Genomic DNA, 72,089 nt, shown 5'->3' with positions numbered 1-72,089 from the left:
AAAGCTCTTGTGCAATGTTTATGATATTTTCTTCTGCTTTGTTGTTATTTATGCTTATGAAGTGTGAGTAGTCCGTTTTTGGGCTCGGATTAGGGTGATATTGCCAACCTAGATGCTAAATAGGTGATTATTGCATAAGGGGGAATATATCTAACCTATGGTTCATTTGTTTGTGAAGGATTTATGTTGAATCTTGTTAATATTTGGCACGTAACTCTTATTAACTTGCTTTTGGATAGTTTTTCTCCACAATGAAAGTTAGGGTAAGAATTTAAGCCTCTCCTTTCTCTAAACCCATTTTCTTTCTATGAAAATAGGGAAGAATTGGGGGCCTAAAAGCTTATGTGCTTTAAGAGTTAGGATTTGATACACCATGAAAGTGGGGCAATCCTTGCTCTAATCCTTGTTTATTAGCTTATGAAAATGGCTTTAAGCTAGGATTTTTATGTGCTTTGCCCTTGTGTTCCCTTGGTTGATGTTCTCTCCTAATCCCTAAGTTGTTAAAGCATCTAGAAGGCAACATCCCCTAATTTGAGCCCATCTTTTATCATTGTGTTTACTTGTGTTTAAATTGCATTGTCTTAACTAGATTTTTAGCCTTTAATTATTAACTTTACCCAACCATGAATTTGAATTTGCTTGGATTCTTGTGGGTTCCAATACTTTGGTGCCTAGAATTTTAGTTGTCACTCAAGTACGTGCCATAGTCCCAATCCCTTGCGGAACGACAATTTACACCCGTTACTCACCATCTCTTTCCCGTACATCACTATGATATCTGAAATTTGTGTCATGCAGACTGATGACTCGTGGTGGGTTGACACTGGGGCAACCAGACATGTCTGCAAGGATATATATAAATCTATATAAGATTTATAAAGGTCTGAATGATGGTTCGAGCCTGTATATGGGAAATGATTCCATGGTAAAAGTCAAAGGCGTTGGACATGTTGAGTTATTGCTTACTTCAGGAAAGAAGTTAACGCTCACAGATGTGTATCATGCTCCAGATGTTAGAAAAAATTTAGTTTCTGGCATTGTATTGAACAAGTGTGGTTTTAAGCTTGTGTTTGAAGCAAATAGATTTATTTTATCTAAGGCCGGTACCTTTGTAGGCCAAGGCTTCCTATGTAACAGTATGTTTAAGTTGAATATCAATAATATTGTTGGTTCTGTGTATTCAGTTTGTACATCTTCATTATGGCATTTTAATTTATGTCATGTAAACTATAAACGTGTATGTGAGATGGCTAAAGATGGATTAATTCCATCCTTTGATCAGAACACAGAACAATGCAGTGCATGCATGTTAAATAAAATAACTAGGAATCCCTTTCTTAGTATAAAAAGGAATTCAATTTTACTTGAATTAATTCACAGTGACTTGTGTGATTTTCATAGCACCTCATCTTTGGGAAATAAAAAATATATAGTCACATTCATTGATGACTATTCAAGATTCTGCTATGTGTACCTCCTGCATTCCAAGGATGAAGCCTTAGAAAAATTTAGAATATTTAAATTAGAGGTGGAACTGCAAACTAGTCAGTTAGTAAAAATTTTACGTACTGACAGAGGTGGTAAATATTATGACCCATTATTTTTCCAATCTGTTGGTGTCATTCATGAGACCACAGCTCCTTATACACCACAACAAAATGGTGTAGCAGAAAGGAAAAATAGAGTACTCAAAGAAATGGTAAACCGGTCTGAGTGAAGGTTTCTGGGGAGAAGCCATGCTAACTGCATGTTATATTCTCAACAGAGTTCCTAACAAAAGAAATAGGGTAACTCCCTATGAACTTTGGCACAAAAGAAAACCAAACTTGAATTATTTGAAAGTTTGGGGATGCAGGGCCGTGGTACGGTTGCCGGAACCTAAACGGAAGGCTCTGGGAGAAAAAGGCATAGACTGTATTTTTATAAGATATGCAGAACACAGCAAAGCATGCATACCGGTTCTATGCTATAGAACCAAATGACTTTATTTTGGTTCATACCGTAATAGAGTCCCTGGATGCTATCTTTGATGAAAATCATTTTTCATCAATAAATAGAACTAAGGATTTAATTCCTAGTTCTAGTGGGTCCAAACTTGATGATCAAAAATATGATCATGCAGTTCCACAGGAACCTAAACTTAGAAAAAGTAAAAGAATAAGAAAGGAAAAAACACTTGGACCGGATTTCCAAATGTACTTGATAGAAGGATCAAAGGAGTCTACAGAGACTAAAAATCTATATTATTTTAATATAGAGGATGATCCTAAGACCTTTGAGGAAGCCATGAATTCTCAAGATGTTGCTTTCTGGAAAGAAGCAATAAATGATGAGATGGATTCTATAATGGGGAATAATACGTGGATTTTAACTAATCCACCAAATGGTTGTAAACCAATAGGCTGCAAGTGAATTTTCAAAAGGAAAATGAAAGTTGATGATACCATTGATAAATTTAAAGCCAGACTTGTCGCACAGGGCTTTAAGCAGAAAGAAGGAGTTGACTTCTTTGACACTTATGCTCCAGTAGCAAGAATTGCTACTATTAGATTGTTAATTGCCATTTCGGCTATACACAATCTAGTGGTTCGCCAAATGGATGTTAAAACTGCATTTTTAAATGGTGAATTGGAGGAGGAGGTTTACATGAAGCAACCAGAAGGATTCATGGTTGCAGGCCAGGAAAATAAAGTTTGCAAATTGATTAAGTCACTTTATGGCTTAAAACAAGCCCTTAAGCAATGACATGATCGGTTTGATCAAGTGGTGCTAGCTAATGGGTACAGAATAAATCAGTCAGATAAATGCATCTACATCAAATTTAATAACCAGGGACAAGGGGTTATTATTTGCTTATATGTAGATGACATGTTGATTTTTTGAACTGATTTGGAAAATGTTAAGGAAACTAAGGATTTTCTTAGTTCCAGTTTCTCCATGAAAGATTTGGGAGAAGCAGAAGTTATTCTTGGAATAAGAATAATTAAACTTCAGGATGGTGAGAAGATCCGTGAAAGATTTTGGAGAAGCACAAGTTATTTTTGGAATAAGAAAACTACAACAGGGTCAGAGGTATGAGGTTGTTGCGACGATAACTCATCATGGGATAGACCCTTTTAGTGCTGGCATGAGCAAGCTTACATTATCTTCTACAATTCAGATTGAGAGTTGCACTATTTTAATTTGCTAATCCAGAGTGAGCCATTTGCGGATATGATATTTCTTTGTACATGTAGTATTACAGTAGAAGCAAAAATAGGTGACAGATCTCACAGATGTAAGCATGGGAGGTAACCATGCATATAGGATTATGTCTGTCTTTTCTCTTCTCTTTTCTTTTTTCTAACTGACAACCTTGAATGCATCCTTTTATTTATATATTAACTCCATTTTATTTGCCTTCAAAAATCTTGTGCATTCTATATATTTCTGTTTTTCTCCATTTTGAGTTGGTCATTTGTCTAATTTCTTGTGCCCACAGCCTGCACCTTTAGTGCACTTGTGCTTTGAGATATTAAAACAAGTTTTAATACTCACTCGGTCCCATTTTATCTATTTTACATCTTAGTCTATTCCAAATTAATGTCTTTTTTTTTTTTCATTTGAACATCATTAAATTCTTACTTTGTACGGAGTACATTTTATCTTATGTTTCGATTTACACTTTCTATATTCGCTTCAATTCTCATTTTTATAAACGAACCCAAACAAAGAGCGAATATCTTATATTCTCTTTGGTTAAATGGGATGGAGGGCTTTTTGGTAAATTGTTGACAACATTTCTTACTGATAAAGAGTATATCAATATGGAGATAGATAAGACAGTCTTCCATCATGGACACGTGAGTGATGTTTATGTTGACGATGAATTGGCTTGATGTATGCTGTAAGTTTCAAATTGTTCTTGTGTTTTATATACATTTAATTTTTATGTTTATTGAAATTTCTTAGTTGTTATTTTTAGGGTTTTTTGAATAAGTTGTGCAAACAGTTTGGTGTAACGTTTATTGGCGTGTCCAACGCAAATTTTCAGCGGATATGATCAACGTAAATTGTGTTGCCGTTACATCATATTTCATTCATGTATAGACAAGCATGCACAAGAATCAACAATTCATATTAGCACCCTATCATCAAGAGTAAGTTTGATCTTTTACTTATATATATATATATATATATATATATATATATATATATATATATATATATATATATATAACTTAATAACTTTATTTGAAGTGTTTGATATTAGAATTTTAATATATGTATGTTTTGTAAATATAGAAATTATTGATTCGTGATTTGCCCACGTTCAAGAACGCTGTATATATTGGATCTGTTGAAATGTGAACGCACCCTTGATGTCAAATCTTTCGTTAATATGGAAGTAAAAATTATTATTAATATATGTATTTTAATTTTATTATGTTATTCATAAATTGTTATATATTTTTATAATTAATATAGGGCATTTCGATCGGTTACTGTGGACGAGGAACTATAATTATTGATGGGAAAAAATGCAAAGTATATGAAATTAAAATTGAAGTTTTAATATGATATTAACCTTAATTGAAATTTTGTTCCTACGAGGGTTGGGTCCACTTTGTTTGGAAAAGGTCCTTCATGTGTGAACCCACTCCTTCCGAACACTTTCGTTTCTTCTAAAAAATTTTATTCCTTTATTTTCTAGAAGTTTTTCACTTCTTTCGTTGGCCCCCTTGGTTTAATTTCTAAAAGACTGTCTTATTAGACTTATTTTGATGGGTCTGGCCAATTTTCTTGAAACCTAAGCCTTGCCGATTCCCATTGTTTCTATAATCAACTGGAGTTGAGTTTTGTCTTTGTACCACATTATTTACCGATTGAGGATTATATTCTTTAACAAATATCGATTTGATAGAAGGTGGTGCTGGAGAAGATGAGGAATTAAAACCAATTAAGTCCGGTTCTATCCTAATGGTTTTTGTATGCTTAGTAATGCATGTGTCTATTATTTCGGAACTACCAGCATGTTTACCAATAAGCTCTCTAAGCTTTTCTTCTCTAGTATTACTTGTTGTACACTTTCTTTTAATCTTTCATCTTTAATTTTTAGCACCTCACATGCCCGCAGCATGCCATCACAATGCCTGCCTGCTGGGCATTTCTTTTATATATATATATATATATATATATATATATATATATATATATATATATACACGATCTTGATGATTGTCTTATTTTAAAATTAAAATTTGAATCATATTTATGTATATAATAACTACAACAGGGTCGGAGGTATGGGATGGACCCTTTTAAGGGTCACTTTGTACATATATGTATTACAGTAGAAGCAAAAATAGGTGACCGATCTCACCGATGCAAGCATAGGAGGTAACCATATAGGATTATGTATGTCTTTTCTCTTTTATTTTTTTCTAAAAATTAAATTCCCTCTGACAACCTTGAATGCCTCCTTTTATTTATATATTAACTCGGAGAAGTGTCAAATAGGCTCATCTACTACTGGCAAGTGCTCAATTCCCATCACGAATTAAATTAAAGGCTAATTAACTACACTTACCTGCTAAATTTGTTCAATTGCATTTTTTTTGCATGTTGCTAACAAGTTACCAATTCAATTATTAAAAAAAATAATTTAAAAAAAAATATTTAAAAAAAAAAACGGAATTTATGAATATAACTACAGCAGGTTCGGAAGTATGAGCTTGTTGTGACGATAACTCATCATGAGATGGACCCTTTTAAGGGTCACTATACAGCTAACGCCCGCCATCCGAGTGGCAAGTGGCGGCGCTATGATGATGCTGCTATCACCCCAATCCCAACCAAAGTGCTGCATGAGCAAGCTTTCATTATCCTCTAGAAACAGCTGTAATTGTACAATTCAGAATGATACTTGCATCAACTTGAAGGGTGTGGTTGAGTGGAAGGGATTCATCTATTCTTGATCAAAGATCAAGAGTTTCCTTGACTTTGGGTATGGAGCAGCGGTCAGCTGTCCCATCTAAAAGATTAGTCTGGCCGACTATGGAAATTATGGGTACACAACAAAAAGAATGAGAGTTGCCCTATTTTGCAGTTCCAGAGTCGGCCATTTGCGGATGTTTCTTTGTACATGTATTACAATAGAAGCAAAAATAGGTGATAGATCTCACAGATGCAAACATAGGAGGTACCCACTTTTCTTTAAATTCCCTTACTGACAAGTGACAACCTTGAATGCTTCCTTTTATTTATATATTAACTCCATTTTATTTCCCTTCAAATATCTTGTGCATTCTATTTCTTTTTTGCTCCCTTTTGAGTTGGTCATTTGCCTAATTTCTTGTGCCCGTAGCCTGCACCTTTAGTGCACTTGTGTTTTGAGATATTAAAACAAATGTGCTGCCTATCTAATATTCTCTCGGTCTCATTTTATCTGTTTTATTTACTATTTTAGTATGTTCCAAATTAAAGTCTGTTTTATTTACTATGTTAGTCCAAATTGACGACTTGATGTTTCCTGATGCCTACTGTCATTATATTGTTCTAAATTCTAATACGTACAAATACCGCTTAGCTTGATCCATCTATTTTTGTTGCATATATCTTAGCAATGGCCTTGTTCGCACCACTATTGTTCATATTTTTTCTGCCATTGAAGTAGTTGACTGCAGCCACAACATCTTCATTCGTTGCTTGTGTGGTCTGTATAGCATTAGCATGGCTTATATCTAAGCTATTAAGATTTGCAATACTTATCTGTCTTTCATATATACTTCTTAGCCATAACAAAAACCCTGTGGATATCTGGTAATAATGAGAAGACTAAAAATATTCATCATATTCAAAACCCTCATTATTATCATCATTATAATATGCTATAGTGACAGTAATAATAAATACTATTGATGGATGCTAATATCTTAATAAATTTAAAAACATAACAATAACAAGGATGCTTATAATGGATAAAACCAACTCATTATGTTCTAGATTAATAAAAGAATTGAAATATAAATCTTGCTTATTCTAAGTAGACAAATAGGAAAACAAAAAATAATATAATAAAAAAAAAGAGTAAAATAAGTAGTTATTTTTTTATTTTATTTTTTTTGAAGAAGAAGAAGAAGAAAATGCAGAGAGCTTTTATTATATTGAGAATGAAGAAAATATTACACAGAGAAAAGATGAAAGTGATTAAACTCTGCTCAGCTACATACAACGTTTATATACAAGCTACCACAAAGTAACTGCTCTCAACAAAGTACAAATAATGGAAAAGACTTTCTACTCCTTGTGCTCAGTTGTATGCTTGCAAATGTAGTTCTGAACTTGAGGGATAAAAGATGCCTTTTCCTGGTGCACCTTTCAAATACCTCAACACTCTATGAGCCACTGCTAGATGCTTTTTAGTAGGAGCATCAATGAATTGACTGAATTGCCACACTGCATAAGCAATATATTGGTTTTGCTCCTAATTTAATTTTGTGTGAGCAAGAAAATGAAAAAAAAAAGTGTGGCTTCACTTTTTTAGCTTTACTAAACACTTTCACAAAGAAAAAAATCTATTAGAATTTGAGAAAAGAAAATTCAGCATCTAATTCATTTTTTTTAAAGGAGTTATTGAAAATTCTCTATAAAAGAAATATAATTTAAATGGATGATCAAAAGAATTTGATGCTAAAAATAAAATGCTAAAATTGCAATATTCATATAAAAGATGGCTTAAATTAAATTATTGCATAATATATCTATTTTTTGAAAACCTACCTGATGGGGACATAGGAGTCTTGACCCAAGGGGGTGAAAAAAGAAGCATGGAGAAAAATAATATAAGATGTATTTGTAACATTTTCCATTATGTCACCATTAAGTGGTGCAAGTTAATAGGCTCATTCATGGCCATAATGTTGTGGTTTGAAACGGAAGTAACGGTTTCTGTTACTTAGCCTACAATGATGGCATGTAGGCTATATAAGCATGGTCCTCTCACTGCTCCTTAACATCATCACAACTACACCATCTGGTTTCTCAGGAGATAAGTGGTAGACAAAACTCATTTTCTTACCGTTCTTCAAGCAATACAACGAAGGTATCGACTATGGTTGGAGGTATGCTTGATCCTATGCTTCCGCTATTGAGGTTAGATTTTTATTACAAATACTATGATTGTATGATTTTTCTAACATTTGGTATCTGAGCCTCATAATCTCTGCCTGGTATGTTGAATGTATTGCCTATAATCAACGTTAATTCAATTTCATATACATCAAATTTTGTATATGTTTTGTATATCAATATTTCGAATTTGCATACAAGTATATCTTGATATAATTGAGTAATTTGCCTTGTATGTTTGGAATGAATTAACTGTAGTTGATTTTGAAATTCAGTTTCAACATGAAATATTTCTTTTGGGTTTCGAAATATTTTTGTTACGGAACTCACTGGAGAATTGTCGGCGAGTTGGGCGGTTTTCCGACGACCTCTGTTGGAGGCAATGTGGCAAGATTCACGGTGACATAACGATGGTGGCTGGTGTGTCCTCCATTGCTATTCCTCGTCCAGAGCCCTACAGCACATTGTTTACTCTCTCTGTTCAAACTGCTTGACCCAGAATCATGTTCATTATTTAACAAAAAAAAAAAAAAAAAGTTAACCAAAATTCAGTTTTTGGTAACATAATGTTATAAAACAGAGTAACAGACACTGCATGCGTGATAAATTTCACGGATTACAGGCAAGCAGATCTTACAAACCACCATATTCAATATGAAATGGATATTTCCATTTTGCATTATTTTTCAGGAAATATATTTGTTGTCCTCTGTTTTTTTTTTGGGGGGGGAGGGGGGGGGGGGGGGAAAGACAAAACAGAACTGACAGAGGTGTTACCCGGTGGCGTTGGTGTCGCGACAATGAGAGACGGTGGAAGTGGGCTGGTTTTCCGGTTCGCCGCTGCCGTTTCCCATCCTTAAGGCAGCGCTGACTCCAGCCATTACTGCATCCTCCTTCAGGCAACAAAGACTCCGCCTGCTGCTCATCAAGTCTGGACGGAGTTGGTTTTCTGGAAACAACAATCGGAAGATAACGACGGCGCGACCGGGGAATTGCAGGCGGCGTTGGCGGACCTGGACCTGCAACGAGGATAGCTGTTGATGTCGCTGCATCTCTCCTCCTTCAGGCGTTGCTGGCTCCGGGCTGCCGCTGTTTCTCCTCCGCGTCGCTGTTTTTGGGTCGACGACGGCAGCTTCGGACTCCAGTGGCATCGCTGCTAGTCTCTGTCTTCATCTGGGTAGCGCCGGACGGTGTGGGGTGGCGACTTCTTCGCCTAAGCCACGTACGGCATCTATGGAGAAATTAACGTCCGGTGGCTTCCCTGCTCCTTCGCTGAGTTGTTTTCCCGGCGATGCAGGGAAGAAGACGAAGGAAACAGTACATTCATTCCCTATTAAAGTGCAAATACAATTATCCTTTATTTACCCTATAATTATTGCCTTATTAATAGGGAATGAATGTACCGTTTCCTTCGTCTTCTTCCACGTCTCGTTCGTCTTCTTCCATGCATCGCCGGGAAAACAGCTCAGCGAAGGAGCAGGGAAGCCACCAGACGTTGATTTCTCCATCGATGCCGTACGTGGCTTAGGCGAAGAAGTCGCCACTCCACACCGTCCGGCACTACCCAGATGAAGACAGAGACTAGCAGCGATGCCACTGGAGTCCGAAGTTGCCGTCTTAAATGATCACTCCCACTGATAAACCATTACTCCCACTAATAAAGTTATTCTTGAGCATAAATGATATATACACTAATGATCCTCAAGTCCGACTAATTTTAACAAGGATTATAATTCCCCACCATAGTTGGACATGTTAAATATGTACATGTAACAGACACAATTTCTAACTACTTAAACAAATTAAATTGCTTTAGTTGAAATTTGGCTAGATATGTACAATTCTAATATAAGGATCCAAAAGTACATCAAGTCCAAATTCAAAAGCTCTATTGTGGTTGGGTTGAAAAACCAAGTAAGCCACATACAGTAACAATTTCAAGTTACTAAAGTTTTGGAGTTTAATAAAATACAAGTGTTGCCAATGCAACCCATGTGACATAGAATTATAACTGGCAAGTTATAAATTCTAAAATTGGTATGATAAAATTTTATCTTGATCATCAATTTAAACAGAAGAATCCAGTGACATAAAACTTGCCTGTAGGCTAAAGATTTATTCAATTAGACTTAACTGATACTTTATGATAATCAAATAGAGGAATCTAGTGACACAGAATTTGTCTGTGGGCTAAAGTTTTGTTCAATTAGACTCAACTAAAACTTTACGATAAAATTATTATCAATGTGATAGAAGAATCTAGTGACATAAAACTTGCCTGTGGGCTAAAGTTTTATTCAATTAGATCCATGTACGACTTTATGATAAAACTATCAAACCATGTTCCTTTTCTTAATCCCTGTGGGTAAATTAAGAAATATGATTTGATATTTTATTTTGACTATCTACATAAATATAATAAAATCATTCCTGTGGGTAGGTTTTATTATATTTTGTGTAATTAGTCACAAAGTGATCAAAAACTTAATAATTTCAGTTACGAAATTGTATTGATCACTTGATATTTGTACACAAAAGAATATTAATGTACTAAGCTATTAATCTAATTTTTATTTTCATGTATAATAAATACACATAAAAGAAATTAGATTAATTCCTCAAAATGTACACATAAAAATACTTTTGAATATGTACATATATCATAACCTTATGATAAAAGACCCCGATTTATTTATATTATAACCATATGTTAAATAAGTTGACTTTCCTATCTGTAATGATAAAACTCACCAAAACTATATTCTGATACGTAATTGCCTGTGAGCTAAATTACGATCATAGTTTGGTGTTTTTACCCTAATTAATCATACAAATATAACAAAACTGCCTGTGGGCTAAATTTCGCCATATCATGTATAAATAATTACAATCGATATGTCTATGACTATATGTGATCTAGACAATTTTAATTAATTAAAGATGATGTGGCTTCCTCTTAATTAATCAAAATTATATGATCACTAGACGATTATCATGATATATTAGGCATCAACTTTAAAACCTAAAAACAATTATGCAGCAATATGATAAACAATTCCAAGTATACTGCCAGGAAAGTTGGTTGGGACAGAGCCTTTATTAAAAATAACTAACTCCTTAGACAGTAATGTTTCAAGGGAACTAGTAGCACATTGGCCACTTCCCGAGAAACTTTATCCTGGTTCATGTTTTCTCACACTAAAGGCATAATGGGCGAGCAATCTTTCCAAATCTTTAATAGTTCACCTATGGAAAGACTTTTGATCTCAATTGAACATTCTAAACAGTCTAAATGTGCTTGAACATAATGCACTCCCATATATAATTCCACACACAAAGTTCACCTTAACAAGGAATTATTATAATTCCTAACTTATGCAATTTCTAAAGGCATAATTAAATTCACATAACTAAAAAATATAATGTTATGCTAGTGAACAATTATGTAAGAAATTCAATAAGCTCATATTCAAATAAATTGTACACCATAATAACAATTTAAAATGAGCTATAACATTATTATTCAAATAACAACATAAATCCAAAACTTAAAGGATTATGAATAATAATTTATAATAACCACATACTTTTCATTTATTGAAAAGTTTTAACTTGTAGGCCCAATGCAAAAAAATGATTCAATGCATATAGTAAACATTTACGAGAACTACTTAAAATTGTAAATTCTAACCATATCAAAACCATACTATATGTTGACATTTACAAATTAAATCCTCACAAACTAAATTGCATAATTTAAACCATAATATTATGCACTTAATTTAATTATATGCATAAAACAAACTTAAAAAATATGAATATAAAATCAAATATTCATACTCAATCAAAGTGGGCATCAACAATCCAAAAACAATAATGATAACAATGTTACGACATACTGATTCCTCAGTTCAAAATCGATAATCGTTATTACTGACAGTAATAACAGAATAATCAATTTCCTCAATCGTAACCACCCCTGACATTTAATAGCAACAACTACAAAATATTATCATTATTAACACATATGATTTGGATCAAGAATGAAATGGTTTCAAAATTATGATTTCAAATCATACTATCAAAATTCAAAACTGATGACGATAGTAACGGTACAAATAATTGATCCATCTGTTCAAAAACCAATAATCCTTATTACAACAGTAATAACGGAATAATCAATTTTCTTAATTGTAACCGAACAACATTTAATTATAATAATGATAATCATAATTATTATTAAATGTTACATAATATCATCATTATTACCACATTAGTTTTGGACAAGCAAATTCAAATGAATTTCAAAGTATAATTCTTAACATCATAATCAAAATCATTATGGCAAGACTGAAATTGGAAATAATATCCAATAACTATAAACATATGCGTTTTCCAAAATTGTGATTCAAAATCACACTCCATAATTAAAAATATTATTGTTGAATTATGGCAAAGTTGCAAAATTCTGAAATTGCAATGAATAACCATAATAATCACATAACATTATAACAATTAGGAGATTTAATATGGAAAAACAACTGCTGAAACTGCAAGCCTTTAAAACAATTTTGGAAAACATTAAAACTCAACATACCCAAATAGCTTGTTCAAAATAGGTTTTAAAGTCCCAAGTGAAAATAGGACTAAAATATGCTCAATATTAAATGAGAAACGAACCAAACAAACTATCTTAATAGGCTATAATATCCAAAATTAGCCTAAGGGTCCAAAAATGAATGAAATTTAATATAAAGACTATGAGTTACTAATATGCTATATCCAACCTTAATAAATGCTTTTCAAAATGTACAATTATAATCAAATAATTTATGAATATACAAAGCATGCTTGGATTTTGCATATTAATATAATATTAACGCATAAATCCTAAATAAATTGCAATACTTCAGACAATTTAATATGCATCTCAATATTAAATTAGAATTCAAATAGCAAATTTAAATCTTAATATTTGCCCATAATTGAATAATACTTTAATTATGAATTTAATGCCAAAATTAATCTCAATTTGAAATTTTTAATGCAAAAAAAAAAAATAAATAAATAAATAAATAACCAAAAGGCATTATTATTTCAAATTAATAGCAATTACCATGTAATTTACCATCTTTATATTACCTTATTAATTCATATATTATTAATAAGGCAATAATTATAGGGTAAATAAAGGATAATTGTATTTGCACTTTAATAGGGAATGAATGTACCGTTTCCTTCGTCTTCTTCCACGTCTCGTTCGTCTTCTTCCATGCTTCGCCGGGAAAACAGCTCAGCGAAGGAGCAGGGAAGCCACCGGACGTTGATTTCTCCATCGATGCCGTACGTGGCTTAGGCGAAGAAGTCGCCACCCAACACCGTCCGGCGCTACCCAGATGAAGACAGAGACTAGCAGCGATGCCACTGGAGTCTGAAGCTGCCGTCGTCTGTTACATGTACACATTTAACATGTCCAACTATGGTGGGAAATTATAATCCTTGTTAAAATTAGTTGGGCTTGAGGATCATTAGTGTATATATTATTTATGCTCAAGAATAACTTTATTAGTGGGAGTAATAATTTATCAGTGGGAGTGATCATTTAAAAGATCAATAAGATGCCCCATTTGATCAGTGGGAGTGACCATTTGGAAAGATCATTAAAGATGTCTCACTTCAAGATTGCTCCACTTCAAGAATAAGACATCTTGCCTTGTTATTATAAAATCAATAGTTCAATTTGTTGAACTAAAAGTTGTGCAACATATTTCTGAAAATGTTGTAACAACATTAATAGTTTTTATTATAACAATGACATTAAGTTTATGGTGAACTATCACGAGTTAGATTCTTTAGCATTTATTGGAGTCTTTCGTCTCATCAAATTGATCCTGGGCCATTAAGATTTAAAAGGTTCAAGATTCAATGTTGAGAGACATAAAGCATGACAAAGACTCATGATGTTGGTTCATATAGATGAATCTTGAGGATTTTTTGTTTGATAAAGTTACATTAATAAATCCTCGTTATTGCTCTATGACATGAAAGTTGGGCTTCATTCTTTTTTGGAGATCATTTATAAGGTGTATGTTTAAAGTTCCGTTTGTGGGCTTAGATTCATGAATTTGTTATCTGAGAGGTTGGAATATGGACTACTCAATTATTATCTTTGGCTAAGATTACCGAGAGTAGGAGTGACAGACGTGTCAACTCTGAAAACTTAGCTGTCAGCGATAATATTAAAGATAGTGAGTTAGTCATGTAATATATTAGCATTTTGCTAATAGTTTCTGATCCCTACTTAAGGCATGCTTATAAGAATTTTAGGGATCGTACATGGTACATGGAACTTATTATGTGACTATATTGTACGTACATTTATGTTGTCACTTCTATGTAATAATTTGGATGGTTTCTCCTATGGTTATGCGCATATTTATTTGAGAAACATCCCTAACGTTGGACAAAGAATAAACGTAGGGTTTTTTCATAAAGGACCTGAGTTGGGAATCAAAATGCATGTGATGCATAGATGGTATTACTCACCCTTTATTTTAGAGGACATACCACTATGATTCATGTTTTTTTTTATCTTCAACAAGGGTTATGCCAAATACTTGCACCAAGTGTAAAATTGTAACATTTTCCATTAATATTGTACAAATGAAGTTGTGCAAGTTTATTAGGCCAAACTTAGCTATTGCAGCAATAATTAGTTTTTGATAACTAATTATAATTAAGAATGAATATAAGGTTTATTCATTAAGTTTTATACCACATAAGGTACTTAGAGATGAAGTTACATTGTAATCATAAGTGGATACTACTCTAAATTAAGAGGAACTGTCTCTATGGTTCATGTTTTTTGCTTCTTTGAGTTAATACTTGCACCAAGTGGGAGAATGTAACATTTTCCATTATGTCACCATTAAGTGGTTCAAGTTAATAGGCTCATTCATGGCCATAATGTTGTGGTTTGAAACGGAAGTAACGGTTTCCGTTACTTAGTGTACAATGATGGCATGTAGGATATATAAGCATGGTCCTCCCACTGCTCCTTAACATCATCACAACTACACCATCTAGTTTCTCAGGAGATCAAGTGGTAGACAAAACTCATTTTCTTACCGGTCTTCAAGCAATACAACGAAGGTATCAACTATGGCTGGAGGTATGCTTGATCCTATATATGCTTCCGCTATTGAGGTTAGAAGATTATTACAAATACTATGATTGTATGATTTTTCTAACAGTATTACCATAGGGTTCTAACCCACAACCTCAAGCATAACAACACAAGTTTCAAACTACTAAGTCACTCAAGATCTCGTATAGTAAAGGGCAGGAAGCCCTACTTATGCAAAGGAGTGCCCTGGAAGCAAAGTAGTGGGGGGACACGTGTGTGGCCAAGAATGAAAGCTGCCCGATGCAGTCCATTTGTCAACCATCCGTGAATCTTTCAACAATATAAATAGGGTGTCTTCCCTCGCCTTAAAAACAATCCTTTCACCAAACCCCTTCTAGTCCATTGGTATAGCTTTCTCTCTCCTACCGGCACGCCAAGGTTCCGCCATTTTGGGTCAGTATCTCAGACTTAGTATGCACTCTTTTCGGCCTAGCGTCCGGAGCTAATAATATTACTATTTTCCTATCTCCTTTCTATAGGCAAATTATTGCATGGACCATGGTCCACACAATTTTATGGACCATGAATATCAGGTACATTTTTAATATATTAAAAGTAAATTATTTTTATACTGAAAGTACATTATTTTTGTACTCAAGATACATTATATAAAATAATGTACCTTTAATATATTAAAAATGCACTTTCAAAAATGTGCCTTACGTACATAAATAATGTACCCTTAGTATATTAAAAATGTAGTTTTTATTTATAGTCCATGCAATAACGATTGAATTAAAGCATCACATTATTAACATTGTACGTCAACCAGACCGCCAATAAATTCTTCGATGTCCACTGCAACACTATTAACATCACGTGATGGTTTTAATGAAATCGGGTCCACCATAAACCGGGTATAGGAAATATAGAGTGGAATAAAAGAGCTATTATTGCCAGGGGCGCGAGGCCCACATAACGCGCACAAGCCCAATGCCGCAAGCCCATAATCAATTGTACAGGAAAGTTATACGGTGAAAAGGGAAATAAGCGGATAGACAGAAACCTGAATTACATCCATAATACCAGAATCGATCTTTGGACCAATTAGGAGAGAGAGAAGACTCAGACCGCCAGGCTACCAGGTCTTTTGTGTTTCTTGCCATGTCCTAAACTGACCGCAACCCCCCCCCCCCCTTTTATACCCTCTCAGGACTTCGGCATACCACCCAAGTGTACGACATCTATCTAAAGGCCTCCAGCTCCCACCATACACGTGTCCTCCCCTCTCCGCACGTACCACTAACTGCTCGAACGGGACCGATCTTGTCGCGCACTATCCCGGGATTCTTGCTCCTATACGCACAGCCCTCCGTCAGCTACCCTTCCGTGCGCAGCATGCAGGCACTAGCTGCCATTCCACCCACATGCATGCATGCACGTAGTCTCTAACAGCGTGCATGCAACCGCCACCCGTACGCGCAGCCGCCACCTTGTACGCATGCAAACGTCATCCATATGCGCAGCGACCACCTTGTACGCATGCAACCGCTACCCATGCGCGCAGCCGCCACCTTGTACGCATGCAAACGTCATCCGCGCGCAACCGCCACCTTGTACGCCTGCAACCGTCATCCGTGCGCGCAGCCGCCATCTTGTACGCATGCAATCACCTCGCATACACGCGTGCATGCATGTTTGCAAGGTCCAAGCGTATGTATAGGCATGCATGCGAGCCCATGCGTGTGAGCCCCCCCTCCTCATCCCTTTGGGCTCACACTCCCTAATCTACATGGGCCAGGCCCATTACATTGTTCTCCATCATAAGTCCCCCACTTCTATTAATCATTGGTTAATGATTAAAAGAAGTAAGACCCAGTCCACTATGCAAGGCCCAAATTCCATGATAAAACCCTAGAATTAAATGATTTTAAATATCCAGTTCCTTTCTCCTTCTGGATCAATTACGACTCTTATTCCCTCTCCAACGCAACATCTCCCTTCTTCTTCGCCACTACTCCCCTGGAAACCCCGTCTCCTCTACCGCCCATGCATCCCCACCATGTCAACAGCGCACCCAAGATCACCCTCACGTTATCGCCCGCTTCTTTTGTTGTACCCTCGCTGACTGCCACCAACAACATGCATCCTGTCGTCTTCTCTTCCTCCACCCACGCTCAATATCTCGCCACAGGTGCCGCGGCGACGACCAACACTCCCCCGATTGCTCCCTCCACGCCCGGTGCCTTCACGACCATGTGGACCCACGACGTTTACCCTACTGCCGGCGACCGTGGTGATCGTGTCACCCCCGTCCTCTTGTCGACTTCTACCCCCGCAACATCCACTTTCGGAGAGTTCTTTCGGTCGCTTTTTGCCGCATCTTCGCATGGCACAGACGGGTCAGTCCGCTGGGACGCGACCGCGACCACGGCCGCCACTGCCACCGTGCCTGTTGCCCCTTCGCAATCTGCTCAATGCCGCCGGAAGTTGCCGGAATCCCTTCGCCATCTCCGCTCCCCGTTCTCGCGAGGCAATGCTGTTAGATCACTCTGGATGTGCACCCACGCCCGCAATTGCCACTCACGCCGCACTTACCGATGCTACGCGGAACGCCACTACCGCTGGCTAAAGGTTGGCATCCCCGCATATGTCTGGTCAGCCGATGATGGACCCCATGGCTAACTGGCGGGAGGCTCAAGATCCTCGTTAGTTACATGTCCTCCTTCCGTGTAGATCTTTCAATACTGGGTGACCACGCAAGGTGGTCGGGTTGCTATGGCTCCTCTCGCAGAGGTTTAGTTGCGAGAGACGTTGGAGGGTCAGAGCCGAATAGTTCGCGAAGGTGAGGCTTCCTTTTACATGGGATAACGGCAAATGCAAGAGGTCCTCTACAACAATCACCTCAACCGATGATCCCTACTACGCCATCCCTGCCTAATAGTGCTTTCCTGATCACTCCAAAGAGATCGGGATGTGGAATCAATCCGTCTCTCGCAGCGCCGTATGACCCAACTCCCAATACCCGATCACTTTCATTATTCACCATCCCCACTTGGACCAAGACTTTTCTTATAAAATGGGCCTTGACCCTGGGTATCCTGGCCCCATCTCAAGTCCCCCACTTTCATTAGTTGTCTCTGACGAGTAAAGAAAGTATATATGCTCTTAACCTTCAACGCATCTCGACCCTTCCAACTCCCGACCTGGAAGCTCTCCTTTCCCTACAAGAGAAAGATAGAACTACTCGCCACCTTCCCTTCGTGTGGGCTTACTGGGACGCCATGCCGCGAAGGGTATCCTAGCGGCCCACTAAGGAGCGGCACATATTGAACGTTGAGTCGCATAATTTAAACTCCTAGATTGCTGCGAAATGGGATAGGATGCCCCATCCGCCAAAACCATGCGGCTTGCCGGGGGCAAGTCCACGCATGTGGGTTGTGATAACCCACATGCCCCAGCCACCAAATGTACACGGACTGCCTACCCTTCCGTGCGCAGCATGCATGCACTAGCCGCCATTCCTCCCACATGCATGCATGCACGTAGTCTCTAACAGCGTGCATGCAACCGCCACCCGTACGGGCAGCCGCCAACTTGTACGCATGCAACCGTCATCCATACGCGCAGCCACCACCTTGTACTCATGCAACCGCCACCCGTGCGCGCAGCCGCCACCTTGTACGCATGTAATCATCATCCGCGCGCAACCGCCACCTTGTACGCCTGCAACCGTCATCCGTGCGCGCAGCCGCCACCTTGTACGCATGCAATCACCTCGTATACACGCGTGCATGCATGTTTGCGAGGTCCAAGCGTATGTATAGGCATGCATGCGAGCCCATGCGTGTGAGCCCCCCTCCTCATCCCTTTGGGCTCACACCCCCTAATCTACATGGGCCAGGCCCATTACATTGTTCTCCATCATCACGTTATTAAATTTTTATTCAAATTTATGTTTTTAATAATATCATAATAATTGGCATACAATTTGACATCTGAATTGACTCTCGTCTCTAGCTAGACAGTGTATATATATATATATATATATATATATATATATATATATATATATATATATATATATATATATATATATATATATAGGGTTGAGTTCAAATGAGGACAACAATATATAGAGGACTGTGAGGACAAATAATGGGCACACAACAAATTAATAACAGGCACACAACTTAATACATAATGACACACAATAATAAATGTAAACATCAGGTTTCGAACCCAGACTCTATAAATTAACAAATCTAGCACACGACATACAAACTGTGGCACACGACTACATTCGGCCATGCACACGACATACCTGTTAATGGCACACACTACATTTGTCCTCACAATCCTCTATAATATACTTGTCCTCATTTGAATACACATCTATATATATATATATATATATATATATATATATATATATATATATATAGAGAGAGAGAGAGAGAGAGTTACACTCCCGTGCGAATGACTAGCCCAAGAGAGAAGTGCGAATGCATCCCATTTATCCATGTGTCCAGATCTCAGGGCCGGTTTTTAAATTTTGGTGACCCTGTTCTTGTAAATAAATGAGGCCCTATGAAAAATATAAGTGCTCTTTAAAATCAATACCGTAAAATACATGATTTTTATTTATATATTACTTTTTCAATATAAAGAAGAAAAATTAAACAACTTTATTTGTTTTTTCAAAAAAAACAACTTTATTTTTAAAATTATAATACAAACTATGGAACAAACACATAACACATATATGTGACTACGGAACAACCGAACAAACACATTACACATAACACATAAAATTATTAAATTAAAGATTTAAAGTGAAGGATTGAAACAACCTGGAAAGCTTCCTGCCTCTTGTAGAAATGCAGAAACCAAATTCTGCGTGGGCCAGCACCAGCAGCGCCTGAGACTCTGCGCTTCATGGACGGTGTGTAATACCCACATCCTTATCCTTATAAATAAAATATATTTATGTTTATTAAATGAAGTCAACAAGTCAAAGCCTATTAAATTTGATATGGATACAATTATAAAATTACCCTTCTTTACCCTTAAAGGTTAAGGAACCACTTTGGTCTTGGAAAAACATTTCATTTTAAAGAAGATAAGGGGAGCTAACTAGAGAGAGATAGGGGAAGGAAAAACTTTGAAGCTTTGATTTCCATCTTCTTCAAGCTTAGATCTCAAAGCTATTGGAGTATTCTAGGTAAGCTTGACCTCCATATTTCACTCTTTGAGTTGGGTTTATCATTTGAGCCCTAAGATTAATGTTTGAAAATATTAGGGAATTTGACAAGGAGTATTTGGGTGAGCTTAATAGCTAAGATTTGGATGTTTTTAGGTAAGTGGTTAACTCTTCTCTCCTTAATTTGCAAAACCCATAACTTATTATGGAATAATCTCCACTACTTTGAATACCCATTTTAGGGTTAGTATGAATTAAAACTATTTTGGACTATGATTATGTTTTTGGGTCTGAAATGCTAAGCTGAAGTCTGGATTGAAATTGTATTTGGGTTCGTTGGAACTGTGTTTTCGGAATGCATTTTAAGCTAAATTATTTCTGACTGATATTATCACTATGTGTAGAGATGGTAAAATGGTTTTGTAGTTGCTTTGCAGGTAGTAGGTTGTGGGTTTGACTCCATTTGTTAGCATATTGTGTGTTTGCTTTATATCTTATGCCTTATAAAATGGTTTGTTTGTTTAAAGTGAGACTTGAACTCTTAACCTCATGCTTATTAACTTAAACTCTTTCCACCTAAGTCATTTTAATCCCTTCGAAATTACTTTGGTTTAATAAACTAACTATTCTATGATTTTTAAAGAGTTATGTACTAAGAAAATTATTATTTTGAGAATGGTTTATAAACTTATTATCTATTTTGGAAATATGAACTTTGTTATGTGATTTTTTAAGGAAATAATTTTTGCTACCTCGGGCTATTTGATTATAAGAACTATTTTGAATGTTCGGTCAAACTCATGAGGCAACCTACATTTTTTTGTTTGTTTTGTTTGGCTTGGAACGTTCCTAATTGCTCATTCCGAATCGTCGAGCTTGACTCATTCCGAATCGTCGAGTCTTTTGAATTATTTGTTGGAACGTTCCATCCGGCTCATTCTGAATCGTCGAGCCTGACTCATTCCGATTCGTCGAGCCTGACTCATTCCGAATCTTCGAGTCTTTCTAAACTATTGTGCCGATAATGGCCTTTGCCACGGGTTATAATAGTGGTTGTAGGTTGCCAATGAGTCATATGTTAAGGAATGATTGGTGCTTTTGAAAGTATTGTATTATGAAATGATGTTGATGCCCATGTAGCTAAAGTTTTTTGTTTTGGGAATTTGTGTATAGTATGATGGAAGTATGTTATGATTTTGATATAATTTAAGGATTGAGTTTTGCATCTATTTATTACTCTAAAAGTTTTTTGTATTCTATTGGGGCTACTTGATCCGGGGTTGAGAGGAGTATCACTTACTGGGCATTAGCTCATTATTTGTATTTTTTTCTCATGTTTCAGAGTAGTTAAGGACATGTGAATAGCACGAGCACAAGTGGTGGGGTCTCGAAGGTGACTTTTGAAACTTGGAGACTTAGTCCTAGTTTTGGAGCTTATCATGGATTTTTGTTTATTTAGACTTTCCCTTTGACCCTTTGTATTTTTGGTAGACCATTGTGCTTGGTTTTGGTGCTTGTGATGCATTTTGGACATACTACTCTTAATTATAAATATCTAATAGTGGATTTGATGAGTTTTTGGGAAGAACAAGTCGATTATATTTTGTAATTTTGGGTTGTGGAATTATTGTATATTCAAGAATTATTATGAAGATTCTGAGAGGTATGTATGGTTAGGCTTCGTATTGTTATAGGTCTTCACGTAACGATACGGCCGTGTCATGTCCTAAAAGTGGGGCGTGACAATGATACCTTTCTCGGCAAAAAATTCGACCATATTGAACTCGGGGCCATTGTCACTACGAATGATCTTTATCATAGCACCAAACTGTGTGAATGCAAAGGCATAGAAATTCTTGATGAGCTGCCTTGTTTCAGATTTTGTTTTCATCAGATGTAGCCACGTAAATCTTGAGTGGCCATCTACTATTGTTAAGAAATAGTGTCCCCCTTTCAATGATCTAATAGGAAATGGTCCCCATATGTCTATATGAATTAAATCAAAACTAGATTTTGAAGTAGAAGTGTTTAAAGGAAATGTGAATAGCACGAGCACAAGTGGTGGGGTCTCGAAGGTGACTTTTGAAACTTGGAGACTTAGTCCTAGTTTTGGAGCTTATCATGGACTTTTGTTTATTTAGACTTACCCTTTGTATTTTTGGTAGACCATTGTGCTTGGTTTTGGTGCTTGTGATGCATTTTGGACATACTACTCTTGATTGTAAATATCTAATAGTGGATTTGATGAGTTTCTGGGAAGAACAAGTCAATTATATTTTGTCATTTTGGGTTGTGAAATTATTGTATATTCAAGTGTTATTATGAAGATTCTGAGAGGTATGTATGGTTAGGCTTTGTATTGTTACAAGTCTTCACGTAACAATACGGCCGGGTCATGTCCTAGAAGTGGGGCGTGACACGGTGGACCTCCTCTGGCTCCGCTAGGCGTTCGCCCTCAGCTCTTGGAACTTCCGCAGTTTCGCCCAATCGCCCGTGCCCCAACTGAAAGCGCTCCTGGCCTCCTGTAGAATCTACGAAATTCGATCACTTCCTAGTTCTTGTCTTCCTCTAAAATTCTAAATATTTGATTCATACGGCTATGTCTACTGATTTTAGTGTTCTACTGCTCTCAGACGTCTCAATGTTCTGGGCCTCTGCTCTGCCAATTGCCAGATGAAGAAACAGGAGAGAAAATTAGAAAAACTAAATCAGTTTTTTTTTTTCTTTTATTTGTTTCTTCTAATATTCTCAACAAATATGAATACTCAATACTGTATAGTTCTAATCTTCTCAGACAATATGAATAGTGTATTAGTAATGGTTGTTAGGAACACTTGTATTAGGATTTTGATGATACCAATGTAACCTAGAATGTAGACCCCTAACCTTTGTTATTTTTTAATCGCTGCTTTCGTTCTAGACGAAAGTTGCCATAACTCACATTGTAATTCATGTTAAGCTAGACAAACACACGAAAACGAGTTATGTTCTTTTGTTAGGGCTATCAAGACAAGAAGAGACACAAGGCACGAAGTCAGAAGCGTCAACAACGAAAGATCACCAAAGGTTATCAACCACCTCATAAAGACAGTTATCATTATGACGATTCATCAAGACATTCATTCTCTTAATAACAAGAATAATGTCTCCACTGTCTGAGTTGACTAACCATCCTAGGAACAAAAGGACCTCAACATATGGGACACGCATACCAAGGAGCATTAAATGAAGCTGTACCACTCTTCTGAAGCTAAAAGACAAAATTCTAAGGCTATCCATGCCTTCAACGGCTACATGGTACAAACCACATTAATCGAGCATTTAATGCAGCAAGCTCCCCGGTCCTTACCCACTGGATAATAGGTTTGAAATTTCATCTCCCTCCAACGGATGAAATTTCCCTCACCTATATAAACCCACCTTCATCAACTTAGAAGGTGCTGGTTTTTTTCACTCGATAATACTATCAAGCAAAAGCTCTTAAACAATCTCAGTTCTCACCAAGCTTTTGCGAACCAGTGTCAAGGCGTGAAGATATTTGAAGAAGCTCATTAATCCTCATCTTCCACCTTGAAGAAGTCTTGCATTTCATACGAAGCAATCATCCTTCATTCAGTCAAGACTTCACCACGTTGGAGAAATCAGAAATCATTTTCTACCAACCTCAACTCTGAAGAAGACGTTGATAGAGGCGGAGTAAACTTGCGGAGTTGAAAAACCTACAGGAAGCTGTCCGGCTTAGTGATCAAGGAAGCTTTCGTGTATTTGTACTAACGAGTGATAGTGCAAATCTTCCATAAGTTGTGGAAGAAGAGTGGAGTAGGCAAAGTTGGCCGAACCACTATAAAAACTCTCGTCTCCTTATCTCTTTATTTTTCGCGATTTACTTTCTGCATCATATCATCATTCATGCCCAAACCGAAAGTTTCATTAAAACATCAAACTGTGCAAAGTAATTTAAACGAACTTAATATTTCCGCTGCGCTGTAACGCCGAAAGGTTGTTATTTGCCAAAATCTGAAAAGAATCTATTCACCCCCCCCCCCCCCCTCTAGACTCTCGTTATAACCCTACCGGGACCAACAATGGTAGTGATTAGTGAATGGTATAGAACATTGTGGAATGGGGGAAACAGAACGTCAGTTTTGAATGCTAAATTAATTTTATGTTAATTATGAGGAGAGCGTGATTTTGGGGAAGGGAAAATCGGAAGAGTTGTAGACTTTTTAATCGTTCAAGTCTTTAAGATTAACTGTAAATTTGTTTTTAAAAATTTCTTAATGGATAAAAATTAATTTGGGGGCCCTGTGCTATTGGGCTGCTTGCACAGGCCAAAATCCGGCCCTGCCAGATCTAATGGATGAGAAATACTGATTTTTTTAAAAAAAAAAACGCGGTGACATTTTCGTAAATAATTGAACATCGAAATACAAGTAAAATGTATTACAAGTGCATGTAAAATGTATTATAGGTGCAAGTAAAAATTTACACTGAGCATCAATACTAAGTGCACCTATAGTTATAACTAGTTGCACCAATAGTTATAAATAGTTGCACCTAGGTACATGAATGTTTGCGGGTGGTTTTCAGGGGTATTACTACCCGCTGAACTCAGATCATTTATATCCATCCTTTCTCTATTTTATTTATATCCAAAACAACATGCACGTACTAACTCCACCATCATTATATTCAACCATATTATTCAGGGTTGTATTAGCTATGTATCTCAGCTCATATAAACTGAATAGGGCTATGTCCGAAATATCTGAAGATATTGCTGATGAATCTACCCTGGCCTGGATGGGTACAATGTGGAAAACACTTTTTGCCAGTATTTTGATTCTCTTGAGGGTTGCAATTTCTTTTAGATACTGATCAAGTATTTGCAATGGTTTTTTTTTTTTTTTTTTTTTTTTTTTTTTGGGTCCATATATTGTCCAGATAGCTTTGTTGAAAATGCTGTTTTTGATGGATGCCTAGGCGGGCTTAACTCAAGTTTTATTGCAAGGGCATTTGGATGTCAAACTTCCTCAATTCTTAACTCCATCTTTCTTAACTCCATCTTTCTATGGTCAGGTCAGAGCACCACAAAGGAATATCAGCTATAAATTACAATTATTATAACAATTTCATCTAAAATATTGTGTTTCCATTACTTTGAGTTTCTAATCACTTATTGATTTTCCATATCAAAATACTCCAATGATAATTACCTTGTCGTTGTCCATATACCTAATGTTTCATGGGTATACCAAACATAATAATCTACATTGCAATATGTTTTTTACCCTTACCACAGCTCTTACTATATATACCTCCCCACCCCCTACTCCTGATCCCAGCCTTCACTGATCTAATTGTGGGACCTAACAAATTTAGGAAAAATAATAAGGGTCTGATTCAAAGCAAATACATATATAAATGAGGATTGTAGAAATTGTAGATTTTTATTACACACTTTTTGTATAGATGGACTACGTAAACATCTAGATGATTTTCTATGTAATCTTGAAAAACGACAGACTTCAAACTAGGCTGAACTCCAAATATTCTCTACAATTCTAAAATTCAAATCATTTCCCTATTCTAAAGACCACTCGAACATGAAATCATAATCTGTTAAACAAAATGAAACTCACCAACTACCCTTCTACCCTCGTACCCGTTTTACACCTGGATCTTAATTGTAGATTTCATACTGATTTTTACTGGCAATCAGTAAAAAATGTATGTATATAGGCATAGGGTAGACCATTTGGGGTCCTCCGAGTATAGTGGTTTAAGTCCATCGTTTCGGAACTATCAACATATTTACCAAAAAGCTCTCTAAGCTTTTCTTCTCTAATGTTACTTGTTGTACACTCTTCTTTTAATCTTTCATCTTTCAATTTTAGCACCTCACATGCCCGCAGCGCGCACCTCACAATGCCTGCCTGCTGGGCATTTCTTTTTTTTTATATATATATGATCTTGATGATTGCTGATAAGTACTATTTTTATATTTAATTAAATTAGTTTTTATAATAAATTAATTTTATTTATTTAACCTTATATTTATTTTTGAACTTTATTTTATGTGTTGGACTTATATGTTAATTATTTAATAATTAAGTTTAATGGTTATGATTAAACATTCTTTGGATTATTAAGATGGTATAAGTGATTAAGAGGTGGACCTAGTTATTGTTTTATTGAGTAAGCCCACATGAAATGTTTTAATTATTTAATAAAGCCCAAGTCCCATTTTTAATTTTTCCTTTCTTTTCCTTTTGTTTTACTAGGCCTGTACGTAGATAACAGAATCGATAGCCACACAAGACTTCTTCGAACAATTTCCGTGAATTGCAGCGACGCCTACGACAATTGCGAAGAAGACTCTGCTAATTACGTCCGTGAACTGTAGCGGTTAACGACGTCCGTGAATTACTTCCCATTGAGTAGTTTGTCCGCAACTCCGTAGGCTGCTGCGATGAAGGATTCCACGGTTGAGACAACTTCTACGAACAACATCCACAAATTTCTATAAAGTGAATTAGAGGTTGGAGCTTGTCTTACTGAGTTTCTGTGGTTTCTTAAAAATTAGGGAAATACGGTTGGTTTATTTTCTAAGTTTTATATGGTTGAGTAGATGAATTTAATTTGTGAATGTTAGGGAAATTAGGGTTATTTTTAGTAGATTAGGGAGCCTGAATTAGTATAAATAGGCCTGAATTCTTCAGTAGTTTACAATCAGTTTTTGAGTCAGTTTTTAGAACAATTTTATTTCTCTGTAAACTTTAATTATTATGTTCTGCTAAGTTTATTTTCCAACTCAAGAATAATTGAAGCTTTGGTTCTTTTAGGATTGTGAGACTTAATTTGGTTTTCTTTTATGCTATATTATTTATATATCTTCTATTATCTTGATATATTACTGCTTTGATTAATTGTGCAAAAAGGATCCGTTGTTCAATTTTCATTCCAGTAAATTGCCATTTAGAATTCTTGAATCCGTAATTGTTTAAGTATTCTAAACCTTAGTGGTAAAATAACATAGTTGATTATAAATTAGATTTTCAATCTTATGTTATGAAGATGTATAATCTAGTTTAAATGGACCGAGCTTGCGAGACTGTTGGCTAGAATTGGTAGTCTTTCTAATTTTTAATGCTGGTAGTTAATTAAATCCTAAGAGCTTGTTTAGGGTTGTTAATTGTCTAGGGAAGTAATTGAAGAGCCTGTTTTGATTACCGATAAAGTAAGGAGAGATAGGTTGTTAGAGCTTGTTAATAACCATAACCAGTTTGGTGTAGGATAAAAGGATTTACACTTTATTTCAATGATCACTTCTTTGAATCAATTCTGATATTATGTCTTGGGTTGGATACTAGTTTTCTATTGATTCATTTTATTTGATATTAATATTTTTGTCATTTTATTATTTGCATTTTGAACTTGAATCGCCATTCTATTCTTAATTTAATCTTAGCATAAAATTAAATCGAACCAATCTCTGTGGGTACGACCTTACTCATCACTATTGCAATTTTATTAGAGTAAGTAAATTATTATTTGTTGGATTCGAAACCCATCAAATTTTTGGCGCCGTTGCCGGGGATTGGTGTCAAATAGATTATTTTTATGCTACGTTCTTCTCGTACAGATCAACTGCAATACGATCCTGAGATCGAGAAGACTGCTAAAAGGTTGATAAAAGAAACTAAATTGCGCAAAAATCAAGCACTGTCATCAACATCCCTTCAATCAAATACCACAACCGAATCAACTGCCTTTTGCTGCGATTCTGAAGTTGAGCAAACAATGGCCCAAGAACAAAGGACCTTACGGGAGCTTTCGGCACCAAATGTGAATCAACAACCGCTTTGTATTCAACATCCTGCATTAGAGGTTGGTTTTGAATTAAGGTCAGGTTTGATTCAATTACTTCCGACTTTTCGTGGACTTGAAAATGAAGATCCACATAAGCACCTAAAGGAGTTCCACGTGGTGTGTTCAAGCTTCAAACCCCAAGGAGTGACGGAAGATCAAATCAAATTGCGTGCCTTCCCATTTTCATTAACCGAGAAAGCAAAGGATTGGTTATTTTACCTCCCTCCTAGCACAATAACCACATGGGCGGATATGGTAAGACTATTTCTTGAAAAGTTTTTTCCAACTTCACGAGCAGCTAGCATTAGAAGAGAAATATGTGGCATTAAGCAAAGAGACGTAGAAACCCTCCACGAGTACTGGGAACGCTTCAAGCAACTGTGTGCAAGTTGCCCCCAACATGGAGTTTCTGAACAACTTCTTATTCAATACTTCTATGAAGGATTGCTGCCCATGGAAAGAAATATGATGGATGCAGCTAGTGGAGGTGCTATAGTGAACAAAACTCCTCGTGAAGCTAGAGATTTGATATCCATCATGGCTGCTAATTCACAACAATTTGGATGTAGACAAGAAGCATCTCCAAGAAGAGTGAATGAGGTAAATATTTCTTCCCTTGACAATAAATTATCTCAATTAACTACTCTTGTTCAACAGTTAGTTGTAAGAAATGTGCAACAAGTAAAAGCTTGTGGAATTTGTGCTGTTACTGGTCATCCAACTGACATGTGCCCGACGCTTCAATACAACTCTTGTGAGGATGTCAATGCAGTTGGAGGATTTCCGGGACAACCCCAAAGGAATTATGATCCCTACTCAAATACATACAACCCAGGATGGAGGGATCATCCGAATTTCAGCTATAAAGCACGCCCACAGTTTCAACAATTTCAACCTATTCCACAACAGTCATCTTCTAATTCAGGTACGTCATTGGAAGATATTGTTAAGTCACTTGCTACTAACACACAACAATTTCAGCAAAAAACAAGAACAAGTATTCAACACTTAGAGAGTCAATTGAGCCAGCTTGCATCTACCGTGAGTAGATTGGAGTCTCAAGGTAAATTGCCGTCACAAACTGTTGTGAACCCAAAGCAAAATGTAAGTGCAATTACATTGAGAAGTGGAAAAGAGTTGAAAGAACATACTCAAGTAAGAAAAATACCCAACCAAGATAAGGAAACTGAAAAAGACGTCCATCAACCTCAAGATGATCAAAATCCTATTGGAGAGAATCCAAAGACGATGGTAATTCCTCCGCCTTTTCCTAGTAGATTGGCTAAATCCAAGAAGGTCGAAGAAGAGAAAGAAATTCTTGAGACATTTCGGAAAATTGAGGTAAATATTCCTTTACTTGATGCTATTAAACAAATTCCTCGATACGCTAAATTTCTCAAAGAGTTGTGCACAAATAGAAGGAAGTTGAAAGGTAATGAAATGGTAAGTATGGGGGAAAGTGTTTCAGCTATCCTTCAGAAAAAATTACCTCCCAAGTGTAAAGACCCAGGTATGTTTGCTATCCCTTGCAAGATAGGTAATGTTAATATTGAAAGAGCAATGTTAGACCTTGGGGCTTCAATTAATGTCATGCCCTTGTCTGTTTATTCATCTCTGAATATTGGTCCATTAAAAGAAACGGGTATAATTCTTCAACTTGCTGATAGATCTAATGTGTATCCTAGGGGTGTTTTGGAAGATATTTTAGTACAGGTGCAAGGGTTAGTTTTTCCTGCTGATTTTTATGTAGTTGATATGGAAAAAGATAATAATAATTCTTATGATTCAACACTAATATTGTTGGGAAGGCCATTTCTGAAAACGACTAAATCAAAAATTGATGTGCATGATGGTACATTGACAATGGAGTTTGATGGTGAAATTGTAAAATTTGATATATTTAATACTACCATGAAACATTTGAATGACATTTCATCAGTTTTTGCTATGGATATTTTATTGCAGGAAGATAATTCTCATTTGATTGTTGATGATGAATTGAATGTTGCGCTGAATATAAATCCTAACTTTGAGAATGCGTTAGGACGACGATGGAGTCTAGCCAAAGACTTTAAAGAAAGGCGCTCCTTGGGAGGCAACCCAAGGGGAGTTTATTCAATTTTTTCCTTTATTTGTTTTGCATTTTTATTAATATTTCTCTTATCTTTACATTCTATTTAACATTGGGGACAATGTTAAGAATAAGTGTGGGGAGGGGATTTAGCTATTACTCATTATTTGATTCTTTCTTCCCTTCAAAAAAAAATTTTGCTAATAAATTTTTCAAAAAATAATAATATTTTTACTAAAATTTATAACATAATTGAATAATTGGTCTTGCATATTATGATTATTTAGTTTAGTATTTTGTTTGATATGGTGGTGGCTAAACTAAACAAGCATGAACCTGTGAGATTTTGAGCCTTTGACTGACACTTCAGTCTAATTGTTTTGTTCTTGTGTGATATCTTCCATGGATTTGTATCTCTAGAACTTGCTTTGATTCTCTTCAAAACTAAGTTGATGCATGCATGATTTAATATGATTAAGGCCATCTTTGAGTTTTTGCCTCACTAGCCAAATAGCCTATTCATACCATGATTGATTTATCTTTTGTTAGCCACTTTGAGCCTTTTTAACTATATTTTTATTGTTATGGAACCACATTATAAGCCTCATACCTGAAATTAAATTCCTTAACCTTGCCTAAAAGATTAGGGGAGCTTTGGTTGGGTAATGCGTAAAGATTTGAGTGTGGGGAAAAATGTTGACAAAGTGTTACGAGTGGAATAATGAATTTGTCATTAGACTTCAATTCGATGAGCTTGTTGGTTGGTATTTTAAAGAAAAGATTGTGGACAATGAGAAATGAGTTGATGTAATTGTTTTGATATGAGAATGTTTCTAAACTAAATAGTGTGGAATCTGTTATGGAAATTGTCTTTCTTCAAAGAAAAAAGAAAGTGAAAAGGAAAAAAAAAAAAAAAAAAAAAAAAAAAAAAAAAAAAAAAAAAGATGAAAATGCGAAAAGAAAAGCAACAGAAAAAAGAAAGTGAAAAGAAAAAAAGGGAAAAAAGGTAACGAAACAGAAGAGAAAAAAAAGGAATTATTATTATTTTTGTTATTATTAGAATTTATTATTTTCATGTTGAATGAAGTATAAATACTTTATGATTTTATGGGGATGTGATTTTTATCAAAATAACAAGAGAGATTTGGTTTATTTGAGCTTTATTTTGGTTATGTTCATTCAATCGTGCTCCTCTAATTTTGAAGGTTTTTTGAACTACTTTCCTAAATAATTCCTACCCTTTGCCCTAAGCCTCATTACAACCATTTTAAAAAGTCCTTATGATTTGATCATGCATGTTATCTTGTAGTGGAGAATGAGAAGATATGCAAGCCTATGGTAGAGCATTTCTATAGGAATTGATTTGAGTGAAATATACACACCCTTCAAACACTTGTGCGTTATGAGTGATATTCCCGTGAGAGCTTGGTTACTTAGTTCACTCCATTTTTAAATAAATTGCTAGCTAGTTATTTATAATGTGTTTGAGACCATTGTTCATGAAGTGTTATGAGTTTATATATTTATATTTTTCTTAAATAATGTTTTTTTGCTTGAGGACAAGCAAATGATTAGTGTGAGGAATTTTGATAAGTACTATTTTTATATTTAATTAAATTAGTTTTTATAATAAATTAATTTTATTTATTTAACCTTATATTTATTTTTGAACTTTATTTTATGTGTTGGACTTATATGCTAATTATTTAATAATTAAATTTAATGGTTATGATTAAACATTCTTTGGATTATTAAGATGGTATAAGTGACTAAGAGGTGGACCTAGTTATTGTTTTATTGAGTGAGCCCACATGAAATGTTTTAATTATTTAATAAAGCCCAAGTCCCATTTTTAATTTTTCCTTTCTTTTCCTTTTGTTTTACTAGGCCTGTACGTAGATAACAGAATCGATAGCCACACAAGACTTCTTCGAACAATTTCCGTGAATTGCAGCGACGCCTACGACAATTGCGAAGAAGACTCTGCTAATTACGTCCGTGAACTGTAGCGGTTAACGACGTCCGTGAATTACTTCCCATTGAGTAGTTTGTCCGCAACTCCGTAGGCTGCTGCGATGAAGGATTCCACGGTTGAGACAACTTCTACGAACAACATCCACAAATTCCTATAAAGTGAATTAGAGGTTGGAGCTTGTCTTACTGAGTTTCTGTGGTTTCTTAAAAATTAGGGAAATACGGTTGGTTTATTTTCTAAGTTTTATATGGTTGAGTAGATGAATTTAATTTGTGAATGTTAGGGAAATTAGGGTTATTTTTAGTAGATTAGGGAGCCTGAATTAGTATAAATAGGCCTGAATTCTTCAGTAGTTTACAATCAGTTTTTGAGTCAGTTTTTAGAACAATTTTATTTCTCTGTAAACTTTAATTATTATGTTCTGCTAAGTTTATTTTCCAACTCAAGAATAATTGAAGCTTTGGTTCTTTTAGGATTGTGAGACTTAATTTGGTTTTCTTTTATGCTATATTATTTATATATCTTCTATTATCTTGATATATTACTGCTTTGATTAATTGTGCAAAAAGGATCCGTTGTTCAATTTTCATTCCAGTAAATTGCCATTTAGAATTCTTGAATCCGTAATTGTTTAAGTATTCTAAACCTTAGTGGTAAAATAACATAGTTGATTATAAATTAGATTTTCAATCTTATGTTATGAAGATGTATAATCTAGTTTAAATGGACCGAGCTTGCGAGACTGTTGGCTAGAATTGGTAGTCTTTCTAATTTTTAATGCTGGTAGTTAATTAAATCCTAAGAGCTTGTTTAGGGTTGTTAATTGTCTAGGGAAGTAATTGAAGAGCCTGTTTTGATTACCGATAAAGTAAGGAGAGATAGGTTGTTAGAGCTTGTTAATAACCATAACCAGTTTGGTGTAGGATAAAAGGATTTACACTTTATTTCAATGATCACTTCTTTGAATCAATTCTGATATTATGTCTTGGGTTGGATACTAGTTTTCTATTGATTCATTTTATTTGATATTAATATTTTTGTCATTTTATTATTTGCATTTTGAACTTGAATCGCCATTCTATTCTTAATTTAATCTTAGCATAAAATTAAATCGAACCAATCTCTGTGGGTACGACCTTAATCATCACTATTGTAATTTTATTAGAGTAAGTAAATTATTATTTGTTGGATTCGACACCCATCAATTGCCTTATTTTAAAATTAAAGTTCGAATCATATTTATGTATATAATAAATACAACAGGGTCAGAGGTATGAGGTTGTTGCGACGATAACTCATCATGGGAGGGACCCTTTTAGTGCTGGCATGAGCAAGCTTACATCATCTTCTAAAATTCGGATTGAGAGTTGCGCTATTTTAATTTGCTGATCCAGAGTGAGCCATTTGCGGATATGATCTTTCGTTGTACATGTAGTATTACAGTAGAAGCAAAAATAGGTGACAGATCTCACAGATGCAAGCATGGGAGGTAACCATGCATATAGGATTATGCCTGTCTTTTCTCTTTTCTTTTTTCTAACTGACAACCTTGAATGCCTCCTTTTATTTATATATTAACTCCATTTTATTTCCCTTCAAAAATCTTGTGCATTCTATTTCTTTTTTTTTTTTTTATCCATTTTGAGTTGGTCATTTGTCTAATTTCTTGTGCCCGCAGCCTGCACCTTTAGTGCACTTGTGCTTTGAGATATTAAAACAAGTTTTAATACTCTCTCTGTCCCATTTTATCTATTTTACATTTTAGTCTATTCCAAATTAATGTCTTTTTTTATTATTTGAACATCATTAAATTTTTACTTTGTACGGAGTACATTTTATCTTATGTTTCTATTTAAACTTTCTATATTCGCTTCAATTCTCATTTTTATAAACGAACCCAAACAAAGAGCGAATATCTTATATTCTCTTTGGTTAAATGGGATGGAGGGCTTTTTGGTAAATTTTTGAAAATATTTCTTACTGATAAAGAGTAAATCAATGTGGAGATAGATCAGACAGTCTTCCATCATGGACACGTGAGTGATGTTTATGTTGACGATGAATTGGCTTGATGTATGCTGTAAGTTTCAAATTGTTCTTGTGTTTTATATACATTTATTTTTTATGTTTATTGAAATTTCTTATTTGTTATTTTTAAGTTTTTTTGAATAAGTTGTGCAAACAGTTTGATGTAACGTTTTCTACCCATTATACAAATTTATTAGGCCTATAATGGGTAGAAAAAATGGCGGTCAAATTTTTTAATCAAATGGATGGCTCAGATTTATTAGATTTTTATTTTTCCTTAAGATTTTCTAATTTATCCTTAATGAATATGATTATCCGTTAACTTTTCCGTTAAATATTATCTTTTTCGTTAATTTCTGTTAGTTCACCGTTAACTTACTCATTGATTTCAATAAGAAAGGTCTTAGGTTCGAACCCCATCCCAATAAAATTTGGCATAATTAGTACTCTATTTTACTCTTATTAAATTAAATGATAATTTAGTAGCTACAACAAAAAACTAATACACATGCATTTATTTAATGTAGAATTATGTGTCTACAATGTCTTTATTTAAAAAAAAATCATTATCAATAAATTAAATAAGAGAAATAATTTCATTAGTTATATTGTATTTATTTTTCTCCAATATAAAAATTCTTTACATTCAAAATTTATCAATTGATTATATTCGTTACATCGTCCCTATAATGTCTTAATTAAAAAATTATTCATTATCAATAAATTAATTAAGAGAATTTTATTAGTTATATTGTCTTTATATTTCTCCAATGTAAAAATTCATTACATTCAAATTCATCAATTGATTATATTCACTACATTGTCTATTATCTTTTTTTGTGCACTATTTTTTAATTAAATATCAAAGTTATAATACAAAATAATGATATATATTTATTTACCAAGTATTTTATTAATACCATGAAAAAATTTAAAATATATATAATTAATAAAACCAGTCATATTAACTACTTGAGGAATTTGTTGACAAAGAGAGTATTCAAATCACACAACAAATTGAAGTGAGAACTACCTCGCAATGTCCCTGTTTGACAATCAGCAGTTAACGGTTAGCGTTAGCGGATTATATTAGCGAATTTGACCAGCGAATTATATTAACGGTTGGTAAAAAAGATATTTGAAAAAATTAGATGTTTAGATTAACATGTAAAATGACCCAAGGGTATACATATATTTAATAATAATAATAATAATAATAATAATAATAATAATTATTATTATTATTATTATTATTATTTTTGTTGTTATTATTATTATTATTTTAAAAAACAAAAAATAAAAAAATATAATTAAGCCAATCATATTAACTACTTGGAAGATTTATTGAAAAAAAAGAGTATTCAAATCACACAACAAATTGAGGTGGGAAACTATCTCGCAATGTCCTTGTTTGGCAATCAGTAGTTAGTTCTTCAATATTATTCAATATTAGTATATATTTAATATTTTATGGCCTAATTTTTATTTGCTCTCCCTTATGTCCCGTATTTGGTTTCAACCATACCTATACAATTATTTTATTGACAATTATAATCAATCTTGACTATATTATCTTGCATTTGTAAACTTAGAATTGCCTATTTAAATACGCAAATTTAACATTCAATTGTCTATGCATGAACAATTCCAATATAATCTTGTCTTGATATACTTTAAAGCATTTATTTAAAAAAAAAAAACATTGGGCATTATACCAATCGCACAATGCGCGTAAAAAACTAGTATTATATATTAATAAGAGCAAATAAAGTTAGGCCTATAACATGAACTAAAAAATATTCGTCAAATTATTTTATGAAATGAATGGTTCAGATTATTATGATTATAATAATTTTTTTATTTTCCTACTTTACCCTCTATTATATGATTTACTTTTTCTAAATACTCATGTACTCCGTCAGTGTAAACTTTAGTAACAGTATATTCTGTTAACTATTTATTATTCTTAACTTACTTATTGTTTTTCATAAGGAAGGTTTTAGGTTCGAAGTTTGAACTTCGTCGTAATCAAAATTCGCATAATTAAGTTCCTCACTCTATTACTCTTATTTAATTAAATAAATTAGTAGTTGTAACAAAAAATAATAGGTATGCATTTCTTTAATTTAGAATTATGTGTCTACAATGCTATTATTCATTATTAATAAAATAAATAAGAGAGATAATTTCATTAGTTATATTGTATTTATTTTCTCCAATGCAAAGATTCTTTACATTCAAATTCATCAATTGATTATATTCACGACATTGTCCATTATCTTCTTTTTACACTATCTTGTAATTAAATATCAAAGTTATAATACAAAATAATGTTATATATTTATTTACCAAGTATTTTATTAATACCATGGAAAAAAAATAGTTTGAAGTCAATCATATTAACTACTTGGGGGATTTGTTGACAGAGAGAATATTCAAATAACTCAACAAATTGAAGCGAGAAACTACCTCGTAATATCTTTGGACTACATCATATTTAAAATGTTTAAATTTTTACTACCTTATCTAATATTATTTCTTAAACTAGGGATTTCTTTATTCATAATAACTCATTCAACAAAAATGGTTAAACCAAATGAACCCCAAGCATAACACCTAAAGAACTAGTATGCTTTTATGTTGATAATAATATATAAATATTAATTATATCTGTAGACACAGAAAATTTGAATCCGACAAATGGACTTGATAAATGATTATTGGACCGATGTTGAGATTAATTATTAGGCCAATTTAATTAATTGGATCATAAAAATTAATTTAATTTGATTAGCTCAATTAAACGTGATACAAATATATATTGCGTGTTAATATATTGCTGTCAAATGCGTGTTAATTTTGAGGATAAAGCTGTCATTTCACATATATTGCTTTGTTCAGTTTCGAATTTTAAATCTGAGTGCTTTTAATTATCACTGTATGAGTAGCTTGAGTACGTGGTCGCCGATCACCACCACCATCTACATTACGTTGTCATCTTCGTCAGATCTCTTCATCACCCTCTTCTTCGCCACTTCAAGAAGTGCCATGCATGCCACTTCAGGGTGCAGCTTCACACCTATTGTCCGGTTTCTAGATTGTCAAATGCAGAGTTACGTTGGAAATATGGGAAAGGAAAAAGTAAGGAGAAAGGATAGGAATCTGGGAAATAACAATGAGGTCGTGGTTTACTTGCATCTCAGTGTTGTTTTAGTACACCAAGTAGCTATCAACTTTGAATTCTTTGTATTAAGTGTTTGTGAAGTTACTGCTGCGGCGATGCACAGTTTGGAATTCAGGGAAGCAAAAGCAGTGAGGCAGTGGCTTTGTTCACCGCTGTAGCAGCATGCTATATTAATTTTACCACTGTAATATTACTATGCCACTGTAATTCTACCACTGTAGTATTACTATGCCACTTTGTAGCATTACATTAATTTACATATCAATATTTCTGTAAGCATCAATGTCAAGGCACTGAGGCAGTGGCTTTGGAATTGAAAAAAAAAAAGATAGTGAGCGCAATCTTGAGAGCTGATTGGTGCTGTGTGGCGGTGGGATTTAAAAAGCAAGGAGAAAATAATGCATCTAGGAGCTTTGCTGTGTTCAGACTTACCGAGAGTGCAACGCACTGGACGAGCAGACGCTGCCAATCTGCTGCCATATCTCATAAGTTTGGGAACTTCCTATACACATCTTCTGTGAAATGAGTTGGACTAACCTACGATAATGTTTGCAATTGCTCTATATTCCTGTTTGGAGGATCCACCTCATAGTAATTGCCAAGTTCAAGATGCCTTAAATGTGGTAACTCCCAAATTCTGAATGACAAATGCCCAGTTCTATGTATCTGTGGTTCACCACCAGAAACAATAACTGTCTGCAAATTCTGATTGTTTGACACTACATCATCTAAACTATCAAACCACGGTGGTACAGATAGGTATCTCAGAAAAACTAAATCTCTTAAATGCAATGGCGCTATTTTGAAGATTTGAAAGCATTCAAATCCACAATTCTTAATAGCTTGAAAGATACTGACTTTACATAATCTCCTTGAAAGAAGAAAAGAGAGCGAGGGTTATTTGTAGTAAAGAGTGTGTAATAATCCAACTTATGCTTGTATAAACTTAACCAACAACATGAATTTACAAACATGTCTAATGGCAATCCTAAATCTTTTTGAGTATACACCGCACATTGGAGACCCTCTTTTTTAGTTTCTCTTGTACAGAAGTCCCATAAGGAGCTATGTATCCAGCAAACATTAGTCATCTTATGTTTCCATTTGCTGATTGAGACTAGACCACTATGAACAAGACCATCTAAATAGCAGTAACCTTCCTCTTCTAAATCCTTCAACAATTGCCACCCAAATCCCATACACTCCACCATTTGCCTCACAAATCCCTCAGCAATCCATATACTAATAAGCCCTTTCACATTGATTTTAAAGCCTTTTGGATAGATTGCAAAAGAGAAAATTACACTTTTGGTCCTATGACTATAGGGGGCATGTTAATTTCGGTCCGTGATTTTTAAAATTAACAATTTAGTCCTTTAACTATATATTTTTTAACAGATTTGGTCCTCCCGGCCAAATCACCGGTGAAAATTAATCGGAAAAACTTAAACCTTTTGAAATTTCTTATTCATGAGGGCAAAATGGTCTTTTTACGTTTAAAAAAAATGAAAGTTTATCAGCTTTTCTTCTTCGCGTAGCCCACCGCCGGCGGGCCTCAATCTGGCGATCGGCTCCGGGCATCCTCTTCGGTGAACCGGACCGCCTCTTCTTCACCCACGTCCGGTCCGGAAGAAACTAAAATGGCAGAGCAGACTCACAAACTTCGAAGTTCCGAATTTCACCCGTACAACACGACCTCATGATCCTAAAAATTGAAATCTAAAGCTCCTAACCCTAATTCGCAATGATATATATAGCGTAGAAGGGTTAATCGATCGGCCACCGGCTCCGATGTCTGACTAGATGGACGCTCAGACGTTTCACAATCTTTTCGACCGGCGTCCCATCGCAAAGTCTAGAGCTCCCGCCACCAAATGGTTCAAGGAATGGTAAGCCAAGGAAAATACAGAAAGAAAGAATGTCCATTTCTTATCTGATTTGATTGCGAAAGTCTTTGATTTTATATATTTTGCACCAATCTCTTGCATAGCTCCTATTTGCACCATCCTTGAATGGAAAGTTAACTTTACTTAGAACTTAGCTGCTCACCGAAGAGGATGGCCGGAGCCGATCGCCGGCGGTGAGCTATGCGAAGAAGAAAAGCAGATAAACTTTCAATTTTTTTAAAGGTAAAAAGACCATTTTTCCCTCATGAGTAAAAAAATTAAAAAAGGTTTAAGTTTTCCGGCCAATTTTCATCGGTGATTTGGCCAGGAGGACCAAATCTGCTAAAAAACATAGTTAAAGGACTAAATTGTTAATTTTAAAAGTCACAGACCGAAATTAACACGCTCCTTGTAGTCATAGGACCAAAAGTGTAATTTATTCGATTGCAAAATATACAAAAACAAACTTTCAAATGCTGTGGCAATTGATTGTAAGATAGAGTAAGCTTACTTAAGTGCTCGGCATCATTGTATAGAGGTCCCAATGTCTCAACTTCCTTTTCAATCCTTCCATTCCTTTAAAATGTAACCGCATTTAGAAAAACGCTATGCAACTGCAACAATTGACCGTGGCAACCCCTCGCATTCCTTCACAACATGTTTGGCGATTTCTACAAATTTTGGTGCTCTAAGCTCTTTGGGAGAGAGTTTGTTGCAAAATAGATCCCAACTTCTGCTTGGATCTAATATGCACATTACCAAATGTAGCAGCATCACTGCCAACAGCATTGAACTGAGTGGTCAGCAATATACGGATTTGGAGTGAATCATTGGGAAGACATGTTAGGATATCACCCAAAGCTTGGGTGTTTGGTATATTATCCAAAACAAGAAAATACATCTTCCGATGACTACCTCCAAAGTGCCTGTGTAATTTCTCTTTTAGTTGAGAAAGAGTGTTTCCCTTGTACTCTTGAGGCACAGTAACCCAAGCTCAAACGTAATTTTCTGAGGCAAAACCATAGACTCTTTTAGCCAAAGTAGTCTGATCTTGCCAACGCCGGGCAATCCTACAATTGAAACTATGTTTTTTGGCTCAAAGGTATGGAATAACATCTCTTTTACCGCATTGAAGGCGTCTTCATTAAATTGATCCTCAAGATTTGGAGAGCATGGCGAGGATGGTCCACCCAACACGACATTCTCAGGTTTCAACCAATGAATGGATGGATGAGTTTCAGTGGCCATGGCCGCTTCAGGTTCACTGCTTCTGCTGTTGTTGATAATCTTGGACAGCTCTTCTGCATCTGCTGCAGCTTTTCGCAAGCTTTGATGGAGTTCCCCACAAGCGTTGGCTTGACACTCTCCGTCTTGGGATAGAAGGAAGCTTCTTAGTTGTATCTCAATGTCATCTTCAGCTTTGAGCGCAAAGTCTCTGATTTTGATTCCCAAATGACGGACTGGAGCACCATCGTTGTTGTATTCCTTGTGCAGAAAGGCTTGCAAAGAAGAAAGCTTCTCAAACAGAGAATTGAATGGCTTTTCATCATGAAGAGACACTCTGTGGTTTCGTTTTTGGAATTCAAGGTCAATTGTTGCCATTAGAGAAGCCAATGCAACACAAACCATCTCACTTTCTATGTTTGTTTCTCTCGCACTCTATCTGTCTGATCTGTTTCTGAGTAATTGAGAATTTATATATGTTTAAAGGGCCATTAATATGGTGCTAGCAGGAATCTCATCGTGCATGCACATGCTTGAATTTTTACATTTCACTACTGGAAATTATGGAATTTCCGACCACCTGAAAGTGATCTTAAATCAAGTCGAAAGCCTTGTTCCGACCACTTTTGGTATCCGGAAAAACTTTTATTGCTATTTTCGGCCACTTTTTGCTTTCGACTTGATTTAAGATCACTTTCAGGTGATCGAAAATTTCATAATTTCCGGTAGTGTTTTTTAATGCAATCATACAACTCAGTAAAACAGAATCACATGAAAGTCCATACTGAATTCAAAGCTAGTCAACTTACTGCCCAAATTATTGAGTCAATAGAATCAGGAATGATATCTTTTTGAATTAAAAATCAACTTAAATAACTATTACTAATGAATTCCTTTGGATGCATCATTGCTCATCACAGAGCATAAGCACGACCAATGTTCTAATCAAAATACAAATTGCCGGTTTCAAATTAAGTAAAACTAATAAATTTTTATAAAATAATCTCACAACCAGCCATACTAAAAACCAGAAAATAAAATCAAGAATTATTAGAATATATAATATTCAAATTAAGCACCAACATCCACAGGAATTCAGAAACGATCAGTGAAAAAAAACTCATAGCAAGGAAGCCTCTCTTTACGGCAATAACTCAAACACTTGGTGTGAAATCCAAATGGCAGAAACGAAAAAAAAAAAAAAAAGGCTGTTAACTTTTCGGCGTTACCTATAGTCGTTCACCATCATACTATGTTAGAGATTTATATAGTAATGAGAGTTAATGGTTCAGATGAACTACCATGAAAAGCTTAAATAATATTTAGAGTTGTGGAGTATGAATATTATTTTAGTTTGGTAGAAAGTAAGTTGGGAAATTTGATTTGGAACCGAAGCTTAATGATTCGTTGGTGTTAACGAATCGTTAATTAGTTTTAACGAATCAATGCATTAATCAATTCGATGATATCGAATCAAGTTTGACGAATTGTTGTACAATTTGTTAAAATTCGTGTTAATGCACACTCCGTTAATTTTCAAATGGTTTCGGTAAAGGCTTAACGAAAATTTAGTTTCGTGCTTTGCCTGGACGCGTGAAATGAATTAACGAAAGTTGATGGCCCTATTGTTGATTTCGTTGGTTGAAATGAAATGGTTTCGTTGGTTGAAATGAAATGGTTTCGTCCTTATCATTGAGGTTCACGAAACTTTGCATGGTATGGTTTGCATCTTTCGGCCAAGTGAATTTCACGTAAGCTTATTTCAAAAGCCTTTCTTTTGATTTATGTTTGCATGCATTGTATGTTCATGAATCTAAGTTTCAGCTATATGGCTTCTTTCCTCAATTTGGGTTTAATATGTCTGCATGCATGTAAAGTATAAATATATATTATTTATTTATTACTTTCAAAAAATATTATTTATTTATTATGTAGCATTGCATGGTTTCTACATGCATTGAATAATAAATATATATATATATAATATATATTTTACTTTGTTATTTTGTATGCAGTGCATGAACCTATGAAGGTCCATATGATATGAATATTTATAATATTCAATTATATATTTCCCATGCTTGATATATCAGATAAGATATATCTTATGGAAGTTAAGTTTTAAATTTAAATAATTAACTTCCATGTAACTTCTCCAAACTGTTATATTTACATCTATAAATATGTGGAGAAATGTCTGAAAAGGAACATGCAAAATTTTGCATTATACTGAGATATTTCACAGTACTGCATTTCAACAGGAAGTTCTTAAACAAGCAACTTAAAAATTTCATCATCTTCTTGTATCCCATAAGATTAAATCTTGAACCTTGTTGCTTTATATAAGGGAGATTTAAAGCTTATAGGAAAGTGATCACACGCCTGAAGATCTCGTTTCCTCACTTCCCTATCATCAAACACTCCATATTTTTCTAACATACTACACTCAACTTTTAAAGACTTCTTTTTAATTTTAACAATCGCACCCCAAGTAGAAAATAAATAGAAGTTATCAAGAAGTTGGGAGAGCGTCAGACGGCAAATTATATTATGCACCGCGTGTCTTTTTTTTTTTTTTAAATGAAAATAAACAGTGTTTGTTTCCGCCGTTTCGCACCCTTTTACAAAAAGTAACTCTGTTATTTAGTGTCATTTTGTATACACTGCAGTTTCAGTTCAACACAACTACAGTTTCATTTCGATATAACTATAGTTTCATTCAATATTTATAGACTCAAATATGTGAAAATGTTATTTAATTTTATTTTATATACACTATAGTTTCATTAAAACACAACTACATGATCATTTTGATATAATTACAGTTTCATTGTACAATATACACTCAAATATGTGAAATGTTATTCAGTTTCATTTTATATACACTGCAGTTTCATTTCACTATAACTACAGTATCATTTTGATATAACTGCAGTGTCGGTTTAGATATACTGTAGTGTCAGTTGGTGTTTAATACACCAAACAAGCGGACTCCGTTAACTCTAACGGCGGACCGTTTCTTTACTTAAAGAAAACGACGTCATTTTGACAGTGTCAGTTTAAACACACTGTAGTGTCTGGCGCGCGGTGCATAATCGATTATGCACCGCGGTGCATAATATAACGACCCGCGTCAGACTGAAGATCTTAAGGCCGCGTATTTGATCCACGCTCACTGCATACATATTCCGAGTTGAGGGAGGATTAGAATAGAATATATAAAATGTTAATGAATAAAATGTTTTAATGCTTTAATTTTATAAAATATAAAAATTTTATTATTTATCTAAAATATATATTTCTTTAAAAAAAGGGGAATTAGTCTTTTCAATTATATTTTGATTAAATATACAAATAATTCAATTAATCAACCTAAACATATAAAATAGAGTTCTACTATGTACTCCCAAATTCTATTCCCTTACTTATACTCCATTACATGGCAAACAAAGATTGGATATTTTCATCATATGAGTCTCAGGAAATGTGTCTAAATAAAAAATTTGTGAGAGGGGGTATAATTTGGGAGTAAGAAATAGGAGTACATGTAATATTTTCCTATAAACTATGCTTCAAGTGTCATGTTTTTAAAAATATTTATTATAAATTTATTTTGTTAGCAATTAAAAAAACGCACTACAAGAAATTTGTCCATTAGTGAGAGGTAAAACCGTCACTAAAAAATCAAAAACCATCATAAAAGACTTTTAATGACGGGAAATTTATCGTCACCACCCGTCATTATTCCTTCCGAGATTAAAAACAAATAGTGACGGGATATAATATCATCATTAATTAGCATATAGTGATGGTATATTTACCGTCACTAAAATGTTCTTTTTGTGACAAAGAATTCCATCACTAATACAACTATTTACTAACATAATTTTCTCCCATTATATTCTTATTGTGATGGGAAGTCCGGTCATTAATAATACTATTTACTAACAAATTTTTCCCTCATTATATTAGATTTTGCCCGTCACTAAAACTTATATTTTAGTGTCAAATATTGTTTTCTAATTTTGTATATATTAAATATTAATTTTTGTAATACATTTTTTCATCACTAATCGACATCATGTTACATTGTAACTATAAATAATGTATTGATAAAATTTATAATTTTTACCATAATGCAATCAAAGCAAACTCGATCAATATATTCAAAGACTTCATCACTACCAAAATGAAATGTTCTACACAATTTTGTAAAGACTAAAAGCAAAAAAAAAAACTAATTATAACAAATAGCCATAGTAATGTATATATCAGTTGGCTATTTTGAAAGATAAGACTATACAAATAAACATGTTTAGTTTGAACATTGAAATTTTTCAACGATTGCTGACATCAATAATGAGACTGTCCTTGATAGAAGAATCATCATCATCTCTGGCTAGCAAATTTTGTAGCTCTATTAATGCCTCAAAACCTAAAAAGATAAAAACCACTACATGTGAGGACCTTGTCCACTAGGCGAAGAGGTTCACTCAAACAAAAATAAGGTTAAAAAGGAGAATCAGTAACAAGATTATCCTACAATGGTCCAGATTTGGAACAGAATAAAAAACTATGATGGAAATAAAATTACTTCACCTTTCTGTATATTACTCTTGCACAGCTTTTCTAGTTGCATTTCAGATCATAGTAGCCCTGTAAACAATTTTCATTCAGATGCATTCTCTAAAAGCTAGGAAACACAACTATCCTCTAACCTGTATGTCTCTACATTAAAAAGCAACTGCATAGACTAAAGTACCTGGAAACTTGTCTTTTAAGAGACTAAGAAAGGGTGTACAGAAGCTGTGTCCAACATTCTTCAGCATCCTGTTGTCATTTGCAATATGTCAATGGCAGCATTAATGAGTTGAATGTAATATGGTAATACCTAAGGATTTTGCAAAACCTGCTGCATGAAGATACCATCGTTGAGCTGGCCAAATTGAGGATATTCCTTATGTAATACCTGTGAACATGACAATAAATGCAAAATAATTATTCAATATTCCAATTTGTTAGAACAATCATCTTCTACAAGTATGTAAAGTATTTCAAAATACACAAGAATTCATCATCTACTTCAAAATACTATACATTGAACAATTCCAATCACCAAGCCTAAATATTCACAAAGTTTTAATCAAAAGCATACCTACTTTATATAACTTGATACACAATTTGTCCATTCAGAACGCACTAGATCAATATCCGTTTTGTCGTAAACAGCTTGCTGGAACTACATGTCGAAAATATATTAATAGTAAATATATAAGTACTCAGCATGAACATTATGTATAATAAAAATAATATACCCTATATATAAAAATAATGTACCTTTATGCATAAAAAGAATTACACTATGCATGGTCTACACAGTTGTGTAGACCATGATCCACCAAATAAGCATTGTTTATAAGTTTTGTACTTGAACTAACAAATATACATAACTATTATTAATGTATCTACAGTATTAAATGAAGACATTTTGGAGGAAATGATAGTGAAAAGTTGGAATTATTACTAATAGGAAATTAATAGGACAAATGAAAAAAACATTTGATGGTGAACTTTAAAAAGAAATATGCATAACAATTGCCAGAAGTGGAGATGGGAAATCAGATGCAAAACAAATTGATTGTTAAGAAAAAACAATAAAAGATCCATCAAACCAGATGATGAACTTGCTATTGTTTTATGAAATGAACTCAAATTTCCCTTCAACATATGCACACCAAACAGAAGGGAGAAAAATATGGATGGATGGCTAAATAAAATTAAAATCAAAGAAAACAAATGGATTGTGTGGGAACTGAAATAAGTTAAGGGAATAGAAGAAGTGGGATGGAAGCCAAACAAGAACACACAAGCTATGACTCTGCCTACAGAACACTATGGGAGTTGAGAATCCAACCTCACCTGCAACTCCTTGATCTTCATAGAGAGTTCAGACTTTTGGTCTTTGTAATTCCAAATCAGGTATTCCGGATCAGACTTCATGATGGCTTAGTTACCATTTTACATAATACAATTAAACATCAGTTCAAAAATAAAAATTAAAGTTAAAATTATTATCATACGATCAGGAAGAAAGAACACTTGCCAACTAAAAACAGGTCACCATAACCAAAAATGTCAGAGTTGCTCACACTACTAACAGAGCCACAGTAAGATCATTCACATGACCCACAGTAAGATGATTCAGATGTGCTAAAGTGAACATGGAACATAATTTACGTATTAAGTGTAGAAAGAACCCACCAAAGAAAAAGAAAAGACAGAAATGTGATTTTGCCTACTAATGAAATCAATTTTAGCAACCTAGATAGTGTTCAGCTGCTAATAAACTAATCTCTCCAATATTAAAGGCAAGCTAAGTCATATAATTTACTTGCAACTCAATATTTTTCTTTGTACATTAACTAAAGTAGTTTTGAGACCTGGCCAGGGAATCCCTCTACCAAAAAAGCACTATGAAAACCAACCACAGAACTTGAATTCAGCTCAATTTAATCATAACTCAGAACTACACTATTAACCAAATATAAAATCTTAAACACAGCTGTGGTGACTAGTAAAATTTCATCAAACAATCAATAGTTTTGATGGTTGGGAACACTTCCCTGCTTCCGTAAATGCGAGTTCCAAAAGTTCTTTATATCATTGTCTGTTCTTCCTGGCAAAAAGGAGGCTATAGCAAACCACCTAATACACAATGCAAGAGCTACACAAAGACTGCACAGACTGAAACATCCAATGTTTACCCAAGAAAATGCATCAATCATGGTACAATACAAGGTAAACCCTAACCTTAAGAATGGGAAAATCACACTCAATAAGAAGAATGAAAACCAAACCTGCAAGAATAACCTATTTTCCACCGTACGTCATAACCGTTGCCAAGCAAGAAGAGACTGCCACGGCCGTCGTCCAAGCAAGAAGAAGTTACTGATGTCGTCGCCTAATCTGTTGCCACTATAGCCCAAGAAGTTGTTGTCGTCGTCGAGCTTCAAGACAATGGAGATGGAGGATAGAGAGAACACCGTTGTGCTGTTGTTGCGGCCGGAAACAACAGAGGGAGTTAGGGTTACTTGAGGGCTGAGTGTGAAGCAAACTGGCAGAGAGAACAGAGAATCGTCGTATATATTTTCCAGTAATTGCCGCCATTTTTGGAGAATTTTCATTCATTTTAGTATTGAGAAATTCCCAAATTTGGTCCTAACTATTACACATTTGCACCTACTTAGTAAGAAAATTGCCTATAAAATTATGTTCAAGATGGCGCCCAAATACAAAATTTTTGGTGGGAATTAAATTTTAGTGAAATAATTTGCAAACATCAATAGTGAGAGTAACAACATTTTTCATATCAATAGTGAGGGTATATTTTTAAAATAAGTATAAAATTAAAATTTCGTCACTAAATCATAAACCTTTAGCTAGAGTAATTTTTAACCCTCACAAAAACTATGCAAATAATACATTTAGTGAGGAGTTTTTCTACCCGTCACTAAATTTTTGTCACTAAAAACTGTTTTTCTTGTAGTGACGTTTAACCAACTACTATGTAGTGTGATGACACCTCTATTAATATTCTAAATTGGTGATTACAGGATCGAATCTTGGTGGTGGGTCGGGAGCCAAAGAATATTTCTCACGTCATAATAATATATGAAAAAGTTAGTAGAACCTATAAAACTTGGTGTATAATACGGAATTAGATTATAAATCTATAGTATATATAAAAACAAAATCATAAACTTTAATTTCCTGCCCAATTCTTAAAAAATCTCGCTTTCTAATCAAATATATTTGTTTTTTACTTTCCTATTCGTACTATAATTCTATGTTAAAATTCCTATTCTAATATTATAAAATAGTGTAATACAATTCCTAATAGAATATATTGTTTCCTACTTTCTTATTCGTCTATAATTTTACATTAAAATTCCTATTCGTAATACAATAGGACAATATATTCTATCTTGGCACTACAAATACTCCATGGGTAACTCTTTGAACGCACAAAAAAATAAATTCCTATTCTAATCAACACTGATAAACCCAGTTAAAATCAAACTCAATCTCCCAACTCATGTTGTACTCAAACACTCCTAAATCACCTATAAAGAGTGAATTCCATTTTTGGTCCTATTGTTATAGGGACTTTTCCAATTTTAGTCCACCATAATTATTTTTGCCACATTGCGTCCACTATTATTAAAAGTGTTCCAATTTTAGTCCACTTTAAGATTTTTCGTAGACTAAAATTGGAACACTTTTAATAATAGTGGACGCAATGTGGCAAAAATAATTATGGTGGACTAAAATTGGAATGACTCCTATAACAGTAGGACCAAAAATGGAATTCACTTACCTATAAATATAGCCCAAAACTCAACACTCCATCACCACGACTGAAATAGAAGATTGAGGAAGAGCAATTTGGAGCATTCCATTCTATTAACTTTAGTTTCTATAGGTGAAGTAAGGATTACAAGTTCCGTTTGGTGATTATGCAGTTTATGTTTTTTAATGTTGCATTATAAAATGCTAGATTTATGTTTTAGTTTCCATTTATATTTATTTATTAACTGTTATCTATTATAGTTGTTTCTCTTGAATTTCCACATATTGCAGAAAGTATTCCAGCCAGGCAGTGGTGATCGATCATCATTCTCAATTTTATTGGGTAATAACAGATTAACAGTTTCAATCTTTTTTAAAAATCTTATTTCAATTTGTATAACTAATTTCTTTTATTATAAGGTTGATGTTGAGGCATAGTGCTGGATTGAAGAATAAAGTGCTGACTTAGAAGGGTTCAAGTATTGTGTAGCTTTTTCCTCTTTTATATGTATCACATTTTACAATAGGTTTCAAGTATTCTGTTATATACAAATCTGGCTTTTTTCAAGTGTATTAAGATTGATTATATTATTTTGAACAATAATATTTAGGAGATTGTGTTCTTCGATCTCCAGTACACTGAAAATTATTCTATTGGATTCAAATAACTTAATAACTTTTTCAAAAAAAAAAAAAAAACTTAATAACTTAATGTATCAATAGATTGGGAATGGTGAAGTTGTGAGTGATAGTTCAGTGGTAAAGAGACGCCTTCTGAATGAGTTCTCATCAATCCAAACATCAAAGAACAAAGGGCCTCTCAGTGTTAAGCTTGAAGGAAACTCATCGATTATAAATTGTGTGGTTGAGGTGTCTGTTCTGACAATGATTCCTAGTGGAATTTTATCTTTTATATATGTTATTGTCCATTTAAAAAAATTAAACAAAAATATACAACGTCGGTTATTAATAAATAACAAACGTTGTAAGTTATTTAAAACAATTTTAAAAATATCGAGACGTCGATTTATTTAAAAACCGACATTGTATATGTTTATTTCCCGTATTTTGTTATATTTAATTATTATTATAGTACAACATCGCTTATTTGATAAAAATCGACATTGTATGTTTTTCTTTAAAAATTTAAAAATTATATGACGTTGGTTTTTTAACCGACGTCGTATCATTTTTTTTAATGTCTGTTTGAACAGCATCTAATTTTAACTAACGTCATATGGTCTAAATAATCGACGTTAAAAGTCTTTTTGTGTACTAGTGATAAAATTCAAAGCCCATCCCGCCTTTTTGGCTGAGCGGGACGGGACGCAATTGTTATGCCATGGAACCGGGTTCAAAACGACGACGTTTTGCTTGAAAACGATGCCGTCTGAATTTTTTTTTTTTTTTTAAATTGCTTCCTTCATTGCCGTTAATCTTCAAAATTCGTTTCTCTATATTTATAATTTTTGAACTCTATATTCACAATTTTAGAACTCTATATTCATAATTTTGGAACTAAATTTTTACAATTTTAGATCTCAATATACAAAATTACAGAACTTTATATTCACAATTTTTGAACTATATATTCACAATTTTTGAACTCTTTAACTCTATATAGTATATTCACAATTTTAGAACTCTATATTCACAATTAAAAAACTCTATATTCACAACTACAGAACTCTATATTCAACAGTATAACACAATTTTTGAATCGATATTCACAATATTTGAACTCTATATTCACAATTTTTAAACTATATATTCACAAAAGGAATGCGAAGGGTTACCACGGTCAATTATATTGTTGCAGTTGCAGAGTGTTTGTCTAAATGCGGTTACATTTTAAAGGAATGAAAGAAGATTGAAAAGGAAGTCGAGACATTGGGACCTCTATACAATGATACCGAGCACTTAAGTAAGCTTACTTTATCTTACAATCAATTGCCACATGATTTGAAAGTTTGTTTGTTTGTTTGTTTGTTTTTTTTTTTTTTTTTTTTTTTTTTTTTTTTTTTTTTTTTTTTTTGTAATTATCCAAAAGACTTTAAAATCAATGTGAAAATGCTTATTAGGATATGGATTGCTGAGGGATTTGTGAGGCAAATGGAGTATAAGGGATTTGGGAGGCAATTGGTGAAGGATTTAGAAGAGGAAGGTTACTGCTATTTAGATGGTCTTGTTCATAGTGGTCTAGTCTCAATCAGCAAATGGAAACACAAGATGGCTAATGTTTGCTAGATACATAGCTCCTGGCCTTATGGGACTCGAAAAGGTTTAGGATTGCTATTAGACATGTTTGTAAATTTATGCCGTTGGTTAACTTTATACTCGCATATGTTGAATTATTACACACTCTTTACTACAAATAACCCTCGCTCTCTTTTCTTCTTTCAAGGAGATTATGTAAAGTCGGTATCTTGGGTGATTGATAAAGAAGCAAAACTGCCTATTCACTATGAAGAAGCGGAGACATTGGGTGAAGTAGTGGGCCATTTTATAGCTTGGCCAAAGAAACCAGTGGAATTGTGTTCTGCACCTGATGTGCATGATGAGGTATGATAAATATGTATTTTTATGTCTATTATAAAACGTATGGATAAACAATCGATTGCCCAAAAGCTTCCCGTGATGCATGATATTGATCCACACACATTGACTGCTGACGGCAGACAGCTATACTGCATTGTAAAGGGTTTAAACAACCATGTTACAATTCGATTGAGTGATGAGATGTTGATGATCAACGATTATGATTTGTTTCTTTTTAAAGAAGAGATGTTACGTTTTCTATCAATGGATACAATCGATGTCTCTTGCGTTCTATTCTATATGCGATAAGCTCCTTATTATCACTTACTTATAAATCAACTTTTGTTTATTGCCTTATTTAATTTATGGAAATCGCACTTTTGGTCCCTCAATTAGTATCACATATGCAATGTGATCCTCACTTTTCAATTTGGACAGAATTGGTCACTCAATTATTCCACCGTTAGTCAATTTATTCCTTCTGTGAGTTAATCCGTTTAACACCGTTCACATAAGGACTAACTTGACTAACGGTGAAATAATTGAGGAACCAATTCTGTCAAAATTGGGAAGTGAGGATCACATTGCATATGGGGCACTAATTGATGGACCAAAAGTACGATTTTTCCTAAATAAAATTTACATTAGTTATATATATAATTTGAGGAAATCACACTTTTGGTCCCTCAATTAGTGCCATATGCAAAGTGATCCTCACTTCTCAATTTGAAAAAAAATTGATCCCTCAATTATTCCATTTTTAGTCAATTTAGTCCTTAAAAGATGGCTTAAATTAAATTATTGCACAAGATCCCTATTTTTTTCAACACCTACCATGTAACTACAATAACACAACTTGCTAGTTTGTCTATAAAAGGAATAGTTCAAAGTTCAATCCTTGGGCAGTTAGCTTAGCTTGTCATAAGTCCGACTCTTAGTTGAAAGATATTGCATGCTTGATGATAATGTTCACCAACCACTGGGTAAAAATATGCACATGCGTTGCTCATACTTTGCTCAAAAGTGTACTGCATTCATCAACACACAATACAAAATTAAAAAAAAAAAAAACAAAAACAAAAAAAACAGATTGCGAAAATTATAGAAGTGCAAAAGAGATGGACCTGAAGAGTGCGGTGAATAATATAATATCGAAACCATCATATCCATAATTGTGTTGTTCTTCTTGGATATTCTTGGCACAAGTCAAAAGTGCAGGCTTACACCTTTCAAAGTCAATTGATTGGAGAGAACTAATGGTTGAGAAAGAACTTGAGATCTGTTTCAATCTGTCACAATACTTGAGGACTAGCTAGGCGCTCAAGCACGAACTCATCATCAAAGGCATTCCAAATCTCGAGTTGTGCGTTTTCAAGCAGCAAAAACTTTAATCGACGAAATCCCCCTTCAGTTGGTTCCAACTCGGGCCTATAGAAAGCATCCATTTTTAGTTTGAGAACCTCTAGTCTAGGCAACAAGGCAATTGTTGCTATGGCCCTGTTTGGTAAAATAGTTAGTCTGTAGGTCAATTTTGATTTATTTGACCACTATTAAATCTTTGACTTGGTTAAAACATCAATATAAATGTTTGGTTAAATTGCTTTTTGTAACTCCAAAATGCTAAAATTCAAAAAAACTACTCAAAACAACTTTTTCAATTAGCTTTTTTGAGAAAAGAATTATACCAAACAGCTATCAGCTAACAGCTAATTTATCAAACACCTTTCTACAATCAGCTAATATTATCAACTAGTTATACCCTCTAATTAACCTAATTAGCTAACAGCTAACAACCATTTACCAAATAGGGCCTATATTATCCTTCCAGGGATGATAAGTCTTGCTAAGTTTCAGCTTCCTAAGGTTATAGGGAAGTGCATCTATACTCGGAAGGGACATATGGTTAGGACCTTGCCACAGTGGTTAGCTTTCAGCTTTAAATGGACAACATATATATTTTCTTTTACCTCTCGATGGTCGACTCTTTTCTATAACTGCCCGGCGATCGACTCCTTTCTCCCACCTCTCGGTGATCGGCTTATGTTCCCTCTCTCCTCTAAATGGTCAAATTTCTTAGGGAAGTGATCGAATTTCTTATGGAGGAGGTAAGTGAAATTGCACCGTGAATCTTGAATGCAAGATGTAACTTATATTTCTACTTGATTTTATGTTATGCAACAATCGCGTTCATTAATTAGATTTGTTAATCAAATGTAAATAACAAAAATTGAAAGCATAAAACAAAACAATAACACAAGAGATTTGTTACGCAGTTCGGAGCGCTTCTCCTACGCCTGCAGGGCAACTCACGTCAGCCCAATATGTTAACCAAGATTACAGGGGCTTTGTATGACTCAACCACATACAAAAAGGCTACAGCCTAATACACCATCTTAATCTTCAAACATCTATGTTGGAGAAGGGGACATGCATGCCGAAAACTAACTTCAAGCTCTTCACGCCAAATGTAGCTTCTTGATTAATCTTTGTCTAGAAACTTCAACTCAATATATAATAATAATTAAATCAATATACGATGAACCCTCTCAGAATAGGCAGTCAGCTCCACTCAATAAAATAATGTATAATAACTATCAGAATAGGAGTAATATAGAGCTTCTCAATTGTGCTTTTTCCTTCGTCAAACTTTCGTCCAGTGAAGGTGAGAATGCTTCCCTTTATATAATAAAACCATCACAACCAACTTTCCATAATTATATCTATTCATACGCCATTCCCCAATGCAAATTAATCCATACCACAAATCTTTCACTTACCACTTCAATGCCATACTGTAACAAACTCATGCAAAAATAAATTCCTTAATTAGCACCTCTAATTAACCAAGACCACTTGATTAATTTTTCAAGTTTGATTTAATTTGATTTACTGTCCAAAAAACCTGAAAGCTTCCAAAAGAAATTTCCTTGTATAATATTCATACCTTTTTTATAGGAGACGGTCCACAGTTCATATGATAATTTTTAAAATAAATTCTAATTATTTTGTCAATTAAATTAGCTAACATAAAAGGGTTTAATGTGTATCATTTGTACACTTACAATCCCCCCCTTTGGCAATTTAATTGGCAAAAACTACTGCATATATACTTTGGGCAAACAATAAATTAATCTTTTAAACAATTTTATTAATAACTTGCCCTTAGTATATTTGCTTGACATAAAACCTATGTGTTAGAATTTATTGACAATTACCAAGACACTTTGGACCATTCTCCATCCATAAGGCTTCATACTCAACAAGCAAACTGATAATTCCAATAGAGTACCAAATAGAGAGATAATAAGTAGAAGCCCAGAATACTAATAGAAAAATAGACAGTTAAGCTAAATAAAAGCTTAATCATCCAAATAAAGAAGCTGTCAATGAAGCAAGAGAAAATACCCAGTTTACCAGATTTTCCAACCCAAGGCATACTTCAACCCATAATGCAACCGAAGTCAATATGCCAACACAGAATCCGTAATCCATAACCAAAAACCATATACTCCCCCTTAATCAAAAAACCATATACTCCCCATTAATCCAACCATATTCCCCCTTTTTGTCAATAAATTGACAAAGGTGAACATCAATAGTGGATTGAGTCTGTCGGAGTGCCCTATGGGACTGAACCTGCATAAGAAGATTAGATACAAAACGAGAAAAGCAGAACGTGATAACAATTTTAACAAATAACATATAAGCACAAGTCAAGTGGGAGCAGATTAAGTAGATAAAACATACCAAGTAATAAACGCATTCAAGCACAAATTCGTAGCAAATAACACAAAAAGCACACAATTGGGTCACTAAAAAAAAACAGACTGGTAAATAAGACAGTAAGCACATTCAGGTAAAGCATATTCAGCCAGAGATTCAAATAGAGCAAAATCACGCACAGATTCAAATAAATCAACTACAGGCAAGAATTCATAACAGTTAGCACAATAAGTATACAAGCAAACACAGATACGGTCATGACCTGACCAACAAAACACATTCACATATTGTGCAAATATTAAACAAATTGCATCGAATTTTCATTCAAGTAACCACAGAGAATTCAAAGATGCAACACAAGAATCACCAATAAAATAACCTAAGCAAAAATAGGGTTATCGGTTCAAAAGCACTCAAAACAACGCAAGTAGAACATTTAGTAAACGCATAGAAAACAGTCAAGAACAAAACACAAAGAATCAATCATAGAGAGACACACTCCAAAAAAAACATATATGCAATGTGAGAGCATGTAGGAACAGAACCATTAATTCAAAAGATAAATTCCATGATCCTGAACCAGATTCTATCACATATGCAGAATATTACACTGACAAAGATGAAGAATTGTCAAGATTTGATGAATGCAAGGATATTGAAGTAGAGGGCACCAAATTAGGTAAAGGAACACATAAAAACTCAGCTTTAGACATAGGAATATTTGCAGGTATTTCACAGGACACATTAGACAATGACACCCTAAAATATTCATGGAATATAATCAACAAAAGGAATTAGAGAGTAATGAACCTGTAGACCTTATCACCAAAGATGATGGCAAAATTAATTTTGAAGATGGATGATCTATTGTGGCCGAGACAGAGGCAGCAAAGCTGTTTTGCATGTTTATGATCCCATGATCGGCGGTAGTGCGGCTGGGCAAAGACGGTGAATGCAGGCGGTGGCGGTGGTAGAGGCCTGGGTCGCGACATGTCCGTCGGGAAGTATTTACATCCACAATCTGTGAAAAAGGTGGAGTCGTCGAGGACTTTTGCGGCTGGGCGGTGATGGCGGAAACCATAATTTCCTCTCCTCAAGAGTACCTGAACTGGGATCTCCAATGATATTTTGTATTGTATGATCTTTCTGGATGCGTGTTGGAATGTCAATATCGTCTTGATCAGTATTAGATTCTGATTCTGGTTCTGGGTCAGGTTGAGTTGGCGTGGGTGATGGCGTAGGCGACTCTGGATCTGGTTCAGGAGTTTTAGAACGGTTTGCATCAGGTTCTGTCACTGACTCAGGTTGTGAAACTTCAACAATATCATTCGATTGATCATCAATTACAACATTTGTAGACTCCATGATGGTCTTGGTCACTTTGTTGTATACACGATATGCCCTGCTGTTCGTTGAATAACCGGGAAAGATCCCCTCGTCGCTTTTTGGTTCAAATTTTGCAACAGGATTTCTATCCTTCAAAATAAAATATCGTGAGCCAAAAATGTGAAAATATTTAATATTCGGTTTCTTACCTTTCCATAATTCATACGATGTTTGACTTGTGCCTGATCGAAGATAGACTCGGTTGGGGATGTGACATGCGGTGTTTACAGCTTCTGCCCAGAATTTTTGAGGTAATCCTTTGGCGTTGAGTAGGACTCGTCCCATTTCTTGAATGGTGCGATTTTTTCATTCAACGACTCCATTTTGTTGAGGTGTCTTTGGTGCTAAATACTTGTGGTTAATTCCTGATTGATTGCAAAAGGCATCGAACAAGTTGTTTTCGAATTTCCGTCCGTGATCACTTCGAATTCGAATAATAGGTTCATTTCTTTCCTTTTGGAGTTTCAGTCCCAGTGTTTTGAAAGCTTCAAGTGCTTCGGATTTTTCCCTGAGAAAGATTACCCACGAAAAATGTAAAAAATCATCAACACATACCAGTATGTATTTCTTACGTCCAAAACTCCTTGTTTGAGTATGACCAATGAGATCCATGTGGATCAGTTCTAGGCAGTGACTTGTGTTTATGGTATGTTGAGTTGGATGAAATGATTTGGTCTGTTTCCCAGCTTGGCAGGCACCATAAATGGTTGATTCGACTTTCATCTTGGGTAAACCACGAACACCTTCTATCTTCATTAGTTTATCAAGTAGTCTGTAACTCAAATGCCCCAGTTTTAGGTGCCATAGCTCAGCTTCATCTATGCTGGTCCTGCAACAGAAGATATGTTAGTTAGAATATAGCAATTGTCAATTGACCTTTTACCTTCCATAACGCATTGATTTGTTTTGTCCAGGACACTGTAGTTATTTTTGGTGAAGCACACGTTCCAGTTTTGGTCACATAGTTGACTTATACTTATGAGATTTGCGTGAAGTCCACTGACTAGCAATACTTTTTCTAGTTTTGGCAGGCCAACTACATTTAGCGTGCCTATGCCAGTGACCTGACCTTTAATTCCGTCACCAAAGATAACTTCACCTTTGCTTGCATTTACGTTACTCAGAAATTTGGCATTTCCTGTCATGTGACGGGAACACCCGCTGTCAAAGTACTATTTCTCTTCTCTTCCTGCACTTTTAGAGTGAAAAGAGACAAACGAAATATAGTCAGTCATTTTAACCCAAATCTGTTTTGTAAAGGGTTGGATGTTCTTGTGCCTGAACTTCTCGATTCTTTGATCCTTGTAGAAGTAGTAGCATTCGGGTATGGTATGGCCACGCAACCTGCAATATAATAACATACGGGGTTATAGAGTTTGTAATGTTTCTTGTTTGACCTTACTATACCACTGTTATGTTTCATTGAGCTAGATTCAGGAATGTCTCCTGGATCAGGTCCAGACACTTTGATGAATACCGTTTTATCCTTTGAGTTGCTTCCGGTGAAGCCCAAACCAAATTTTGCAGAAGTTTTTCTTCCATAATCAAGGATTTTGTCAAGTGTTGAAGTGGTGTCCATCATTTGGATTTGTCATTTGTAGGTGCTTAGCTCTTGCTTCAGGGTCTGCACTTCCTGTTTCAGTTTCTCTTCTCGGTCAGCCGCTTCTTTAAGAAGTACATCCCTATCAGCTATTTGAGTTTGATACACTTTGCTAGCATTTGTTACCATCCCTATCTCACTCGCTAATCTATGATTTACTTTTCGTAGGGCTTCCCATTTGGGGTACAACTTATTAAACTCAACTTTAAAAGATAAAGCATTTAATTCTAAATCTTCCACTGAGACATATTCACCTCCCTCTGAGTCAGCTCCTTCTTCAAGTTCTGAACATCCAGCAACACGTGCAGTAAAAGCAACAAAATTACCAGAGACTTCTTCTACATTAGATCCAGTTGTTTCAGCGTCAGATTCGTCGTCACTCCAGGTAATGGCTGACATAGACTTTTTGCGTCTAAGATAGGTGGGACACTCCGCTTGTACATGTCCAAAGCCTTCACACTCATAGCACTTGATTCCTTTATTGTTAGATTTTTCTTTGGACTGCCCTGGACGTGAGACAGACTGCTTGAAGTTTGACGTACCTGTCCTAGGACCAGCTTTGGATGACATTGTTCCTCTTTGTGGATTTTCGTTGCGTGAATTATTTGATACCTGTTTCAAAATTTTAGAAAATTGTTTAGTAAAAAAAAAAAAACAACTGTATCATCACCTGGTTCGTCTAAATCAGATACAACATTATTTCCTTCAGCGGTAAAAGCTACATTTTTTTTGTTTTTTTCGTTTTCGTGTGATCAGTTAAAATTTCTATTCCATAGGTTCGAAGATTTCCCATTAACTGAGTAACCGTTTTGTTCTCCCAGCCGTCGTGTTCCTGAATAGCTGTGACTTTCTTTCTAAACCTTGGTGGTAAGGACCTCATAATTTTTTTGTAACAAGTTTTGCTTGTGCATGGAAAAGGTTCATCGAGGACCATCGCACGATTCGCCAGTTCCTGTACGCGTGTGTGAAAGTTCGTGATGGTCTCATCCTCATTCATTTGAAGCTCTTCAAAGTCGGACTGGACCAGTTGCAGGTTTGATTGTTTCACTGACGTAGTTCCTTCGTAAGTTGACTCAAGAGCCTCCCACGCACCTTTACCTGAATCAATACCTGCAACTATAGAAAACTGACTTTCATGCATAAGGGAGTAAATCGTATCTAAGGCCTTATCGTTATATCCATCATTAGTTATTTCAGTTCGAGACCATTCGGTTTCAGGTTTAGTTACTCGCGTTCCATCATCACTGGTACTGGCTATAGTCGGATGAGTCCAACCTGTCACCACGAACCGCCATACTGCATCACCCTGAGCTTTTAGATGTGTACGTGTGCGAGCTTTCCAATAAGCGCAGTTGTCGCCGATTAGCCGGGGAAGAACCTTAACACGATCCATTCTGTAACACTCAACAACCCGTGAGATTGAACAAATTAACAGAATAAAGAAAAGCAATAAAAGCCGCTGAAAGCTTGAGTTCAAGATGCACGGAATAGCCAGATCGACAAACTAATAAATTGAGTCTGAAGGCTCTGATACCAATTGAAATTGCACCGTGAATCTTGAATGCAAGATGTAACTTATATTTCTACTTGATTTTATGTTATGCAACAATCGCGTTCATTAATTAGATTTGTTAATCAAATGTAAATAACGAAAATTGAAAGCATAAAACAAAACAATAACACAAGAGATTTGTTACGCAGTTCGGAGCGCTTCTCCTATGTCTGCGGGGCAACTCACGTCAGCCCAATCCACTAGATGTTCACCAAGATTACAGGGGGTTTGTGATGTACGGGAAAGAGATGGTGAGTAACGGGTGTAAATTGTCGTTCCGTAAGGGATTGGGACTATGGCACGTACTTGAGTGACAACTAAAATTCTAGGCACCAAAGTATTGGAGCCCACAAGAATCCAAGCAAATTCAAATTCATGGTTGGGTAAAGTCAACAATTAAAGGGTAAAAATCTAGTTAAGACAATGCAATTTAAACACAAGTAAAAACACAATGATAAAAGATGGGCTCAAATTAGGGGATGTTGCCTTCTAGATGCTTTAACAACTTAGGTATTAGGGGAGAACATCAACCAAGGGAACATAAGGGCAAAGCACATAAAAATCCTAGCTTAAAGCCATTTTCATAAGCTAAAGAACAAGGATTAGAGCAAGGCTTGCCCCACTTTCGTGGTGTATCAAGTCCTAGCTCTTAAAGCACATAAGCATTTAGGCCCCCAATTCTTCCCTATTTTCATAGAAAGAAAATGGGATTTGAGAAAGGTGAGGCTTAAGTTCTTCACCCAACTTTCATTGTGGAGAAGAACTATCCAAAAGTAAGCTAACAAGAGTTACGTACCAAATATTAGCAAGATTCAACATAAAACCAACTCAAACAAATGAACCCTAGGTTGGGGTTCTTCCCCCTTATGCAATAATCACCTATTTAGCATCTAGGTTGGCAATATCACCCTAATCCAAGCCCAAAAACGAACTACTCACACTTCATAAGCATAAATAACAACAAAGAACAAGAAAATATCATAAACATTGCACAAAAGCTTAAAAAGAAGAGTAAGAAACTTCTCTATTGAAGATGAAGATTTTGTGGTTGAATCCCACTCCAATCCATGATTACAATCTTTGTAGATGAGTTAGAGATGAAATACTAGACTAATCTAAGCTAAGGAAATGAAAGGAAGTGAAAGATATGTTTTTGGGGTCAAAAATCCCCTTTTAAATGAGCAAAAACGAGCTGAGAAAAGATGCAGAGGACTGGCCACGGGCGTGGCTTCACCCGTGGACAGAAAGGCAGTGTGTACTGCCCAGTGGCCACGGGCGTGGCCACGGCCGTGGCCATACCCGTGGCCACCAGGCAGTGATCTTCCTGTGCACTACGACTGTCTTCTAGGTACTTTTCCACCCTCGAAGCGTTTGAATTAGCCTTTGGTGCTTGAATCAAAGTTGTAGCCCTTCAAGTTAGCTTTCCAATGATATAAAAATCACTTCAATTGGACATTTTTAGCTCAAGATATGATCCAAATACTATGATGTCGACGTGCAGGTTGGGAATTGCAATGCATTGATCTTTTGCTTCTCTTTTGCTTTGGTTTGCTCAAATGACCAAGACCATTCAAAGCACCACCCTTAGGCTTCCTTGGAAATGTTTTGTCCATCTCCATAGCTTCTCCTTGGCTCCCATGGACTCCTAATGCATCCAAAATGCTCCATTTGACACCAATGTCCACCAAAATGCCTGAAAATACTCATCTTTGTTTCCAAACAAAACTCCTTGCAAAATAACACAATTTAATCATAATCTCATAAAATTTGGAATGATCTATAAGCAAAATGACTTAGTGAAAGGGAAAAAATATAGACAAATAAGGACTTATCAGTTTGTATGACTCAACTACATACAAAAAGGCTACAGCCTAATACACCATCTTAATCTTCAAACATCTATGTTGGAGAAGGGAACATGCATGCCGAAAACTAACTTCAAGCTCTTCACGCCAAATGTAGCTTCTTGATTAATCTTTGTCTAGAAACTTCACCAACTCAATATATAATAATAATTAAATCAATATATGATGAACCCTCACAGAATAGGCAGTCAGCTTCACTCAATAAAATAATGTATAATAACTATCAGAATAGGAGTAATATAGAGCTTCTCAATTGTGTTTTTTCCTTCGTCAAACTTTCGTCCAGTGAAGGTGAGAATGCTTCCCTTTATGTAATAAAACCATCACAACCAACTTTCCATAATTATATCTATTCATACGCCATTCCCCAATGCAAATTAATCCATACCACAAATCTTTCACTTACCACTTCAATGCTATACTGTAACAAACTCATGCAAAAATAAATTCCTTAATTAAAACCTCTAATTAACCAAGACCACTTGATTAATTTTTCAAGTTTGATTTGATTTAGTGTCCAAAAAAACCTGAAAGCTTCCAAAAGAAATTTCCTTGTATAATATTCATACCTTTTTTTTTATAGGAGACGGTCCACGGTTCATATGATAATTTTTAAATTAAATTTTAATTATTTTGTCAATTAAATTAGCCAACATAAAAGGGTTTAATGTGTATCATTTGTACACTTACTATAAGAATTTTTGCCTTAGCTAAATAATGCGCTTATGGTTGTACTGTTTTTCCCTTAGATAAGATTTTTTCCACTAGATTTTTCTTAGTCTAAGGATTTTAATGAGGCAACCATTGTAATCTATGTCCCCTATACTCAACATTGACTTAAAGGGGCTCACCATGGACCGTTAGGTTTAATGGTTGCGTCCAAAAGGACCACCATCCTAACGATCACACCCATTCGAGGATGTGTTAGCAAGGAGAAAAAACTAGTCGAAAAGAAAGGGGGACTTGATATTTTGCCAATAAGCTACAGAATGAGGAGCAATCTGGTCGGAAGAATACTTGGCTTTTGGAAGCGGAGAACTACTCAGAGAATTTATTTTTGAGAGATACTTTTCTGAGACATCGATTTCACGATGTAACAAGGACTCCCAATATGAGGGTAGTCTAGGATTTCTATTCCATATAGGGCTCCTAGCCCAAAATATGTATAAATAAACTCCCTATACATAAGGAAAGGGAAGCAATATTCAGCAATACAACACTTATATATTCTCTCTATATTTCCATATACTCGTTATTTTAACGATCGTGTTTGCCAGCGGTTGATTGGCCGAAAGTCATAAAACCAACACCCTTGTTGTGATTGTAAAAATCGATAAAAAAAAAAGAAGGAAAAAGGAACAGTTGTACTACCACATTGCCGATTGCATTTTCAATTTTCCATTTACAACAACACATCACAAAAAATAAGCATATTATATCATTAATTGATATGAAACATATTGATCTATGAAAAACTAATATGAATATACAAATTATAATTCACAAATCAATGTTTGCCATTTGAGCATCTATTTTGTTTAAATGTTCTTCAAGAATCCTTGTTAGATACAAAAACATTCCTAAAAAGACATAGTTCATATGTTGCACTGTTGTAGAAATATGCAACTAAGCATATAAATATCACTATAGATTGATTACATAGAAAGATAAAATCAATTTCTGACTAGCAAATTAACATTTAACCATGAAGTTGAATACAAGTAGATACATGTTTATAAATCTTAGAAAACTAACAACTCTTCGTTACAAATGAAGAGAATTACTCCGTAGTATATATGAAGATTTAGGCCCTGTTTGGTAAATTGTTAGCCTATCAGCCAATTTTGGCATATTTGACCACTATTAATTGTTTGACTTGGTTAAAAAATTAACTCCAAAATCCTAAAATTCAAAAAAGCTGCTCAAAACAACTTTTTCAATTAATTTTTTAGAAAAGAAATTATACCAAACAGCTATCAGCTAACAGCTAATTTACCAAACACATTTCTATAATCAGCTAATGTTATCAACTAGTTATACCATCTAATTAACCCAATCAACTCTTATCCAACAACCATTTACCAAACAGGTCCTTAGTAGAGGAAATTTGAGAAAACTATATGAAATAACAAATATGTCATTCAATAATTTGAAAATTTAAAGTGCATCGTTAATTTTAACTGAATTTGTTAACGATGAATTAAAGCTGCCACTTTATACATAATCAAAAGAAAAAAGTTTGTATAGAGTAATAATTATTGAACTGAATCTACATTAGAGGTATAATTAAAAGACAAAAATCACAATTTTCCTAAAAACAAATAATACATTTGGTTTTCAAAAAAAATAATACATTTGTTTCTATCCATTTAAAAATAGGAAATGAAGAAATGAAAAACTAAAGAAATGTAAAATTGTAAACGTAAACTAACATGTCATGTGTTCTTACCAAGAAACCAAAATAAAATAATTAAAAGAATAGAAATCAAAATAAAGAATAAGTCCATCTTTGATCCGGGCCTTACTTGCGTTGTGGATTTTGATTTAAAATAATCTTCAGTGTAGTTACATATTCTATACTTGCAGTTAATAATTTTTTGTGCATGTAAATAAATTAAAGAGACATAACATTATGTTAACAAGTAACAACATACACATAACATAATAACTACAAACAAATAAAACGGTAAACACATAATATGATAAAAGTTACACAAGCTCAAATATGATAAAACTCATATAAGTTAAGAATATTCAAAGTATAATAAATATGAAAACAGTTCCATGAATCGTGAAATTGCCATGCTTATGAAAGGAAAATGCATGGTCTTCTCTCAAATATTATATATTGGTTTTGCTCCTAATTTTGTTTGAGCAAGAAAATGAAGAAAAAAAAAGTGTGGCTTCACTTTTTTAGCTTTACTAAACACTTTCACAAAGAAAAAAAATCTATTAGAGAATTTGAGAAAAGAAAATTGAGCATCTAATTCAATTTTTTTTTTTATAAAGGAGTTATTGAAAATTCTCTATAAAAGAAATATAATTTAAATGGATGATCAAAAGAATTAATTTTATGCTAAAATTGCAATATTCATATAAAAGATGGCTTAAATTAAATTATTGCATAATATCTCTATTTTTTGAAAACCTACCCGATGGGGACATGGGACTCTGGGGTCTATTTTATTGTATAAGTGTTGGCCCAATGGGGTAAAGAAAGAAGCATGGAGCAAAATAATATAAGAGGGAAAATTGTAAGAAATGCCCCTCTATAATATGTCAATTATCAATGTCACCCCTGAATTATGAGTAGTGTAAATGTTGCCCCTCAATTATCAAAATGGTGCACATATAGCCCCTCCCGTAATGGACCTGTGGTTCCCCACCGCTGTCCATCGCTGGTACTTTGAATCGAGAGAGGGAAAAAACAACTAAACTACATATTTACTCCGACTTAACGGTGTCGTACACTAACGGGGACTCTGGGGTCTATTTTATGAATGTGCAGTATTTTTTTTTTTTTTTGGAAGTTATGAATGTGCAGTATAGAAATTATGAATCTACAGTATAAAAATTATGAATCTACAGTATAGAAATTATGAATCTACAGTACATAAATTATGAATGTGCAGTATAGAAATTATGAATCTACATTATAAATTTTATGAATCTATAGTATAAAAATTATGAATCTACAGTATAGAAATTATGAATCTACAGTATAGAAATTATGAATCTACAGTATAGAAATTATGAATGTACAGCGTGTCCACCATGCACATGGTGGACATGGGTCCAGGGCATAACGCTCTGATGTATTACCATGGTGTTCAAACCCACAACCTCAAGCATAACAACACAAGTTCCAAACCAATAAGCCACTCAAAATCTTGTATACTAAAGGGCAGGAAGCTCTACTTATGCATGGAAGTGCCCTGGAAGCAAAGTAGTGGTGGACACGTGTGCGGCCAAGAATGAAAACTATCCGATGCCGTCCATTTGTCAACCATCCCTGGTCTGAGTTTTCTCTCTCCTGTCAGCACGCCAGTTTTCAATTCCTAGCGAAAATATTGTTATTTATTATTATTTATTATTCTTAGACCATTATTTGGATTATAGCTTGTATTATTTATTTATTATTTGGGCCGCCATTTTGGGTGACTATCTCGGGCTTTGTATGCATTCTTTTGGGTCTAGCACCTCCGAGCTAATAATACTCAATCGTTATACCCTGCACCACGGCGCACATAGAACTGTGCGCCCCGCACCTCCCAAAGCGACGTCGTTTTAGGAGGCGCGGTAGGGAGTTGACGTGATTATTTGTATTTATTTATGCAATTATGTGTGTTTGTTTATACAATTATGTGTATTTTTTATACAGTTATGTGTGTTTGTTTATACAATTATGTGTATTTTTTTATACAGTTATGTGAAACGACGTCGTTTTGCATCAGGGCGCACAATGCAATGCGCACCCTGGTGCACGATATAAATTGCCAATAATACTACTATTTTCCTACCCCGTTTAACCGTTTTATACCTCTATACCCGATTTATGGTGGACTCAATTCCGATAGAAACATCACTACCAATCTACCATGTTAAATATAATACTAGGCAAGTACGTACAACAACACAACTTTGGGAAGGAATAGTTTGAAACAAGAAACAAGAAGCTGCTTATTATTAATTATTGGCCTCTCAACGTGCATACGAATAACAATTTAAGTTGCTCATAAGTGTACTTACTGCATTCAATCGATCAACAGATACTGCATTCCCCCTGCTCCTGGGCTTCAACCACTGGGCTCCGTGATATTATTCTTGAAATCCCTAGTTCGCTCATACTTTGCTCAAAAGTGTACTGCATTCATCAACACACATAATATAAATTTTTTTTTTTAAAAAAAATAAGTAAGGAAATTATCAGAGTGGAAAAAAGTGCAAAAGAGATGGACCTGAGGAGTGCGGTCAATAACAGCAAAACCATCATCTCCATAAGTGAGCCGTTCTTCTTGGATATTCTTGGCACAAGTCAAAAGGGCTGGCTTACACCTTTCCAAGTCAATGGATTGGAGAGAATTAATGGTTGAGAAAGACCTTGGGATCTTTTTCAATCTCTCACAATACTTCGGACTAGACGGTCAAGCATAGGGAACTCATCGTCAAAGGCATTCCAAATCTTGAGTACTGTGTTTTCAAGTTGTAAAAACTTTAATCGAGGAAATCCCCCTTCAGTTGGTTCCCACTCGGGCCCATAGAAAGCATCCATTTTTAGTTTCAGAACCTCTAGTCTAGCAATTGTTATGCCATGGAACCGTGTTCACCATGGATGGTGAACACGGTCCCATACGACGTCGTTCCCTCCAAGGTGGAGTAACGGTGCCCATAAGTGGCACCGTTATCTCCCACCAATCATATTTAAAAAAAAAAAATTAAACGCGTGACTTTTCCTTTCCATTTTCGCATTCGCGGTTTCACTTCCGCTTCACGCAAGCTTCTTCCACAATTCTCTCTGCTCTCTACTCTCTGCAGTTTCGCGTTCGCCATTTCCACCATTTTGATCATTCTCGCAGTCTCTCTTCAACACTCATTCTCTCTACTCTCGTACACCATTTCCCCCATTCTCGCATTCCTCTTCACACACAGTAAACAACGCTTCGCTTCCTCCATCATTATCAAAAGAGAGGAACCATTCTCTCCATCGCTCATTCTCACACTTACTTCACTTATCTTACAAGTATTATGTACCTGACGTGTTCATAATCTAGGGTTTTTGTATCTTGTATACATTTTGAAATTTATAAATAGGGTTTTGAATGTAGTGTTATGAACTTATGAATGTATATCTGTAACATTATGTATGTGTAGTTTAACCATTATGAATATGGAACTCTGAAATTGATTTTTAGTTTGTGAATATATGGTTTTAAGATTATGAATGTATAGTTATAACATTATGGAATTGATTATTAGATTGTTTTTACTGCTGTTTATTCAGTATCTATGCAGTTTTAAATGTCCATAATGTCTCAACTTTTATTGATACTCTGTTTCTCTTATGAATTTTCTGATATGAGATTATGAATTTTCTTATATGAGATTATGAATTTTCTGTTCTGAGGTTATGAATTTACAGTTATGAGATTATGAATTTTCTGTTATGAGATTATGAATTTTATGTTATGAAATTATGAATTATATGAATTGTTATTGATGGAAAATATATTCTTTTCTGTAGAGCATGGCTGAATTTATTCGGCATTCCCCATCCCCCTCTGCTTAAATAAAGAATATATTTCCATCAAACTCATTTCAATTTTGTACTATATTATATGTTGTTGTATACAAGTTAATTGCTTTCTAATGTTTTTAATATCAGCAATGGACTATGTTCCACGAAAAAAGACGCGGGGGCAAAAAACACGAGCAGTCTTGAGTTCACAAGCTGCCAAGCCATCACAACCCCCCGCTGAGCAGCACAACACTGTAGTGCAAGCTACAGATCATTCACAACTGCCCCTGAGGAGCAGAACCCTGCAGTCCAAGTTAAATCAAAAAGCAAAAGACAAAGAACAACACGAGCCACATTGGATTCACAATCTGCTGAACCATCCCAACAACAACTTGAGCAGCTACTCCGTAATGAAGTAATCAGAGAGAAGAGATCAAAGAAACTAAATGATAGGAGAAAAGGCAAAGCAACTAATGTCCAAGATCAAGTACAAGAGGAGGAGGAAGAGGAACAATAAGGTAATGATGAGGAGCAGAGTGGTATTCCCTACTTTAGCACAAGAATGGGGCCAAAGATCATGTTTAATGTTGTACAGAAACTAACGCCAGAACGAAAAAAAAAGCTGTCAGTGATATTGCTTTTGGATCCCTATTTATTCTTCAGCTGTGCACAAACGAGTCACAGTTAGTGCAGTATCTGATTACAAACTTTGAGCTTTACCAAACACATTTCATATTGGAGAATGATAAGCTCAGTGTTGAAGAAGAGGACATAGAGTACACTCTAGGCATTCCACGGGGACAAAGGGTGGTTGTTGAGGGCCCAAAGTATGAGGATCGAGGAACACCTGAGTACAGAACTCTGTTGAAAACTTGGAGGACAAGGTGGGAGATTACAAATGGTTCCCCAATCACAACCAAAATGAGGGATGTGCTTGTTAAAAGAGGAGATTATGGTGACGAATTTAAAAGGGACTTCATGGTCTTGACTGTTTCGTGCATGATGCGAGGGTTTCAGACACGCAGCTGCAAACATAGAGTACTAAACTCCTTGGTTAATGTTGATGAAATAAAGGAATACAACTGCTGTAGCTACAGCTACAACTCTCTTATCATGTCCATTGAGAAGTATCGGAATAACAATAAGAGCTTTTTTACTTGATCGGTGACATTCATACTGGTAAATTCTAGTTATACATCAAATGTCTTTATTGAATTCATTGTCTGTGTGTGATTATCTGACCTTCAATACAATGTTATAATATTACGCATATATAATTATGAAATTGTGAATATAGGGTTATTGAGATTATGAATATTCTGTTATGAGATTATGAATTTTCTATTATGAGATTATGAATTTTCAGTTATGATATTATGAATATGTAGTTATGAAATTATGAATTAACATTTATCAAATTATGAATGTAGTGCTCTAATATTATGAGCATATAGCTCTGTCATTATGAACCTACAATTATGATATTATGAATATAAGGTTATGAAATTATGAATTTACAGTTATAAAATTATGATTATGACTAATTTTTTTATTTTATTTGTTTTTTTTTTTTGAAAATTGTAGCTATTCTACTTTGATCGGGTCCAGTTCAAAGGGACGATGGTTGAGAGAACATACCCAAGCATAACCGCATAGACAACAAAGCTTGTAAAACAAAGAGTTTCTGCAAAGAGAAGGTCAGGTGGATTTGGGAAAGGGAAAGTTGTCCCACGTATTGCGAAGCCTACTACTGATCATGCCACTCACGCTGCTGGTGCTAATTCAAACCAGCCTACTGCTCCTGTTACTGATCAGAGAGTCCCATCAGTCTCTGTGCCGCCATCCAGTGTTGACAGAGTTACGCGCAAGTGCTACGATGGCTTACTCCTGATGTCTTGGAATTCGGAGAGGCGATGGCTGAAGTTGGCAAGCAATGTGCACCGGTTGAGGTTATGAAGATAGCCTTTTCAGGAATTTCTAACATAATTACCGTGGCTTGTACGATGGACAAACCTTCAACCCCAGCCTCCTCTCAACTCGATGACATCTTCTTTGGCCAGGAGTGTTTCACAACGGCAGTTGATGCTTTGGTCGAAGCATTTCAAAAGACCAACAAGCAAATGGAGATGGAACCTCCATCATTTGATCTAGGAATTTCTTATCCCCCAACACCATTGGGTCAACAACCACAAGGGCAGTGCACATTGGATGAACAACAATTAGATGCCCTTGTTGACACCATTGTGGAGGATGCTCCTGCTGCTTCGACCTTTGGAGGCCAAGAAAGAACTGCGTTGATTAGGGTGTCATTCCCCAAAGATGTCCCTTGTGCTGCTGATGCTGCTACACCTGCTGCTGACCTTGATGATGTTGATAGGTAAACTAATGCAGTTATGATATTATGAATTTTATGTTATGAGATTATGAAGTTTCTGTTATGATATAATGAATTTTCTATTATGAGATTATTAATTTAAAGTTATGAGATTATGAATCAAAAGCTGTGAGATTATGAATTTTCTGATATGAGATTATGAATTTTCTGATATGAGATTATGAATTTTCCTGTTATAAGATTATGAATTTACAGTTATAAGATTATGAATTTTCTGTTATGAGATTATGAATTTAGATTTATGCAATTATGAATTTTCTGTTATGAGATTATGAATTTACAGTTATGAGATTATGGATTTACATTTATCAGACTATGAAATTTCTTTTATCAGATTATGAATTTACAGTTATGCAATTATGAATTTTCTGTTATGAGATTATGCAATTATGATATCGTTAACTAACTTCATACATTTTGTGTAACACACAGTGCATTTCAGGATAGTGAATCTGATGTTGAAGATGTCACTATCCGAAGGATGCCAACCAGAAAATTTAAAAACATCCCACTAAACTTGCGGTCACCTTTCTAGGCAAAAAATGCACCATTTGTTCATAATGCTACTGTCAAAGAGAAGGTCATATCAAACTATTCCTTCATGGATGCTTCTCCGAATTATCCAATAGAGTATGTTTGAATCTAAATATTTAATAAACTTTTTATTATCATGAATATTTAACATTTATAAACATGTATTAATTAATTAATTAATTAATTTATTTATCTTTTATGGTGTTGTAGTGAAACACTATTTAGCTTTGATGAATTCTTTGTGACACGAGGAGACTTTCATACAATAATCAGTGGTGAAATTTATAGAATTTTCATTGATATATGGGCGTTGAGGCTTACATTGCTCAACACACCGCGCGAAGTGGGGCAGCCAAAATGCATCTTTTTTAGCACATTAGTACATGTAAGTTGAAACCAAAAAAATTTAAAATGTGAAACTATGAATGTATGATTCTATAATTTTGGATATATAATTTAATCATTCTCATTACATAGTGGACAACTTATCAATTCTCACTATTAATACGTATTTTTTTCCCCTTAGCTACAACTTGACCCAACTGATCAATGGATGAGGGATCTTCCACGTCAAAAGAGGAACAAAAATTTCAATGAGAGGTTACAATATGAAATTACCAAGTTTAGGAATCTTGACATCAGTGATGCTGATTTGGTAATTTATAATTACCCACTTTCAACTTTTATTTATTAACACCGTTTTATTTTCTCTATTCTAACTTCTTCTTCTTCTTCTTCTTCTTCTTCTTCTTCTTCTTCTTCTTCTTCTTCTTCTTCTTCTTCTTCTTCTTCTTCTGACGTTAGATATTTTTTCCCGTGCTTCGACACGGACACTACTTCGTTGTCTGCATTAACATCAGTGCAAAAAAAAAGTGGATATTATAGACAACAAATCCCTGCCTACTGATGTTTCACAGATTGACAAATATCAAGATTGCCCAAGTGTACTGGTAACTTAATAATAAACTTGAACTTCTAATCATTTGTTATACATTTGCTATAAACCATTATGACACCCGTTTGATTTTTGTCCAAATGACTGCTTTAGAGGAATACTTGACTGCAGAAAAATCACCCCAGTTACGTAAGATACAAAACCTTCCTGTAGACCTCCTGACCATTCACTGGAAAGAGCTTGACAATGCCATTGACTGTGGCATATATGTCATGCGACACCTAGAAACATACAAGGGGACTATGCAAAATTGTAACAGTGGGTTCAAGAGAAACACTC

The 72,089-nt window shown here is 34.7% G+C and overlaps 1 protein-coding gene and 2 long non-coding RNA genes across 4 annotated transcripts; 1 reads left to right on the top strand and 2 right to left on the bottom strand.

Moving 5' to 3' along the window:
• The first annotated feature begins 25,160 nt into the window (after window positions 1-25,160).
• Window positions 25,161-30,283, top strand: LOC109151969. The gene is made up of 3 exons (XM_019299560.1): window positions 25,161-25,272; window positions 28,084-30,186; window positions 30,276-30,283. Exons 1-3 carry the CDS (start codon window positions 25,161-25,163, stop codon window positions 30,281-30,283), a joined length of 2,223 nt encoding a protein of 740 aa, XP_019155105.1.
• Window positions 30,284-45,025: 14,742 nt separating this feature from the next.
• LOC109151983 lies at window positions 45,026-45,676 on the bottom strand. Of its 2 annotated transcripts, XR_002049318.1 has the most exons (4): window positions 45,588-45,676; window positions 45,441-45,508; window positions 45,278-45,334; window positions 45,026-45,113 (listed from the first exon to the last, which is right to left on the bottom strand). It is a non-coding gene; the product is annotated as an uncharacterized LOC109151983 (long non-coding RNA). The 2 variants fall into 2 exon arrangements; XR_002049317.1 differs by lacking the exon at window positions 45,588-45,676 and having other exon boundaries at window positions 45,441-45,513.
• Window positions 45,677-45,703: 27 nt separating this feature from the next.
• On the bottom strand, window positions 45,704-46,642 carry LOC109151984. Its single transcript, XR_002049319.1, has 2 exons — window positions 46,593-46,642; window positions 45,704-45,917 (listed from the first exon to the last, which is right to left on the bottom strand). It is a non-coding gene; the product is annotated as an uncharacterized LOC109151984 (long non-coding RNA).
• Between the last annotated feature and the right edge of the window lie 25,447 nt (window positions 46,643-72,089).

This window comes from Ipomoea nil, unplaced genomic scaffold (assembly GCF_001879475.1).
Source record: "Ipomoea nil cultivar Tokyo-kokei standard unplaced genomic scaffold, Asagao_1.1 scaffold2338, whole genome shotgun sequence".
In the NCBI taxonomy this organism is placed as follows: Eukaryota; Viridiplantae; Streptophyta; class Magnoliopsida; order Solanales; family Convolvulaceae; genus Ipomoea; species Ipomoea nil.
This window is presented reverse-complemented; position numbering and strand designations above follow the sequence as displayed.

What these genes read in the sequence shown, in the direction of transcription:
- LOC109151969 (XM_019299560.1), top strand. Translation starts at nt 25,161, where the DNA reads ATGTATCTCAGCTCATATAAACTGAATAGGGCTATGTCCGAAATATCT. An exon ending in GTGGAAAACACTTTTTGCCA is followed by an intron (nt 25,273 to 28,083) that starts GTATTTTGATTC and finishes CTTCTCGTACAG; the next exon opens with ATCAACTGCAATACGATCCT.